This window comes from Hordeum vulgare, chromosome 5H (assembly GCF_904849725.1).
Source record: "Hordeum vulgare subsp. vulgare chromosome 5H, MorexV3_pseudomolecules_assembly, whole genome shotgun sequence".
NCBI lineage: Eukaryota > Viridiplantae > Streptophyta > Magnoliopsida > Poales > Poaceae > Hordeum > Hordeum vulgare.
This window is the reverse complement of record NC_058522.1, coordinates 548510715-548582803: the sequence shown is the minus strand read 5'-3', so window position 1 is coordinate 548582803 and position 72089 is coordinate 548510715. Positions and strand designations below refer to the sequence as shown.

The 72089-nt window shown below is 44.6% G+C and overlaps 3 protein-coding genes across 4 annotated transcripts; 2 read left to right on the top strand and 1 right to left on the bottom strand.

The window, feature by feature from the left end:
* The first annotated feature begins 27999 nt into the window (after positions 1-27999).
* Positions 28000-30101, top strand: LOC123398881 (endo-1,4-beta-xylanase 1-like). Its single transcript, XM_045093326.1, has 3 exons — positions 28000-28102; positions 28186-28707; positions 28799-30101. The coding sequence occupies exons 1-3, from the start codon at positions 28085-28087 to the stop codon at positions 29927-29929; spliced, it is 1671 nt and encodes a 556-aa protein (XP_044949261.1). The 5' UTR covers positions 28000-28084; the 3' UTR covers positions 29930-30101.
* A 14903-nt stretch (positions 30102-45004) lies between these two features.
* On the top strand, positions 45005-54498 carry LOC123398879 (mediator of RNA polymerase II transcription subunit 15a-like). 2 transcript variants are annotated; one of them, XM_045093325.1, is made up of 7 exons: positions 45005-45150; positions 45638-45749; positions 46952-47054; positions 48006-48935; positions 52836-52909; positions 53597-53900; positions 54040-54498. In XM_045093325.1, the coding sequence occupies exons 1-6, from the start codon at positions 45017-45019 to the stop codon at positions 53882-53884; spliced, it is 1641 nt and encodes a 546-aa protein (XP_044949260.1). In that variant the 5' UTR covers positions 45005-45016; the 3' UTR covers positions 53885-53900; positions 54040-54498. The 2 variants fall into 2 exon arrangements, with proteins under 2 accessions (XP_044949260.1, XP_044949259.1); XM_045093324.1 differs by having other exon boundaries at positions 53597-54498.
* Positions 54499-55834: 1336 nt separating this feature from the next.
* LOC123398878 (endo-1,4-beta-xylanase 1-like) lies at positions 55835-58012 on the bottom strand. Its single transcript, XM_045093323.1, has 3 exons — positions 57929-58012; positions 57295-57825; positions 55835-57190 (listed from the first exon to the last, which is right to left on the bottom strand). The coding sequence occupies exons 1-3, from the start codon at positions 57941-57943 to the stop codon at positions 56072-56074; spliced, it is 1665 nt and encodes a 554-aa protein (XP_044949258.1). The 5' UTR covers positions 57944-58012; the 3' UTR covers positions 55835-56071.
* Between the last annotated feature and the right edge of the window lie 14077 nt (positions 58013-72089).

Here is a 72089-nt window from a genome sequence, read left to right as displayed (position 1 = left end):
GCTAATAGAGACACTATCTGCCCTGTGGGAATTGTGAGAGACATAGAAGTCCTGTGTGGTAAGACGAAGTATCCTACTGATTTCCTCGTCCTTGCTACTACAGAAGATAGCTTTTGTCCCATCATATTTGGTAGACCTTTTCTCAACACTATCAATGCTCACATTGATTGCATTAAACAGACTGTCACTGTTAGTTTCGAGGGTGTGTCTCATGAATTTAACTTCTCCAAGTTTGGAAGACAACCCATGAAAAAGATTCGTCTGGTAGGGATGAAATCATTGCTCTTGCCTCTATTGCCGTACCTCCTATGGATCCTTTAGAGCAATATCTACTTGAGCATGAAAATGATATGCATATGGATGAAAGAGATGAGATAGATAAAATTGTTTTAGAACAATATTCTATTCTCAAGAATAATCTGCCTGTTGAACTGCTTGGGGATCCTCCCACACCAAAGGGTGATCCTGTGTTCGAGCTAAAACAATTACCACATACTCTTAAGTATGCCTATCTTGATGAGAAGGAGATATATCCGGTTATTATTAGTGCTCACCTCTCGAATCACGAAGAGAAGAAGTTATTAAAAAGTTTGAGGAAGCACCGTGCTGCTATTGGATATACTCTTGATGATCTTAAGGGTATTAGTCCCACTCTATGTCAACACAAGATTAAAACCGATCCTGATTCTAAGCCAGTTGCTGATCATCAACGGAGATTAAATCCGAGGATGAAAGAGGTCGTGAGAAAAGAAATATTAAAGCTTCTGGAAGCAAGAATCATTTATCCTGTTGCTCATAGTGATTGGGTAAGTCCAGTACATTGCGTACCTAAGAAGGGAGGTATCACCGTCGTTCCTAATGATAAGAATGAAGTAATCCCACAGAGGATTATTACTGGCTATAGGATGGTGATAGACTTCCGGAAACTGAACAAGGCAACCAGGAAAGACCATTATCCTTTGCAGTTTATCGACCAAATGCTAGAAAGGCTATCTAAACACACACACTTCTGCTTTCCAAACGGCTATTCAGGTTTCTCGCAAATACCTGTTGCACAATCTGATCAGGAGAAAACCACTTTCACCTGCCGCTTCGGTACCTTTGCTTATAGACGTATGCATTTTGGCTTATGCAATGCACGTGCCACCTTTCAAAGATGTATGATGGCAATATTCTCTGACTTTTGTGAAAAGATTGTTGAGGTTTTCATGGATGATTTCTCCGTTTATGGTTCTTCCTTTGACGATTGCCTCGGAAACCTTGATCGAGTCTTACAGAGATGCAAATATACCAACCTCGTCTTGAACTGGGAGAAGTGCCACTTCATGGTTAATGAAGGCATCATTTTAGGACACAAAATCTCTGAGAAAGGCATTGAAGTTGATAAGGCTAAGGTTGATGCAATTGATAAAATGCCTTGCCCCACAGATATCAGAGGTATACGAAGTTTCCTAGGTCATGCTGGTTTCTATAGAAGGTTCATTAAAGACTTCTCTAAGATTTCTAGGCCTCTTACCAACCTCTTGCAGAAGGATGTTCATTTTGTTTTCGATGATGATTGTGAGGAAGCTTTCGAAATACTTAAGAAGGCCTTGATAACCGCACCTATTGTTCAACCACCTGATTGGAACTTGCCCTTTGAAATCATGTGTGATGCTAGTGATTATGCTGTTGGTGCTGTTCTAGGACAAAGAGTTGACAAGAAGTTGAATGTCATTCACTACACTAGTAAAACTCTAGACAGTGCCCAAAGAAACCATGCCACTACGGAGAAGGAGTTTTTAGCAGTCGTGTTTGCATGTGAAAAGTTCAGATCTTATATAGTTGACTCCAAAGTCACTATTCACTCTGATCATGCTGCTATTAAGTACCTTATGGAGAAGAAGGACGCTGAGTCTAGGCTAATCAGATGGGTTCTCCCGCTACAGGAATTTGATTTGCACGTTGTTGACCGAAAGGGTGCTGATAACCGTGTAGCAGATAACTTGTCTAGGCTAGAGAATGTCCTTGGTGACCCACGACCTATTGATGACAGCTTTCCTGATGAGCAATTGAATGTCATCCGCACTTCACATAGTGCACCGTGGTATGCTGATTACGCAAACTATATCGTAGCCAAATACATACCACCCAGTTTCACCTACCAGCAAAAGAAGAAATTCTTCTTTGATTTGAGACACTACTTTTGGGATGATCCTCACCTTTATAATGAAGGAGTAGATGGTGTTATTAGATGTTGTGTGCCTGAAAATGATCAGGGACAGATCCTGCAGAAGTGTCATTCCGAAGCCTACGGAGGACACCATGCTGGAGATAGAACTGCTCATAAGGTATTGAAATCAAGTTTCTATTGGCCCACTCTCTTCAAGGATGCCCGTAAGTTTGTCTTGTCTTGTGACGAATGCAAAAGAATAGGGAACATCAGTAAGCGTCACGAAATGCCTATGAACTATTCACTTGTCATTAAACCATTTGATGTCTGGGGCTTTGATTATATGGGACCTTTCTCGAGTTCCAATGGGTATACTCACATCTTAGTTGCTGTGGATTGTTGGGGAACGTCGCATGGGAAACAAAAATTTTCCTACGCGCACGAAGACCTAACATGGTGATGTCCATCTGCGAGAGGGGATTTCCGATCTACGTACCCTTGTAGATCACACAGCAGAAGCGTTAAGAAACGGGGTTGATGTAGTGGCACGTCCTCACGTCCCTCGATCCGCCCCGCGAACCGTCCCACGAACCGTCCCACGATCCGCTCTGATCTAGTGCCGAACGGACGGCACCTCCGCGTTCAGCACACGTACAGCTCGACGATGATCTCGGCCTTCTTGATCCAGCAAGAGAGACGGAGAGGTAGATGAGCTCTCCGGCAGCGTGACGGCGCTCCGGAGGTTGGTGGTGATCTAATCTCAGCACGGCTCCGCCCGAGCTCCGCAGAAACGCGATCTAGAGGTAAAACCGTGGAGGTATGTGGTCGGGCTGCCGTGGCAAAAGTTGTCTCAAATCAGCCCTAAAACCCCACTATATATAGGAGGGAGGGAGGGGAGGAGGCAGCCTCAAAACCTAAAGGTTTGGCCGAAATTGGAGGTGGAGGAGTCCTACTCCAATCCTACTTGGAGTAGGATTCCACCTTCCCACTTGGAAACTCTTTCCACCTTGTGTTTTTTCCTTCTCAAACCTTATGGGCCTTAGTGGGAACTTATTCCAGCCCACTAGGGGCTGGTTTATCTCTTCCCATAGCCCATGAGACCCCTTGGGGCGTGACACCCCTCCTGATGGTCCCCGGCACCCCTCCCGGCACTCCCAGTACACTACCGATGAGCCCGAAACTTTTCCGGTAATGCACGAAAACCTTCCGGTAACCAAATAAGGTCATCCTATATATCAATCTTCGTTTCCGGACCATTCTGGAAACCCTCGTGACGTCCGTGATCTCATCCGGGACTCCGAACAACATTCAGTAACCAACCATATAACTCAAATACGCATAAAACAACGTCGAAGCTTAAGTGTGCAGACCCTGCGGGTTCGAGAACTATGTAGACATGACCCGAGAGACTCCTCGGTCAATATCCAATAGCGGGACCTGGATGCCCATATTGGATCCTACATATTCTACGAAGATCTTATCGTTTGAACCTCAGTACCAAGGATTCATATAATCCCATATGTCATTCCCTTTGTCCTTCGGTATGTTACTTGCCTGAGATTCGATTGTCAGTATCTGCATACCTATTTCAATCTCGTTTACCGGCAAGTCTCTTTACTCATTCCGTAATACAAGATCCCGCAACTTACACTAAGTCACATTGCTTGCAAGGCTTGTGTGTGATGTTGTATTACCGAGTGGGCCCCGAGATACCTCTCCGTCATACGGAGTGACAAATCCCAGTCTTGATCCATACTAACTCAACGAACACCTTCGGAGATACCTGTAGAGCATCTTTATAGTCACCCAGTTACGTTGCGACGTTTGATACACACAAAGCATTCTTCCGGTGTCAGTGAGTTATATGATCTCATGGTCATAGGAAAAAAATACTTGACACGCAGAAAACAGTAGCAACAAAATGACACGATCAACATGCTACGTCTATTAGTTTGGGTCTAGTCCATCACATGATTCTCCTAATGATGTGATCCCGTTATCAAGTGACAACACTTGCCTATGGTCAGGAAACCTTGACCATCTTTGATCAACGAGCTAGTCAACTAGAGGCTTACTAGGGACAGTGTTTTGTCTATGTATCCACACATGCACTGTGTTTCCAATCAATACAATTATAGCATGGATAATAAACGATTATCATGAACAAAGAAATATAATAATAACTAATTTATTATTGCCTCTAGGGCATATTTCCAACACTCTCCCACTTGCACTAGAGTCAATAATCTAGTTCACATCACCATGTGATTCCAATGAATCCAACACCCATATAGTTATGGGGTCTGATCACGTCTTGCTCGTCAGAGAGGTTTTAGTCAATGGTTCTGAAACTTTCAGATCCGTGTGTTCTTTACAAATCTTTATGTCATCTTATAGATGCTGCTACTATGTGCTATTCGGAAATACTCCAAATATCTACTCTACTATACGAATCCGTTTCACTACTCATAGTTATTCGGATTAGTGTCAAAGCTTGCATCGACGTAACCCTTTACGACGAACTTTTTAACCACCTCCATAATCGAGAAAAATTCCTTAGTCCATCAGTTACTAAGGATAAATTTTGACCGCTGCTAGTGATTCAATCATGGATCACTCTCTGTACCTCTCAACAGACTTTGAGTCAAGGCACACATCAGGTGCGGTACCCAGCATGGCATACATGAGATTCTACGGCCAAGGCATAGAAGACGACCTTTGTCTATTCTCTTTATTCCGCCGGGGTCGGGTGTTGAGTCTTACTCAAATTCACACCTTACAACGCAACCAAGAACTCCTTCTTTGCTGATCTATTTTGAACTCCTTCAAAAACTTGTCAAGGCATGCATCTTGTTAAAACTTCTATCAAGCGCTTTCGATCTATCTCCATAGATCTTTGATGCTCAACGTTCAAGTAGCGCAATGCAGGTATTCCTTTGAAAACTCCTTTCAAACAACCTTGTATGCTTTACAGAAATTCTACATTACTTCTGATCCACAATATGTCAACCGCATATACTTATCAGAAATTCTATAGTGCTCCCACTCACTTCTTTGGAAATACAAGTTTCTCATAAACCTTGTACAAACCCAAAATCTTTGATCATCTCATCAAAGTGTATATTCCAACTCTGAGATGCTTGCACCAGTCCATTGAAGGATCGCTGGAGCTTGCATACTTGTTAGTATCTTTAGGATCGACAAAACCTCCTGGTTGTATCACATACGATGTTTTCTCAAGGAAACCGTCGAGGAAACAATGTTTTGACATCCTATGTGCAACATTTCATAAATAATGCATCAACTACTAACATAATTCTAACAGACTTTTAGCATCGCTACGAGTGAGAAAGTCTCATCATAGTCAACTGTTTGATCTTGTCGGAAACATCTTTGCGACAAGTCGAGCTTTTCTTAATAGTGACTTATCACCATCATCGTCTGTCTTCCTTTTAAAGATCCATCTTTACTCAATAGTCCTATGACCATCAAGTAGTTCTTCCAAAGTCTACACTTTGTTTTCATACATGGATCCTCTCTCGGATTTCATGGCTTCCAGCCATTTGTCGGAATCCGCGCCCACCATTGCTTTCTCCATAACTCGTAGGTTCACTCTTGCTCAACAACATGACCTCCAAGACAGGGTTACCGTACCACTCTGCAGTAGTACGCGACCTTGTCAACCTATGAGGCTTGTAGTAACTTGATCCGATGCTCGATGATCACCATCATCAGCTTTCATTTCAATTGGTGTAGGCGCCACAGGAACAACTTCTTGCGCCCTGCTACACACTGGTTGAAGTGATGGTTCAATAACCTCATCAAGTTCTACCACCCTCCCACTCAATTCTTTCGAGAGAAACCTTTCCTCGAGAAAGGATCCGTTTCTAGAAACAAACACTTTTCTTTCGGAGCTGAGATAGGAGATGTACCCAACTGTTTTGGATATCCTATGAAGATGCATTTATCCGCTTTGGGTTCGAGCTTATCAGACTGAAACTTTTTCACATAAGTGTTGAAGCCCCGAACTTTCAAGAAACGAGAGTTTAGATTTCTCTAAACCTCAGTCTATACTGTGTCATCTCAACAGAAATACGCGGTGCCCTATTTAAAGTGAATGCGGTTGTCTCTAATGCCTAACCCATAAACGATAGTGGTAATTCAATAAGAGACATCATAGCATGCACCATACCAAATAGTGCGTGGCTATGACGTTCACACACATCATCACACTATGATGTTCCAGGTGGCATGAACTGCGAAACAATTTCCACATTGTCTTAACTGCATACCAAAACTCGTAACTCAGATATTCATTTCTATGATCATATCGTAGACAGTTTATCCTCTTGTTACAACGAACTTCACTCCTGAAACAGAATTGAACCTTTCAATATTTCAGACTTGTGATTCATTAAGTAAATACTCTTGTATCTGCTCAAATCGTCATTGAAGTAAGAACATAATGATATCCACTGCATGCCTCAACACCTATTGGACTGCATACATCAAAATGTATCACTTCCAACAAGTTACTATCTTGTTTCATCTCAATGAAAACAAGGCCTTGCTCATGTGGTATGATTTGCATGTCACTAGTGATTCAAAATCAAGTGAGTATAAAGATCCATCAGCATGGAGCCTCTTCATGCAATTTATACCAACATGACTCAAGCGACAGTGCCACAAGTAAGTGGTACTATCATCATTACCTCGTATCTTTTGGCACCAATATCATGAACATGTGTAACACTACGATCGAGATTCAATAAACCATTGAAGGCGACTATTCAAGCAAATAGAGTAACCATTATTCTCTTTAAATGAATAATCATATTGCAATAAACATGATCCAATCATGTTCATGCTTAACGCAAGCACCAAATAACAATTATTCAGGTTTAACACCAATCCCGATGGTAGAGGGAGTGTGCGACGTTTGATCATATCAACCTTGGAAAGACTTCCAACACGTATCGTCACCTTGCCTTTAGCTAGTCTCCGTTTATGTCGTAGCTTTCATTTCGTGTTACTAATCACTTAGCAACTGAACCGGTATCCAATACCCTCGTGCTACTAGGAGTACTAGTAAAGTACACATCAACATCATGTATATCAAATATACCTCCTTCGACTTTTGCCAGCCTTCTTATCTACCAAGTATCTAGAGTTGCTTCGCCTCAGTGACCGTTCCCCTCATAGCAGAAGCACTTAGTCCCGGGCTTGGGTTTAATCTGGGGTCTCTTCATTAGTGCAGCAACTGCTTTGCCGTTTCACGAAGTATCCCTTCTAGCCCTTGCCTTTCTCAAAACTTAGTGGTTTTACTAACCATCAACTATTGATGCTCCTTCTTGATTTCTACTTTCGCAGTGTCAAACATCGCGAATCGCTCAAGGATCATTGTATCTATCCTTGATATGTTATGGTTCATCACGAAGCTCTCACAGCTTGGTGGCAGTGACTTTGGAGAACCATCACTATCTTATCTGGAAGATCAACTCCCACTTGATTCAAGCGATTGTCGTACTCAGACAATCTGAGCACACGCTCAATGATTGAGCTTTTCTCCTCTACTTCGTGGACAAAGAATCTTGTCGGAGGTCTCATACCTCTTAACAAGGGCACAAGCATGAAATCACAATTTCATCTCTTTAGAACATCTCTTATGTTCCGTGACATTTGAAAACGTCTTCGGCGCCTTGCTTCTAAGCCATTAAGTATTTTGTACTGAACTATTGTGTAGTCATCAGAAACGTGTATGTCGGATGTTCACAACATCTACAGACGACGCTCGAGGTGCAGCACACCGAGTGGTGCATTAAGGACATAAGCCTTCTGCGCAGCAACGAGGACAATCCTCGGTTTTACAGACTCAGTCTGCAAAGTTTGCTACTATCAACTTTCAACTAAATTTTCTCTAGGAACATATAAAAACAGTAGAGCTATAGCGCAAGCTACATCGTAATTCGCAAAGACCATTAGACTATGTTCATGACAATTAGTTCAATTAATCATATTACTTAAGAACTCCCACTCAAAAAGTACATCTCTCTAGTCATTTGAGTGGTACATGATCCAAATCCACTATCTCAAGTCCGATCATCACGTGAGTCGAGAATAGTTTCAGTGGTAAGCATCTCTATGCTAATCATATCAACTATACGATTCATGCTCGACCTTTCGGTCTCATGTGTCCCGAGGCCATGTCTACACATGCTAGGCTCGTCAAGCTTAACCCGAGTGTTCCGCGGGTGCAACTGTTTTGCACCCGTTGTATGTGAACGTTCAGTCTATCACACCCGATCATCACGTGGTGTCTCGAAACGAAGAACTGTCGCAACGGTGCACAGTCGGGGAGAACACAATTTCGTCTTGAAATTTTAGTGAGAGATCACCTCATAATGCTATCGTCGTTCTAAGCAAGATAAGGTGCATAAAGGATTAACATCACATGCAATTCGTAAGTGACATGATATGGCCATCATCATGTGCTTCTTGATCTCCATCACCAAAGCACCGGCATGATCTTCTTGTCACCGGCGTCACACCATGATCTCCATCAACGTGTCGCCATCGGGGTTGTCGTGCTACTCATGCTATTACTACTAAAGCTACATCCTAGCAATATAGTAAACACATCTGCAAGCACAAACGTTAGTTTAAAGACAACCCTATGGCTCCTGTCGGTTGCCGTACCATCGACGTGCAAGTCGATATTAACTATTACAACATGATCATCTCATACATCCAATATATCACATCACATCGTTGGCCATATCACATCACAAGCATACCCTGCAAAAACAAGTTAGACGTCCTCTAATTGTTGTTGCATGTTTTATGTGGTGACCATGGGTATCTAGTAGGATCGCATCTTAGTTACGCAAACACCACAACGGATATATATGAATTGCTATTTAACCTCATCCAAGGACCTCCTCGGTCAAATCCGATTCAACTAAAGTTGGAGAAACCGACACTCACCGGTCATCTTTGAGCAACGGAGTTACTTGTAGCGATGAAACCAGTCTCTCGTAAGCGTACGAGTAATGTCGGTCCGAGCCGCTTCGATCCAACAATACCGCGGAATCAATAAAAGACTAAGGAGGGCAGCAAAACGCACATCACCGCCCACAAAAACTTTTGTGTTCTAATCGAGATTACATCTACGCATGAACCTAGCTCATGATGCCACTGTTGGGGAATGTCGCATGGGAAACAAAAATTTTCCTACGCGCACGAAGACCTATCATGGTGATGTCCATCTATGAGAGGGGATTTCCGATCTACGTACCCTTGTAGATCGCACAGCAGAAGCGTTAAGAAACGCGGTTGATGTAGTGGAACGTCCTCACGTCCCTCGATCCGCCCCGCGAACCGTCCCATGATCCGCTCTGATCTAGTGCCGAACGGACGACACCTCCGCGTTCAGCACACGAACAGCTCGACGATGATCTCGGCCTTCTTGATCCAGCAAGAGAGACTGAGAGGTAGATGAGTTCTCCGGTAGCGTGACAGCGCTCCGGAGGTTGGTGGTGATCTAATCTCAGCACGGCTCCGCCCGAGCTCCGCAGAAACGCGATCTAGAGGTAAAACCGTGGAGGTATGTGGTCGGGCTGCCGTGGCAAAAGTTGTCTCAAATCAGCCCTAAAACCCCACTATATATAGGAGGGAGGGAGGGGAGGAGGCAGCCTCAAAACCTAAAGGTTTGGCCGAAATTGGAGGTGGAGGAGGCCTACTCCAATCCTACTTGGAGTAGGATTCCACCTTCCCACTTGGAAACTCTTTCCACCTTGTGTTTTTTCCTTCTCAAACCTTATGGGCCTTAGTGGGAACTTATTCCAGCCCACTAGGGGCGGGTTTATCTCTTCCCATAGCCCATGAGACCCCTTGGGGCGTGACACCCCTCCTGATGGTCCCCGGCACCCCTCCCGGCACTCCCAGTACACTACCGATGAGCTCGAAACTTTTCCGGTAATGCACGAAAACCTTCCGGTAACCAAATGAGGTCATCCTATATATCAATCTTCGTTTCCGGACCATTCCGTAAACCCTCGTGACGTCCGTGATCTCATACAGGACTCCGAACAACATTCGGTAACCAACCATATAACTCAAATACGCATAAAACAACGTCGAAGCTTAAGTGTGCAGACCCTGCGGGTTCGAGAACTATGTAGACATGACCCGAGAGACTCCTCGGTCAATATCCAATAGCGGGACCTGGATGCCCATATTGGATCCTACATATTCTACGAAGATCTTATCGTTTGAACCTCAGTGCCAAGGATTCATATAATCCCGTATGTCATTCCCTTTGTCCTTCGGTATGTTACTTGCCTGAGATTCGATCGTCAGTATCCGCATACCTATTTCAATCTCGTTTACCGGCAAGTCTCTTTACTCGTTCCGTAATAAAATATCCCGCAACTTACACTAAGTCACATTGCTTGCAAGGCTTGTGTGTGATTTTTTATTACCGAGTGGGCCCCGAGATACCTCTCCGTCATACGGAGTGACAAATCCCAGTCTTGATCCATACTAACTCAACGAACACCTTCGGAGATACCTGTAGAGCATCTTTATAGTCACCCAGTTACGTTGCGACGTTTGATACACACAAAGCATTCCTTCGGTGTCAGTGAGTTATATGATCTCATGGTCATAGGAACAAATACTTGACACGCAGAAAACAGTAGCAACAAAATGACACGATCAACATGCTATGTCTATTAGTTTGGGTCTAGTCCATCACATGATTCTCCTAATGATGTGATCCCATTATCAAGTGACAACACTTGCCTATGGTCAGGAAACCTTGACCATCTTTGATCAACGAGCTAGTCAACTAGAGGCTTACTAGGGACAGTGTTTTGTCTATCTATCCACACATGCACTGTGTTCCCAACCAATACAATTATAGCATGGATAATAAACGATTATCATGAACAAAGAAATATAATAATAACTAATTTATTATTGCCTCTAGGGCATATTTCCAACGTGGATTACGTCACTAAGTGGGTAGAAGCTATCCCCACTAGAAATGCTGATCACCACACCTCTATTAGAATGCTTAAAGAAGTCATTTTCCCAAGATTTGGAGTCCCTAGATATTTGATGACTGATGGCGGTTCACACTTCATTCATGGTGTTTTCCACAAGATGCTCGCTAAGTATGCTGTCAACCATAGAGTTGCATCTCCTTATCATCCTCAGTCTAGTGGTCAAGTGGAGTTGAGTAATAGGGACATCAAATTGATCTTACAAAAGACCGTCAATAGATCTCGAAAGAATTGGTCTAGCAAACTTGACGATGCACTATGGGCTTATAGGACTGCTTATAAGAATCCCATGGGCATGTCGCCGTATAAAATGGTTTACAGTAAGGCCTGTCATTTACCTCTTGAGCTGGAACAAAGCTTATTGGGCAATCAAAGAGCTCAACTTCGATTTCAAACTTGCCGGCGAGAAGCGGTTGTTTGATATCAGCTCATTAGATGAATGGAGGGCCCAGGCATATGAGAATGCCAAGTTGTTCAAGGAAAAGGTTAAGAGATGGCACGATAAAAGAATACAAAAAACGAGAGTTCAATGTAGGTGATTATGTCCTGCTATACAATTCTCGTTTAAGATTCTTCGCAGGCAAGCTTCTCTCTAAATGGGAAGGTCCCTATGTTGTCGAGGAAGTATATCGTTCCGGTGCCATCAAAATCAATAACACGGAAGTTAATTTTCCTAGAGTGGTAAATGGGCAAAGAATCAAGCATTATATCTCTGGTACTCCCATAAATGTTGAGACAAATATCATAAATATCATAACTCCAGAGGAGTACATAAGGGATGTTTATCAGCCTGTTTCAGACCGTGAAAACGAAGAGTATGTGTTTCGGTAAGTAATTGGACTCTGAAACTTTTCCAATAGGAAATTTTCTCCGTTTTGGAATTTATGGAAAATTAGAAAAATAAAAAGTAGTCCGGAGAGTGCACGAGGCGGCCACAAGCTTGGTTGCCGCGACCTCCCCCCTGGCCGCGGCAACAGGGTTTGTGGGCACCTCGTGTGCCTCCCAGACTCCGTTTTCTTGCGGAGCACTCCTTCTGGTCCAGAAAAAATCATTATATATACGCCCGAGGGTTTTGATCTCTGTATCGCGCACTTTTCCTCTGTTTTCGTTTCGAGCCTGTTTTCTGCCGCAGATCTAGGTCAAGATGTCATTCAGAGGGGGAGAGCTATGTGGCTGATTACCTTGCTAACCCCAAGGTCTATGGGGACTTGGAACCATATGGTTGGACCACTGACGAGGAAGAGGACTATGATCCCAAAGGGAAGGAACAAACGAGTTCCGATGAAGCGGAAGCTCCTCCACCTCAACCAGGATGCACTCATGTGGAGTTCAAGAAGTCAAGCCTCCCTCACCAAAGGAAGAAGCCTAAAACCTTGGTTATCCCTTCTCATTTCTTGCAGGAGAGTAAGCAGGAACTTTGCCATAGAGTGTTGAAGCTTGAGGAGGAAAATGACGATCTAAGGGAGCAGAACTTTATGCTCAAGTGGAAATTAGATATGCTCAAGACCAACTCCACCACCATCACCACCAAAGGAAGACAACTAAGCATTGGTATGGGCAACTCCCTTGGCTTATGCCAAGCTTGGGGGAGTTGCCCTGGTATCGTATCACCTTTATATATTTTGCTTTTACCTTTGTTTTAGTTCTTTCCTTTTCAGTTTTTATTTCTTCTCTTAGTGGAATAAGTCTTTAGTGTTTAGTTTGAGTCTTTTGCCTTGTGTCTCCCCCGATGTATTCGAGCTTGCGAGCTATATAATAAAGAGTATCTCAGTCAAGGGCTTTGTTTTGTGCCGTGATCAAAAGTATGAAAAGAACGATAGCATGAAAGATCTTGAGATGATCTTATGGAAAGTGATAGCTTCACATATAACAAGTATGATGATTGAAACTTGTTGAGAGTAGACCAACATTCTGACAGCCCGATGCCGGAGTTCCAGAAGATTCCCCTTCTTTCCGTTTTCGTTGTGTGTCTATTTTTCTTTTGTCGCATCATCATCGCATTATGCGCATCATCAGCATTGCATCGGCATCTCCGTTGCCACCAGTTTTCAAAACTTGCATCCGTTAGTAGTTGCCGGTTCTCGACGTTGTCCGTTCTGAGTCCGACCGCACTCGCACGCGCCCGCGGCATCGTCGAAACCCTGTTTTAAAAGTGCGTTTAAAACTTTCTCTGGTCGAGGTGAAACTTGGCATGCGGTCGTGATTAGATTTAGCTAGGCCGCGTGTCGAATTTCGTCGCGATCGGAGTCCGTCTGGTACCCGAACGGACGACCGTAGTGGCACCATATTAGGTCTACCGTCGGACGTGTCGGTGTTTTAAAAATCGTTGCCGCGTCGCCCGTTTCCCCTCTCGTCTCTGGATATCTACACTACGCGGCCGCGTACCCGTTCCCACGTGCGGAATCGTTCGAATCCGACCCCGCGGTTGGAACCAGTCGAAATTTCGCTAAACCTAGCCCCCCATTTGTCTATATATAGTTCCTCGTGCATTTTAGACAGCCTCTCCCTAATCCCTCCTCGTTTTCCACGCCACCCCACCAAACCCTAGCCTCCCTGTCTCCCTCCTCCAGCCGTCGGCCCGCCCAGGCCCGAACCAAGCCCGTCGAAGCCAATCTGTGCCCGACCCCGAGTTCCCTGGCCGCACCTCCCATGGCAGCCTCGAGCTCGCCCCGGCTCTCCCCCGCGCCTTCCCTACCGGCGGCCGCTGTGCCCCTGCTGGCGCCGCCCTCCACCTGCGCTGCGCCGCGCCGCCTCGTCCTCTACTCCTGTCGCCGTGCGCTGCAGCAAGCCGCCGCCCTAGAACCTTGCCCGCCGCCACCGCTCGCTGTGCCTAGCCGCTGGTGTGACCACGTCGCCGGAAATGGAGTCGTCAGGGCCGGATCCGGCGACCCCTTCCTCGGATCTAGAGGTCTCGTGCCCCGACGGCTCGCTTGGGGACCTCCTGCCCGCCATGGCCGCCTCGTGCCTTTGCTCGTGCGGGAGGAAGGAGATGCCGACGCAACGCCTGGTGCCTCCTGGCCGCGTGGGCCTCGGCCCAGCTCGCCCCCCTTGGCCCGGCTTCCCCCCAAGGCCAGCTTCGGCCTCCCCAGGCCAGGGCGCCCCTCCAGCGGCCCATCTCCAGCAGAGCCTTTCGGCCCAGGTGAGAGCACCCCCCCGAGCCTCTCTATCCCGTGCCCCAGGCGCCTCCTAGTATTTTACGCACATGGATTTCGGCCCAGTAGATATTTAGGATTTAATCCGAATTTAATTCTTTTTCAGAGATAGACTAGATTTTCTAACCCCCGTAACTTTTAAACCGTAAGTCGGTTCGAGGCGTGTAGCATATGGTTTTCGTGTAGTTTCACGCGTAGAATACATTGACGTAACTTGCATAATTGTTTGACATCGTTTAGCGTGCCGGATGCCTAGAATAACGTGCTGTTTTAATAGGATACGTCCCGTATCTAATTTTCGCGCAAGTCCGGATTGCTGGAGTGCCTTAGGTAAAATGCCCATGTTTTAGGGACCATTCTTCTATGCATTTTAGAGCGGTTATTTTTATTTTTGCGTGTAGGGAATTGCCTCTAGATTATTTTCCCGTATATAGGTTATTTTCCCGCATTAATGTGTGGCTTTATTTTGTGTTGCAACCCCACGTATTTTATATGTTTCCGGAGTAGAAAAATCCCATGGATTTTTCTGTGTAATTAGTTTTAGCTTTTGAGGAAGTTAGTTCGCGAGATATTTTGCCATGTTGCCCTCTTGTTTATTTCGTAGGATTTATTCCGTGCCCCGTTTGCTTAAGTTGTCAACTAGGAATTGTTCTTGGGTGTTTAGACTAGCCTCTGGTATTTTTAGTTGCAATAAAAATGCATGTTTAGGTGTGATTTGCTCGCTCTCAAGTTGCTAGAAATAGTGCTGATTTGGATGAGTTTAAATATTTCTAAGTCTGGAATCTGTTATATTTTGTTGTTGTTTTGTTTTGCTTCTATCTTTAGATCTGTAGCTCTTCTGAGGTTGGTCCAATGGAGTTAGTTGTACCCCTTGTGTTTCTCTAGCTTGCTGTGAAGTTTCATGCCATTTGGAGTCCTGTAGCTATAGGTTTTGCTGCTGTCAATATTGCTTCAGATCGAAAACTGCACTTTCATGAGGTGTAATTTCACTAAGTTTGAAATAGTGTGTGGGAAGCCATTTTGTGACTTCTTTCCCTAGTGTTCCTTGCTGCCATGCTACTTGTTGTTAGTTGTTTGTAGTAGTGCGTCTTGCCCTCTTTCGTGCCCTGCCTTGCTTGAGTTTATCGGAGTTGTGTAGCTCGTAGTTGTGGGGCGTAGAATATGCTATGTGGCTGATTTTGGCAGATTGTAGTCATTTCTTGTTTTGCTCGTAGTTTTTGAATCGTTGCTTCGATTTGATCGTGTCCTACATGAAACTTGCTTAGAATCTCGTGTAGTTTCATTTTCTTCTGCTGGTTGCATGTTTGAAGTGCTCGTAGCCGCCGTTGCACACATTTTGCATTCATGCCATCATATCTTGCAGTGCTTGTATCTTTTGAACCGTAGCTCCGTTGGAGATGATCTCCATGTGTAGGTTGCTTGAAATGACGCGTAGAATCACGTGAACCTATTCGTTTTGCTGTTTAACAACCAATTAAATGCATTAGTTCAGATCTGGACAGAATTGTAAATTAACTTGTGAGGTCGTTACGGAGGTGCTATATGACATTTCCGACCTCATTTAAAATGTCTAGATAGGTAGTTTAATTTCCGCTTCACCTCTTGCATGTTTGACAACATTAATATTGTCGTGTAAATAACCGGGAGTGAACTAAATAATTAAACGTGGAGTTTCGTTAATATGCAACTCGCTGCATATTGAACTTCACTTAATGTGTAGTGTTTGATTGTGTGAATTGTCATGCCGTGACTTGCATGTCTCCAGCTTCTCATGCATCATTTGTGTTCTGCATCGTGTGGTGAATTCCGTGTGATAATTCGTGTTTCCGGTTTGCTTCGTCTCGATAGAGCTCCGCACGCTTGCCGGATTGTGAGGACCCGTTCGACTACGTCGGTTCGTCTGCTTCACGGAGGCATTCTTCTTCCAAGCGAGATCTCAGGCAAGATGATCATTTCCCCAGATACCATTACTATCATTTCCATGCTAGTTTTATCGCTTCTATCGATTATGTCTCGTTGCCTACCACCTGTTAAATATCAGCCTCTCAACAATGCCATGAAACCTTCAACCTGATCAACCTAGCAAACCACTGATTGGCTATGTTACTGCTTGCTTAACCCTGTTGTTAGCGTTGCTAGTTGCAGGTGCAGTTGCTTCCATGTGATAACATGGGTTCCTTGTTATATCATCATATTAAATGCTATTTAATTTAATGCACCTATATACTTGGTAAAAGGTGGAAGGCTCGGCCTTTCTAGCCTGGTGTTTTGTTCCACCTTTGCCCCCTTAGTTTTCGGCTACCGGTGTTATGTTCCATAATTGAGCGCTCCTAACACGATCGGGGTTGTTATGGGGACCCCCTTGATAATTCGTTTTAGATTAAAGCTGGTCTGGCAAGGCCCAACTTTGGTACTACATTTGCCTAATAACCTAATAATAATGCATAGGGACCCGCCGGCACCCACGGACTATTTTAATCAACCCCCGGGCCAGTGCTCCTCATGAGTGTTGGTCCCACCTGAGCGATGTCCGGCGCCCCTCTGGTCACCCGGAGGTTTAGCGATCCCGACGTCTAGCTCATCTGTCGTGTCCTGATAACGAGGTACGCGACTCCTATCGGGATCGTCGACACGTCGGGCGGCCTTGCTGGATTAGTTTTACCTTTGACGAAATATCTTGTGCATCGGGATTCCGGTGATGCTTTGGGTAATCTCAGAGTTGAGGTTTTCCACTAGGGAATCCGACGAGATCACGAGCTTCGTGATTGAGGATTTCTATGCGGCTTGTGGTAATTTGTGATGGACTAGTTGGAGCACCCCTGCAGGGTTAAACCTTTCGGAAAGCCGTGCCCGCGGTTATGTGGCAACGTGGAAGCTTTGTTTAACACTGGTTCTAGATAACTTAAAGTTAACTTAATTAAAACATGCCCACTGTGTGCGTAACCGTGACTGTCTCTTTCGTGAGTTCTTTCTCCGATCGAGTACACGGTGGGGTTATGCCTGACGTTGGTAGGTGTTCAGGATCGTTCATTTGATCATCAGTAGTCACGTCCGTTTTGCGTAGATCATCCCCCCTCTTATTTCTTGTACTCGTAAGTTAGCCACCAAATATATGCTTAGCCGCCGCTGCAACCTCACCACTTAACCATACCTTACCCATTAAGCTTTGCTAGTCTTGATACCTTTGGAAATGAGATTGCTGAGTCCCCTGTGGCTCACAGTTTACTACAACACCAGTTGCAGGTACAGGTAAAGGTAACTTGACGCGAGCGCGTTGATTGTACATTTGGTGTTGCTTCTTCTTCTTCTTCTTCTTCATCGATCTAGGATTGGGTTCCAGGCCGGCAACCTGGGATAGCAAGGATGGACGTCGTTCTTATTTTTCTCGTTTGTTTTCGTCCGTAGTGGGACCCTGCTCTTACTCTTGATGATTATGTAATGTACTGATGTGACTCTGATGTAGCTTGTGGCGAGTGTAAGCCAACTCTGTATATATATCTCTTCTTTTCAGTACATGTACTTGTAACGATATCCATTCTTGCGACACGACGAGATACGCTTCTATCCCTGACGAGGCCTTCGTGCCAAATTGAGGATAGGGTCGCACCTTGGGCGTGACAAACATAGACCTCAGTCATTGTTGCAATTAATAAGAAGTAATAAGGAAAGAGAGGTTCACATATAAATATATCATCTTAGACACTTTCTGTAATTGTGAGCACTCACCAAACTATTACATGCTTAGAAGTAGATTTTGGACAAGGAAGACAACATAATGAATTGTGTTTGCTTGGTTCCAAACAATGTTATATGATTAGAGATCCCTTAGCATGTGACGATTGCTTCCACCTCATATTAGCCAAAACTCCCGCACCAAGTAGAGATACTACTTGTGCATCCATAAACCTTCAACCCAGTTTTGCCATGAGTGTCCACCATACCTACCTATGGATTGAATAAGATCCCTCAAGTAAGTTGTCATCGATGCAAGCAATAAAAATTGCTCTCTAATATGTATGATCTATTAGTGTGTGGAAAATAAGCTTTGTACGAACCTGTGATGAGGAAGACATAAAAGCGACAGACTGCATAATAAAGTTCTTTATCACAGAAGGCAATATAAAGTGACGTTCCTCCGCACTAAGAGGACACGCATCCAAACCTCAAAAGCGTATGACAACCTCTGCTTCCCTCTACGAAGGGCCTATCTTATACCTTTACTTTTTTCCCTTGTAAGAGTCATGGTGATCTTCACCAATTCCTTATTTAGCCTTTTTCTTGGTGTACGTCATATGCTTGGGAAAAATCTATATTCATATATCAACTTGGAGATGAGTACTTATGCTTTATTATTGTTGACTTTACCCTTGAGGTAAATGGTTGGGAGGCAAAACTATAAGCCCCTATCTTTCTCCGTGTCCAACTAAAACTTTGATACCATGAGTACCGCGTGAGTAGTAACAATTATGGAAAACAAAAGAGATGATTGAGTATGTGGATTTGCTTTACAAGCTCTTATTTGACTCTTTCTGATGATATGATAAATTGCAATTGCTTCAATGACTATGGATTGTTGTTGGCTACTTCTCGGTAAGGTTTTTATTTCATACTTTACTTTGTGAAGGAATTGTTACTTTTCCATAAGAATCTCTATGATGTATTGTTGTTCTATGTGTGATCATGATGCCCTCATGTCCGTATTATGTTTTATCGACACCTTCATCACTAAACATGTGGACATGCTTATGGATCTTGGTTTTCGCCTGAGGACAAGCAAGGTCTAAGCTTGGGGAGTTGATACGTTCATTTTGCATCATGCTTTCATGTTGATATTTATCGCTTTATGGAATGCTATTATACTTTGTGGTACCATACTTATGCCTTTTCTCTCTTATTTTACAAGGTTTATTTGAAGAGGGAGAATACAGGCAGCTGGAATTCTAGACTGGAAAAGGAGCAAGTCTGAGTCCTTTATTCTGCGCAACTCGAAATGCCCTGAAAATCAACGTGGAATTTTTTGGGAATATACAAATAATACTCGGCGAAAGAAGTGTCACAGGGGAGCTGTCAGGGGCCCACAAGCCTGGTTGCCGCGGCCTACCCCCCTAGCCGCGGCAACAGGGCTTGTGGGCACCCTGGTGGCCCACTGGCCCCCCTCTTTTGCTATATGAAGGGTTTCGTTCGAGAAAAAATCAGTGTGGAGCTTTTTCGTGGATTCGCCGCCGCCACGAGGCGGAACTTGAGCAGAACCAATCTAGAGCTCCGGCACGACGATCCTGCCGGGGAAACTTCCCTCCCGGAGGGGGAAATCATCGCCTTCGTCATCACCAACACTCCTCTCGTCGGAGGGGAGTCATCTCCATCAACATCTTCATCAGCACCATCTCCTCTCCAAACCCTAGTTCATCTCTTGTAACCAATCTCCGTCTCACGACCCCGATTGGTATTTCTAAGGTTGCTAGTAGTGTTGATTACTCTTTGTAATTGATGCTAGCTGGATTACCTGGTGGAAGAGTTTATGTTCAGATCCTTGATGCTACTCATTACACCTCTGATCATGATTATGATTATGCTTTTTGAGTAGTTACTTTTGTTACTGAGGACATGGGATAAGTCATGATAATAATAGTCATGTGAATTTGGTATTCGTTCGGTATTTTGATATGTTGTGTGTTGTTTTTCCTCTAGTGGTGTTATGTGAACGTCGACTACATAACACTTCACCATATTTGGGCCTAGAGGAAGGCATTGGGGAGTAGTAAGTAGATGATGGGTTGCTAGAGTGACAGAAGCTTAAACCCCAGTCTATGTGTTGCTTCGTAAGTGGCTGATTTGGATCCACTAGTTTAATGCTATGGTTAGACGTTGTCTTAATTCTTCTTTCGTAGTTGCGGATGCTTGCGAGAGGGGTTAATCATAAGTGGGATGCTTGTCCAAGTAAGGGCAGTACCCAAGCGCCGGTCCACCCACATATCAAACTATCAAAGTAATGAACGCGAATTATATGAACATGATGAAACTAGCATAACAGAAATTCTCGTGTGTCCTCGGGAGCGTTTTTCCTCTTATAAGACTTTGCTCAGGCTTGTCCCTTGCTACAAAAGGGATTGGGCCACTTTGCTGCACCGTTGCTACTACTTGTCACTTGTTACTTTTCGCTTGCTACATTTCACCTTACTACACCATCACTTGTTACCGCTACTTTCAGTACTTGCAGTTATTACCTTGCTGAAAACCGTTTATCAGAGTCTTCTTCTCCTCGTTGGGTTCGACGCTCTTACTTATCGAAAGGATTACGATTGATCCCCTATACTTGTGGGTCATCAACCATGTTGATAGGTTTTGGCGAACTTAAAAAAAAAACGGATGAAAAAACCGTGCCTCACGTGATAGAAAAAAAACAGAAAACAAGTTTTTTTCTCTTTCCGAAAAGCACGAGTCATGCCTCTCACGAAGGCAAAGCCGTGCCTCTCGTGAAAGCAAAACCGTGCCTCTCGCAGGAAAAAGAGAGAGCAGAAAACACATTTTTTTCTTTCGGGAGAGGCACGTGCGTGCCTCTTGCGAAGGCAAAACCGTGTCTTTCGCGGAAGTAAAACCGTGCCTCGTGAAAAAATAACAAAAAACACATTTTTTTTCCCTTTAGGAGAGGCTCGCGAAGGCAAAACCGTGCCTTTCATGGAAGCAAAACCGTGTCACTCGCAAAAAAACCCAGAAAACGTGTTTTTCCTAAAAAAAACTGAAAATGCGATTTTTTTTGTTTCCGTCCAAGAGTTACGGAAGACCGATGAAAAAACGGAACACCACAAAAATCTAGAAAAAAAACCACTCTAAAAAAACACATGCGAAAAAATAAAAAAAGTACTTCCTCCGTCACAGTTTATAAGGCGTGCACGTATACCTAGGTCGTCAATTTAACTTATATAAAATATATTGTTTAACATAAAAATTATATCATTAGAAAATAGAATATCTAAAGTTTTTAGTGATATATTTTTTGTAATATATGCCTCTCATTAAGTTGGTCAAATTGACAACCTAGATATACATACATGCCTTATAAATTGTGATGGAGGAAGTACGAAAAAACATTTAGAACAAGACACGTGACGGCGACTGAAACGCATTAAATGACGACACACGGGAGTAATAACTCGGAGGCTCCTGAAGAATTGCTCGTTAACTAATTGCTTTCCAAAATCAACCCTCACCAAGCCAGCGGTGTAAAGCTAGAAAAACGGCGGGGGCAAGAAGAGGCCTAGATTCTTTTCACTCCGAAGCATTCATGACCGTTCATTCATGCATTCATTTTCTTTATGCATGTAGTGCAGGGATCAAGATATTGGTTTGGATATAAAGTATAGTCATGTTAAATCTCAGTCGACTATCGATGTTATATTCGTGAGATGTTATATTATGCTCCGTGCAAAATTTTATTTTCAACTTTTTTTGTTTTTTTTACATCTTATGTCACTTTACTAAACATAATTAAATCTCAACTAATTGAGACCTAACCATACGCTATAAAGTATTCAAGCATATCCTAGCCGCCGCCCACAAAAACTAGGGTTCCATCGCCTCCCACCAGTGCTGTCGCTGGTCGCCCCGTCGCTGGTGGCCTTACGACAATGGAGGCGGAGTGGATCTCGCTTGTCGGTGGAAGGGCTCCGTTTTTAGATCTTTCATATAGTTTTGTTAGGGTTTGTGTTCTGTTCAGGAAGGCGAGACGATGATGGCTCCCTGAAGATGAAATCAAGGTTTCCCCGCCTAGCCCCGTTCCGGTGATGCGTCTAGCATCGTCGGTAGGCGTCTGGAGGTGTGTCTTCGGTGGATCTGTTTTTGGTGGATTTGCTCGGATCCGTTCATCGTCCGTCTTTGTTCGTGAGTTTTCAGGTTGGATAACTCCGATCTGCACTCTTCATCCGCGGTGGTTGTTGTTGATGTGTTGGTCGTATGGCGCCTTAGCACGACGACTTCCCAATTGTCTACTACAACAATATTTGCCCGGCTCCAACGAAGAAGGGGCGATGACAGCGGCGCGTCTTCGGCTCCCTTCAGTGCTTGTAGTCGCCGATAGGTGGTCTTCGAATCTGAATGTAATTCTTATTATTTTTAGTTTTTATTGTACTACCATGGTTGAAGATGAATAAATCGGAAAAAAATTCGCAAAAAAAAAGTATTCAAGCATATCCAGACATTATAGTGCAGGTAAACATTGAAATTGCCAAATCTAAAATTAACAATATCTCTGCTATTAAAGAGGAGTATGTACGTCGTTCGTTTCGTCTTCCAGATTCCATCAATCACACAATTTCCTCACCATCGGTTTTTTCACAAACATTCACCCCTCTGATTTAGGAAAAAGATTATCTTCCACCGGCCGATCGTCCGCGGCCGTCCGTCAGCTTCGTGGCCGTTTGATTTGATCAGACAGTCGCGCCTCGTCATGCGTGTGTTAAAGCCGCTTTCGTTTCCTGCAACTGACCTGCTGTTTCAGAACGTGTATTCTTGATACTGGATAACAGTAGGAATGTTTCGGGGCTCGTCTGGCTGGGAGGATGAATAGCTGGATTTGTGTTTTTTCTTGTAACATCCTCCGTGTTGCAAAAAAAAATCTGCAACATTAGTTACGTTGCGGAACATTTTTCCATAACACCAATGTAAAGTTAAAAAAATCTGCAACATTAGTTTTGTTGCAGAAAAATTCTACAACAATATCTATGTTGCAAAAGTTCCGCAACACGGCCCATATCGCAAACATCCGAACGCAACATTATGCTTGTTGCAGAAGTTGTAACCTAATCAGTCGGTCATCCCGTATTAAATCTTTATGACAGAAAAAAAATATAGTCGTTTATAGTTCTGTCGGGACTGAAACAAAGAGGTTGTTTCCGTAACTGGTTTGTTGTTTCAAGAATTAATGTGTTGAGGAGACGACCAAGCCGCATGCCATGAATTAGATCGGATGGTTACGGACGACTGTGCGCGTGAACATCCGACGATTGTCGTAGTGGTGGATATTTATTAGGCATCTACCGGTGGATGCGTAGCACTTCCCCTGATTTAACTATGTTTTTTGTCCTTTTCTCCTCACATAAACAACCTTCAAGACCACCTCTGCCTCACCCTCATCCTGTTTATCCACATCTTTCCGCAGTCGCCACGATACTGGTCCCTCACCCTCGCCGGTGACTTAGGGAGTCAAATCCCGCATAACTTGGGTAGGGGTCCCGAGATAATAGCCTTGACAGGATGGTAACAAGGATTCATGTTCGGCTTCTCTCTAAGAGATAATACCCTTAATCTTGCTTGTGTTTATTTTATTGTATTGTGCATTCACATGTGTCTACCACGAGATTGTTGTGTAGGTTTCTCATTATCTATTGACTACTCCAGACTCGGCTTATATAACGTACTAGAGGCTGGAATAACATGAGTCCTAGTCGGCTACGTTGGTGAAAAGAAGTCTTTGTATTGTATGTCAAGTCTTGTAAAATTTGCCATGTATGTGGCATGGACTACCCGAAATGGCCATGGATTGAAACCAACAAAGGTGGTCCTCGGCCATCCCAAGTACCCCTGGTCTAGGTCATCAACAATAGCCCTTGAACCGGTCTTCAAATCGGGGACGCTCTTTGATTCTTCTAAACTGCTCCTTGCCTTTGGTCGTTAGTCTTGGAAGTTTGTTCAACAAATCTTTCTACTTTCGTCCATGTGGACCGTCTAAGTACGTCCAAGGAGTCCGAGGAGTAAATATGTTGGACATTCGAGGAGCCTTTTTAAGTTATTGACCTTTATCTAATAGTACCTTGTTATTAATTTTCACGCCACGCCTATGGGTTTGAAGTTTTGTCCCACGCAATGGTGCCTCTCATAGCCGGTCTCCAGCGTTGGACTGCATCTGAGGTAATGTAGACCACCTCGGCCTTCAAAAAGTTGAAGGATTTAGCCGAGCTTCAGGCCGGAAATGTCTCATGAGCAGCCAACCGCTCGCAGTTGGCCTCTATGTCGGACTACTTCAGAAGTAGATGACCGGCCTCCGTGCACCACCTCGGTCTTTGAGTTGTTGATGTAAATGGCCGGACTCCGTGGGAAAAAAAGTTTTCCACCAAGCCGATTTTTGAGTCATGATTTTTGCGGAATATTATTGATTGATGCAACTCATTCTCTGTCGAGATATATAGACACGGGCCCTTAAGATGAGTACCTGCCTAAAATTAGGGGAGCACCTTAAGTATAACATGAAATTGCTAACGGTTTTGCTAAAACTCATTCAGATGAGAAATCTTTTGGTCTCATTCACTTTCCACAGTAGGATACAGTCACGCTACGATTCATGTTTTGTCTTTTTTTTAGATGAGGTTTTCTTTTTCTTTTAGATTTGGCGGGAAGCTTCACAGCGATAAAGGTGTGTCCCATTGCTCAGCTCGTGGGCCCTTTTTTTTTGCCGCGCTTTTTTTTATCTCGTGATGGGTTTTTGTTCGCTGGGCTTGTGATGTTGGGTCCATTCTTTTTTCTCTCTGTCCTAGGCTACTTGGCTGCAAGCGAGATAATAAGGGAACAAGTGACATTTTTCTTTTCTGCACTTTGTTTTTCTTTGCTGCTTTATTTTCATTCATTATTCCTATTTAAATTTCTATCTAAGCTTCAATTTTCTAAAGAAAATCACTTTTTTGTTTTCATTTTTGGTTGGGAGAGAACATGTAAATGTATATTTACTAATTTACACTCACAAGACATTTGATTAATTTTCTAAATGTAATACTAGATGATAATTTTTTATATTTTTTTTGTGTTCCCGGATTTTTTTCTCTTATTTGGTTTTTTTATGCTTATCACTATTCATATTTTTGACTCACAAAGAAGATGACGGCCGGACCAGTTGCATGTCAAACACTAGACATGCAACTGCAAACAATGTAACTCGGTTGGAATTGCATTGGGTCAGGAAAGGGGTTGCCAGGTCAGTTGCATGTTCAACACTAGACATGCGACTGCAAAACATTATAACTCGACTGCAATTGCGGTGGGCGAAAAGAGACTGCAACTGAATGGGGAGGGAGCTGTGGGGACCCAGTTGCATGTCCAACACTAGACATGCAACTGCATGCACTGTAACCCGACTGCAACTGCATGTGCATAAAATGACTGCAACTAGGGGCGAGAGGGGGGTTGTCATGTTTGTTGCACGCCCATCACTAGACATGCAACTGCAAATGTCGTAACCCGATTGCAACTCGAGGTGCATAAAACGATTGCAACTCAAGTCACAAGGGGGTTGTCGGGCTAGTTGCATGCCCATCACTGGACATGCAACTACAAGTATTGTAATCCAACATGAACATAATGCATCGTATATCCTAGTTGACATCAATGGCGTAGCAAGGGGGTGGACAGGCACCATAGCCAATATATAGGATAGAAAAAAAATTATAATGCATAAAATTACAGGAAATTTTTATTGTTAAACTACCCTGACTCACCTAGCTAGCTACACCACTGGTTGACATGCGCAGAAGATTTGTGTGTAAGTATTGCCTTCTTTTTCTCAAATACTTCAGCTAGCCATGCAAATGTAGAAGAAAAAAACAAGACACAAAGGAGTATATAGTTACGTAGTAAAAACAAGCCCAGCCCAACCAACATAACACAAGAAAAGCAGCACAAGGGAGAAACAATAACATACCACAGGAAAAAAGTGAATGAGACCAAATTATATCTCATCTAGATGAGTTCTAGCCACTTTCAATTGCTAATCCTAGTAGAACCAGAGTCTTAGGTCTATTTCCAAAAAATCGTCTGAGGATCGAGTCCTTGCCCATGACATACTTTAGGAACAAAAATATGGTGTGTAATAACCCAAGTATCAGGTCGGGTGCATGTGACCGACCTGAGGATCACAGTCTCCTAGAAAATGGCGTCGCACCTTAAATTTTCTGCAATGAGAATCGTCCTGGATACCAATACCTTTCATATATTTAAATTCAGAGTGGGAAGATCTCCAGAACAATATCAGTCCTAGATACACTTGAACTATTTTGGATTTTAATGTTTTGATAATACTTGAAATCACTTTTTGTAAACATTAAATTGTATAAAAGTGAAAACTAACACATATCTCCATTGAGTCACCCAAATTCTCAAGATGTTGTGCATACGTTTTAGGCATATTTTAATTATGTAACACACACTAAATTTTAGACACATATTACAATTATTACATAAAAAGGAACGCTATTGTAATTGCGTAACTCAAGTTTAGAAAATACTTTTCCGTTTCAAAATATAAGACCTTTTAGAGATTTTAATATGAACTATATGCGAATGTATATAGACATATTTTAGCGTGTACATTCATTCATTTTGTTCCGTATGTAGTATATATTGAAATCTTTAAAAGGCCTGATATTTAGGAACGGAGGGAGTACTACACATGTAATTTAAGCAGATGATGTTTATTTCATATATATTTCGACTATTTCATAATTATTTTGCAATACAAAAATGATAAAATGGTGATTTATAAATAGTGAACAATGCATGCATTGTTTATCTTTCCAAAATCATTATTTCGTCATTTCCAAAATCAAAATTTGCACGTGCGTAATATACATCCATATAAACTTATTGATTTTTGTAAGAATATTTTGAAACTCAAAAAATACTATTTTGTCACTTCAAAATATAGTGCTCACTGGAGGTCTGGAGTTCTTCCTTCAAGGTGAGTTTTTGATTGGACACCCTCATATTTAGTGTCACACTTTGACTATGACAATTTACGGTGAGGATTCTCTTTCAAATACAAACTCAATATTTCTCAAAAAATATTTATGTAGCATATAAACTACAATTCATTTTTGTATAGATGATCAAGGCTTAACGCAAAACACGAGGGCTCCTAATGCACCCGGAAAAAGGAATTACACGGATTGTTATACCCTTCTCATTGTTATATGCCGTACGTAGGGTCATTTAAAATGTACAGTCTTCTTCATGCACGGTGTGTTGCTTGCTTGCCCCGCAACGAACGATTGCACGTACTCCTAAATCTGATGAATCTGATGAACATGTTTATGCGATTGCTTAACGTGATTAGACAGATCGAGCTACTCTAGTCCCTAGGAGGCAAGAGCAAGATTCGGGAACTATCGTGGTGTCCATCCATACTGGACGTGTGGAGCCGTTTTCTGTAACTTGAAGCCATGCATTGCAAGGGCACGCTCGAATTTAGCATGCAGGAATTAGTTACATCGTCGTCACCACAAGTGAGGGCGGCTGCAAGGTCATGCAGGAATTAGTTACATCGCCGTCGAGGAATTAAATGGTACGTGCGTGCTCTACTACCACGTCTCGTTTGGGAAATCGTAGCACTCGCCAGGAAGGTCTCAGCCTTTGTGTGTTGTGCAATCTTCACTGTTACTCAAGAGCAGCAAGCATGCGAGAGAGAGTTCGTTGCTTCCGGTTTGTGCCTCGTTCGTTATTGCTCTTCACCGTTACTCTTTCCATCCTGTGATAACGACTCGACTATATCCATCTCGAATTCCCGATCGACTCAACGTCGCCAGCCGCCGCCAAATTTCGCCCCTTTAAATACGGTGGCCACCGTGATCCATCATCCCTCACTACTCACACAGCAGAGATCATCAATCCGACGAACATCTTCGCAACCTCCAGGCCAGTCTGCTCTCACTAGCTAGTCACTCTCCCACTCGCGTAAGATGGCAAGCACAACTCAGGTATGTAACTTGCATGCAGCTAGCACACCATGAGTCCAGCTATAGCTCATTTGCATGGTGCACTTGTGTGCTGCTTGTTTCAGGACGTGAACATGGACGGCAACCTCGCCGGCTGCGTACCGTTCGGCACGGGCACGACGACGCTCTCCGTGCACATCGAGGAAGAGATGGCCATGCTTCCCGTCACTGTGGCCGTGGGTGGCAACAAGCCCAGCGGCCGGTACGTCCTCGTGGCTGGCCGCGCCGACGAGGAGGACGGCCTGCGCCTGCCGATCCCGGTAGACACCCTGAAGCCTCGTCTCACTTACCGCGTGGCCGGGTGGATCAGCCTGGGAGCAGCACGGGGCACCAGCCACCCCGTGCGCATCGACCTTGGCGTGGAAGACAATGGCAACGAGACCCTGGTGGAGTGCGGCGCGGTGTGCGCCAAGGAGGGCGGGTGGTCGGAGATCATGGGCGCCTTCCGGCTCAGGACGGAGCCGCGCAGCGCCGCGGTTTACGTCCACGGCGCCCCCGCCGGCGTCGACGTCAAGGTCATGGATCTCCGCGTCTACCCGGTGGACCACAAGGCGCGCTTCAGGCAGCTCAAGGACAAGACTGACAAGGTGAGAGAGCATGCATCCACGTAATAACCACCTGCATGCACACTCGCTTGATGTGGCACGTAACGTGATCATACGAGCTCCATTGATGCAGGCGCGCAAGAGGGACGTGATTCTCAAGCTGGGCACGCCGGCGGGAGCGGGAGCGGGCGCGGCGGCGTCCGTGCGCGTGGTGCAGTTGGACAACGCCTTCCCCTTCGGGACATGCATCAACACGTCCGTCATCCAGAAGCCGGCCTTCCTCGACTTCTTCACCAACCACTTGGACTGGGCCGTCTTCGAGAACGAGCTCAAGTGGTACCACACGGAGGTGCAGCAGGGCCAGCTCAACTACGCCGACGCCGACGCGCTGCTCGCGTTCTGCGACCGCCTGGGCAAGACCGTCCGCGGCCACTGCGTCTTCTGGTCCGTGGACGGCGACGTGCAGCAGTGGGTTAAGAACCTCAACAAGGACCAGCTCAGGTCCGCCATGCAGAGCCGCCTCGAGGGCCTCGTCTCCCGCTACGCCGGCAGGTTCAAGCACTACGACGTCAACAACGAGATGCTGCACGGCCGCTTCTTCCGGGACCGCCTCGGCGACGAGGACGTCCCGGCGTACATGTTCAAGGAGGTGGCGCGGCTGGACCCGGAGCCCGCGCTCTTCGTCAACGACTACAACGTGGAGTGCGGCAACGACCCCAACGCGACGCCGGAGAAGTACGCCGAGCAGGTCGCATGGCTGCAGAGCTGCGGCGCGGTAGTGCGCGGCATCGGGCTGCAGGGCCACGTGCAAAACCCGGTCGGGGAGGTCATCTGCGCCGCGCTCGACAGGCTCGCCAAGACGGGCGTGCCCATCTGGTTCACCGAGCTCGACGTGCCGGAGTACGACGTGGGCCTCCGCGCCAAGGACCTGGAGGTGGTGCTCCGGGAGGCGTACGCGCACCCGGCGGTGGAGGGCATCGTGTTCTGGGGCTTCATGCAGGGAACAATGTGGCGCCAGAACGCTTGGCTCGTCGACGCCGACGGCACCGTCAACGAGGCGGGGCAGATGTTCCTGAATCTGCAGAAGGAGTGGAAGACGGACGCGCGGGGGAACTTCGACGGCGACGGGAACTTCAAGTTCAGGGGCTTCTACGGCAGATACGTCGTGGAGGTTACGACGGCGAAGGGGAAGCAGATCCTCAAGACCTTCAGGGTGGAGAAAGGGGACAGCACACCTCTCGTCGTGGATTTGGCCGACGCCTGACGGTGAATCTATCTAAGAAACTATTTATTTATACCTATCTAATTACATGCAACACGTCAAGTGATAATTGGTTGTATAATTTTCACATTTCTAAGGTAACGGGTATTGTATTTTGTAAGAGAAGTCTAAGGTATTTGTACTCCTAAATCTGATGAACATGATTGAAGCAAAAGGCCTATTGGTGTTGCTAGCAAATAATTATGACTCAATATCGTGACATATGAACATCTTCTATTTTAACACTGTGGCTCATCATGTTGCCATTTATTTTTCTTTCCACCCTCGTTGATGATGGTGTGATGTTCACATGATCATAATGCATTCGACATGATAAATCCCAAGGCTATGAGCTTTTCACTGCACGCTACACTTTCCATTATATTGTGCAAGGAATTGTTTAAAACTTTTTAAAAAATCTCAACGACCACGAACTACTTCCAATGCCTAGACATATAAAGACTTTCAAAAAACTAATCAAATCCTAGACATAGTTCTTTTGAATCGGTGAACGGTTTTTCGAACCGACAAACATTGTTTTCAAATTTTGTATTTTTCAAAAAAAAATCATGAACAGTTTGAAATGCATGATCAGTTTTCGAATTCATGAATATTTTCTTACTCATCAACGTTTTTGAATTGATCAACTTTTTTCAAACAAATTCTGAATAAATTTTAAAAACATGTGTTTTTTAATTTATGTCAATATTTTCTAAAATTTCATGGCCATTTGTTTTCAGATTCCTTAATACATTTTGAATACACTATCATTTTTTCAAAAGCATGAACACGGTTTTGTTTCTTGACCATTTTTTCCAAATCACGAATATTTTTTATAATTGGTGAACAATATTGCAAAACTATCAACATTTTTTAATCCACAAAAATTATGATTTCCTTAAAATGTTTTGAATTCACATACACTTTATGATTTCTCGAACATCTTTTTGAAAACCCACAACTTTTGAAATTTTAAAATCGAATTTGTGGAAAGAAGGAAAAGAAAACAGAATGAGAAAAGAAAAGACAGAAAAATTAAATAGCGCAGTCGAGCCTTGCACATGGGCCGGTCCATTAACGCTTATGCGGGGATGATTTGCTGAAGGAAAGGAAGAGAAAAGAGATGGAGACTGGGATTCAATCCTTTGTCTCAAAGGTAATAACGCTAGACGCTAACCACTCCACTACTTGGGCGTTTGTGCTTTGCGTCAGTATTGTTTTTATAAAACAACGTAACACGACGCAACTTTGCAACAACGGACGACAGAAGCACTTTGTGCTTTAGTATTAGGGATAGATTTTATAGAATATATATACCCATGATGTTTATGGATTTTTTTTGTCTAAAATGACCACCTACTCAACCAAATTGCTAAAAAAACCACTTTTGGATAAAATTGATAGACAAGACCCCTGATCGTGGCGGCAGGTGCACCGGCCGAGATGTCGCACCTGCTGCCACGGACGGAGGCGGCAACCCTGTTCACATGACTGTTTATGCGAGGGACTGTTTACTAAAGATGAACAATATTTAAAAAAAATCAAAAAATAGCAGAGAAATTAAAAAAAAACTGAATTTTTTTGGCAAGAAAGATGATCGATTGTTCTAGCTGGGTTTGAAATTTCAATCTTTTATGTTTTTTCTTTTTATATTTTTTTTTCAAAAATACTGTTTATTTTGGGTGAACAATAATGTCGCTGCGTCGGAGTGAACAGTGCTGCCGTCTCTAGGCGTGGCGGCAGGTGCCACCTGTCAGCTGGCGCGCCTGTTTCCATGGCCGAGGAGGCCTTTTTTGTTAATTTCATCTAGATGGGGTCTTTTTTAGCAATTCGATTGTGCATGTGGTCTAAAAACTCGGTGTTTATGTGTTGACATTACTCTCACTAGTCTAAAAAATATTATTGAATGGACTTGGCAAAAAATGACGGTTACTCTATTATAAGAAACTGATTGAAAAAAGATCGAATTCCCACAAAGCATTATGAGGAAAACAAATATTCCTCGGAGAGTTAAGATATTTAAGTGGTTAGTTCTTAGAAATGATATCTTAACAAAAGAAAATTTAGTTAGAAGGGGATCACTTGGTAGGCTTGCCCCTTCTATGGTTTGGATGAATATCTATTGATGGAAAAATCTAATTGGCAGCGTGCGCACGGCTGCATTGCCATGCGGCGCGCACACCGACCTGTAAGAGTTTTGCATGCTACACACAACATCGATTTCTTTTGATGTTTGAAATTCAAAAAGTTTTATCTACAAAACTTTTAATTCAATCGATGATCCGTTTTCATCATTAGCTTTCTCGCGACGAGTTCTTCAAAACTAGATCCCATGTCGATATGTTTTATCAACTATTTTTTTCGTTCATACTTGCCACATTTTTTGACCCACTTGCCATTTATTAACCACTTACTTGCCTTTAAAAAATAACTTGATTGTCACTTTTTAATGTTGTTTCGTATAAAAGCCTTGTAACAGATTTCATTATACATGATATAAAAGCATGTCATTGGTTGTGTTTGTCAATTTAAAATATACCAACTTGTCATATTTACATACAACTTTGCCAAAAAAATATTCCGTGTGCTTGTTAGTTTAACTATGCTGAGTTGTCATATTTACAAACATGACCACAAAGTATTTTTTGTGGTCATCGGTTTTAAATATGTTGAGTTGTCATATTTTTGCGCGTAATGTAATCGCCTAAAAAAGTTGTTTGTGCTCGCTAGTTTGATTATGTTGAGATGTCATATTTATTCATAATTTCTAAAAATATGTTGATTAAGTTATTTTTTTATTAGACAAGTAAGTACTTACTAATATGACAAGCAAGTACAACAAATGTGGTAAGTACAAGAAAAAAAAGTTGTCGAAACATGTCGACATGGGATCTAGTTTTAAAGATTTCATCGAAACAAAGTCAACGGCGAAAACGGATCATCGGTCGAATTAACGGTCAAAACATAAGAGGGCTTAAAGTCACCTGGTGTGTTGGGTAGGGGTATTGCCCTTCATGGCATTACCACCCTAAGCTTGGTCCTTTTTTCTTCTCATGAATACCCTCCCCAGATTTAACAAAGGTTTCCATAAGCTCGGGAGGTTGCTTGGTCTTCTTCTTCTCGCTCTTCTTGGATTTGGGTGCAAACCCAACTCCTTCCTTTGCAACCACTTCCTTTTGACTGCTCAAAAGGTTATTAAGATTCTTTTCACCTTGGATGCATGTCACAAGGCCTTTCTCAAGATGCTCTTTTAATTTGGAGTTCTCCTCCACAAGATGAGTGTGCTCACAATAGGGGTTAGTAGCATGGACATTATCAACTAAAACAAAATGGAGAGCAAATGGCTATTTCCTTAGTGAGTTTTACTTGGAGTTGAGCATGGGATTCTTTTAAAGAGACATGAGCACCCTTCAAGGCCTTGTGAGCCTTGTCAAGTGTTGCAAGCTCTTTCTTGAGCCATACATTATCAAAACCAAGTGCACTCTTTTCGGATTGAAGCACACGGGTAAGAGCAAGAGCATGATCAAGATCTTTCTTTAACTTAGCAAGGTCATCATTATGTGACTGCTCAAGAGTCAAATGAAGTCCTTGCTCTTTTTCAAGAGCAATAGAAAGATCTGCAATCTCATCGGCATAGTCACTACTATGACCTTGTAATGTAGAGATAGTCTCTTCATGAGATTCAATATGGCTGCATACATCATTCGGAGGGGGTGATCCCCCTTTTCAAAAAAGTGTGTGTCCTCTATAATACCTTTGACAGGACCGTTTCGAAATCATGTGCCTCTCTTGATCATACCTGGTGATAGATCATATATGAAAGTGATTCAAACCCATGGAATGGAGGGGTGTGCTGATGAAAGGGTTATCAAAGAGAGTGTGAGTGGAGTCCAAGTCAAGTAGCTGAAGCAACTTAATCTTGTCATCGATGAAGAATGCCCTCCACTAATCGAAGACTGTCAGTGATCATAGCCTTGAGAAGTCGATGGTATTGTACACCTTCCAGCTGTCCTTGTCCCATCTTTTATGACAAGGTGAGGCCCTCTCATTTTAGTGCGTAGATCCTACTCGCCACCAAGTTCAAATAAAGGTTGTCCTCCATCTGCATAGAGATGATGCAATCTTTAACCAAAGTATTCACATTGTAAGAACCCGCCTTTTATGTTGTTAATGCTGGAATATATCGAGTGAACGAGCTTGGAGAACAACAACTTTGCACTCTCAATATATTTTCCCACACTTTTCTCGGAGTAGCCCTCCGCGATCCACCGCCTTACTAGTCGGGTTTGCCAAATGGAGGAATAAATAGTATAAAGCCACCATAATGCGGGCTAGGGTTGTGGAAAAATACCGCTTTTTCAAAATTTCCTAAATACTACTACAACTATGATCATTTTGTGCTATTTACTCATAGCTGGGGTGAAAAGGATCGAGATGGACCTAGAGGGGGGGGGGGTGAATAGGTACAGTTCCAAATTATAATAATTACTTAGCAATTTTAGACAAAAGTATGGAATATGAGTGTAGGCCTAATAATTGCTACGACAAGGAGTAAGCTATTTAGAGTAAAGTACAGCAAGCGGTAAACAATAAACAAATACAAGTACGTAATAAGGATTAACACAAGTAGAGAGTTAGGGTTAGGAATAACCGAAACTCCAAGAGAGACAAGGATGTATCCCGATGTTCACTTCCTTGGAGGGAAACTACGTCACCGTTAGAGGGGCGGATGTTACCACGAAGGCACACCAACGCCACAAAGGCTCACAACAACCTACACGGATGGAAACCCCAAATGAGGAGCGAACATGGTCAAACCTTACGGACGAACACGTGGACTTGGGAGAGAGGGGAACCAAACGCAAGGGGAACGGAGGAGATACCTGTAGACGGATCCCGCGGAGGAAGAAGAGGAAGAAGAGAAGGATCCGCGGAGGAGATCAGGCAGATCTCGGGAGTGGTGGCGCGGGCGAGCGCTCCTGGAGCTGGCGGCGACGGCTGCACGGAAAAAAGGGGGCGCGTGAGGGCTAGGGCAAAGCCCAGCCTCGCGCCCAGCTATTTATAGGCCCCGATGCGTCGGACGTCCGACAGGCGTCGGAGTCCGGAGTGGATTTTGCTGTCGGACGACCGACACTGGTCGGACGTCCGGAATGAGGTAAGCCGCCGGAAGTCCGAGACACGTCGGACGACTGAGAGAGAGGAGGAGGCAGAGGCTGATTCTGGAATTTTTGATGATGAGATGATGATTTTTCATGGTTTCTCACAAAGAGCACGAACATAGTTGCCTACAAGCATTACATATACTACTTGTGGACAGAAGTGGATTTATGCATACTTTGTAAGCTCAAAACACAAAATTATGACCCACTCCCCCTAAATGCATGCCCACATCAAGACTCAAACATAATGTGAGTGTGTGTATGTGTGCAAGGTTTCAAGTTATGTTATCAAGCTCCAAGATACCAAGTTCACGCCTAAGTTGACAGAACCTAGCTACACTAAGTGGCTTGGTGAAAATGTCGGCGAGCTGCATGTCGGTACCCACATGGGTAATATCAATGTCACCCTTTTGCACATGGTCTCTCAAGAAATGATACCTAATATCAATATGTTTTGTGCGAGGGTGATCAATGGGGTTCTCAGAGATCTTTATGGCACTTCCATTATCACAAAGAAGAGGAACGTGTCGATATGTGATACCATAATCCTTTAGGGTTTGCCTCATCCATAGCAGTTGGGTTGCACAGCTTGCGGCTGCAATATATTCGGCCTCGGCCGTGGAGAGAGAAACACAGTTCTGCTTTTTCGAGGACCAACTTACCAAGGAGCGTCCAAGAAACTGACATGCACCGGAAGTGGATTTCCGTCCCACTTTGTCACCGGCCCAATCCGCATCGGAGTACCCAATAAGATCAAACTTTGCATCCTTAGGGTACCATAAGCCTAACTTTGGGGTGTGAACAAGGTATCTAAGAATATGCTTAACCGTCGTATGATGGCTTTCCCTAGGGGAAGCTTGAAATCTAGCACATATGCCTACACTTAACATGATGTCCGGTCTAGATGCGCAAAGATAAAGTAGCGAACCAACCATGGAGCGGTAAGTAGATGGGTCAAAAGGAATACCGTTGGTGTCTTCATTTAGAACTACATCTGTGGCCATGGGTGTCTTCATTGGTTTAGCATTTGTCATATCAAATTTTTCAAGAATGTCCTTGAGGTACTTAGTTTGAGACAAGAAAATCCCTTCTTGAAATTGTTGTATTTGAAACCCAAGAAAGAACTTCAAGTCCGTGTTGAGTGACATCTCAAAGGTTTTGGTCATGGAGGCTGCAAACTTCTTGCACAAATGGATGTTAGGAGAACCAAAAATGATGTCATCTACATATATTTGGCATAAGATCAAGTCACCATTTTCCCTCTTAGTAAAAAGAGTGGGATCGATCACCCCCACCACAAAGCCATCATCGAGTAGGAACTTCTTAAGATGATCGTACCAAGCACGGGGTGCTTGTTTGAGGCCATACAGAGCCTTGTGAAGTTTGTATACATGGTCTTTGTGGTGAGGGTCAACAAACCCAGGTGGTTGTGATACATATACCTCTTCTTGTAGAGGACCGTTAAGAAAAGCACTTTTCACATCCATTTGATGCAAAGTAAAACCATTGAAAGCAGCATAGGCCAATAAAATGCGAATGGATTCAAGACGAGCAACAGGGGTGAAAGTTTCACCAAAGTCCAAACCTTCAACTTGGGAGTACCCGTGTGCTACTAACCTTGCCTTGTTGCGTAGGACAGTCCCATTCTCATCTTCCTTGTTCTTGAAAATCCATTTAGTTCCAATGACATTATGTTCCTCAGTTGGTCGTTCTACCAATGACCATACTTCGTTGCGTGTAAAACTGTTTAAATCCTCTTGCATAGCAAGGAGCCAGTCATTGTCACACAATGCATCCTGAACCCTGTGTGGCACGGTACTAGAGACAAACGAAAAGTGAGCACAAAAGTTTGTTAATTGTTTACGAGTCACTCTACCTTCCGACACGCCGGTGAGGATTTGATCAATATCAACACGACCGGCCACACGTGGCATGATGGAGGTCAGGGTTTCATGAGGTTCGACTTCGTTTCCATCATCAACGTCCTCAACATATGGATCATTTATGTGCGGAGGAAGATATTCCTCTTCGCGTTGCACCTGTTGAGGTTCATCATCAAACATACCCATACTTTGGTCTAGCTCTTGAAGATCAACTTGTTCTTGAGTGTGATCAGAGTGAGAGACATGTTCTCCCACTTGATCCTCAACAACTGGCATGATATGTGTGCTAGTATCTTGTGGAGGTACGGGCAGTGAACTGTCTTGAGGATGAGAAATACTCTCATCATCTTCATCATCATCATGGGGTCTTTGTTCCATGGGAAGAAGTGCACCTACACCCATGTTTAAAATATCTTGTGAGGAGTCTTCTTCACCTGCATCATTTAGATCAACTTGCTCCCCATGGGAGCGGTTAAATTCATCAAACGTCACGTCACAGGTTTCTATAACACATCCAGTGGATTTGTTGTAGACTTTGTAGGCGTGAGAGTTTGATCCATAGCCAACAAAAATCCCTTCAGTTGTTTTGGATTGAAATTTTCCTAACCGTTCCCGTTTGTTGAGGATGAAACACTTGCATCCAAACACACGAAAGTACTTAACATTGGGCTTGTTCCCAGTTAGGAGCTCATATGGAGTCTCCTCCAATATTGATCGAAGGAAGAGCCGGTTTGATGCATGACATGCTGTGTTGACGGCCTCAGCCCAAAAACTATGTGGTGACTTGTATTCGTCTAACATGGACCTTGCCATTTCCACAAGTGTCCGGTTCTTCCTCTCTGCCACACCATTTTGCTGAGGGGTGTAAGGTGCGGAGTACTGATGTTCAATTCCCTCTTCACTAAGAAATTCTTCTAGGGTGTAGTTCTTGAACTCAGAGCCATTGTCACTTCTTATTGCCTTGATGTCCTTGTCAAACTTCCGCTGAGCTTGTTTGGCAAAATCAATGAAGGTGATCTTCGTCTCGTCCTTGGACTTGAGAAAGAACATCCATGTATATCTTGAGTAATCATCAACAATGACTAGGCCATACTTTTTCCCTCCAAGACTTGCCCATGAAGGAGGCCCAAACAGATCCACATGAAGGAGCTCTAACGGCCTCGAAGTGGATACAATGTTCTTGGCTGGATGTTTTCATTGATGTTGTTTCCCAGCTATGCATGCACTGCACACACGATCTTTCTTAAAAGATACATTTGTTAGTCCAAGGATGTGATTGCCGTTTAAGAGATTTTGAAGATTTCTCATGCCGAAGTGGGCGAGCCGGCGATGCCACAACCATCCCATGTCGGCCTTGGCCATTACACAAGTTGTATGGAAGGTGCTCTCTTTCGAGAAATCAACCGTGTAAAGGTTACCATCCAACTCTCCAACAAAGGCCACTTCGAGAGTGTCTCTCTTAAAGACTTTCACATCTTTTAGTCCGAATAATGTGTCATAACCAACGGAAGCCAATTGGCGAACTGAAAATAAATGATATTGAAGAGATTGGACAAGCATGACATTTGCAATAGACATGTCATTAGTGATTGCCACCTTGCCCAACCCAATTGCCTGTCCTTTCGACCCTCCACCAAATACAATGCTCATGTATGGTCAAATGGCTTGCATGAAGTCATAGAGCAAGTTACTATCTCCGGTCATATGATTGGTGCATCCACTGTCGATCACCCATTTGGCTCCTCCGGAGAAAACAACATGTAATGAATTAAGACTTGGTTTGAGGTACCCATTTCGTCATGGGGACTTTCACATTAGTTACAAGAGTCTTAGGGACCCAAATAGCATAAAATCGGAATGCATTACGGGGACCAACGAATTTAGCATAAACCTCTCCTTCCTTTGATTTGCGTAGTACATAGGACGGAGGCATGAATTCAGTTGTCTTGTTGTGAGTAGGCGAACCCCTAGTGGCCGACCCACTCACAACCTTACCTTTCTCCTTGTGTCCCTCTCGTACAAATATTTCTTTAAGCGGAGTGGTACACTTGAGAGGAGATGCACTTTTCTTGGCGGTGCTTGGGTTGAACCCAAGCCCTTCCTTGGCAAGGCCTCCATTGTGTCGACTTAAGATATCATTGAGAGTCTTTTGTCCTTGTGCACATGTCATGAGACCTCTGTCTAGCTGTGCCTTTAGCGAACAGTTTTCCTCAAGGATAGATGTCAGTTCACTACTAGAGTTAGTAGTGCAGGTATCAACATTAATAATAGGTGAGGAGTAAGCCTTAGCTAAAGTGTCAAGATAAGAAATCTTGAGTGCCTCAAAGCTCTTTGTAAGAACAGTGAGTTTCTCTTCCTTGTCTTTGAGAGACAAGGATATACGCTCACAGTCCTTAGAAAGGGAAGCATGAGAGTTCACTAGTCGGTTTTTATCATTTAGTAACTATTTGCACACAGATTCAGCCTTTTTCAAGGAGGCAAGATCATTAGCATGTTTATCAAGGTTTTCACCTACTTTTGAGCATAATGCATCATTTTGTGCTTCCTCATACAGGACTTTCTGCTCAAGGATTTCATTTCTTTCCTTCTCCTCAGTGACGAGGGTTTTGAGTTCCTTGATGGTATTGGTGTGCTTACTCACCATTTCCATAAGTATGCGAAACATAGTGAGCTTCTTTCCTTTAAGAGAGCACATAATTTTTTTTATTTTAGCAAACATGGGATGATCTAAGTCATTATCCTCATAGTGATCTTCCCCATAAAGATACTCATCAGATGGGGTAGAAGCTAGACTGAAAGAGTTTAACCGTGGAGTTACCTTAACCTTATCATGGGAGCTTTGGTCTTCCTCATCTCCCATGGCAGTCTTTGCCATCAAACACTTGTGAGCGTTGCCCTTGTAGTCTTTCATATAGTTGTAGTGAACAACATCACCACTTTTGTTGACTAGCCTCAAGGTGTTTTGTGTATCCTGAGCTACTCCGGCAACCCCACCAACGTCTTCTGGATCTGATTCTTCTTGTGCAACCATTGCTCTTCCATCTGCCCTCTTGAGCTTGGAGTTCATAGGGTTTGGCAACTTCTTCTTTACAAAGGTCTTTGGAAACCTTGGTTTGTCTTCTCTCTTCTCATAAGGGCAGTCATTGGAGAAGTGGTTGGTTTCCTCACAGTTGTAGCATTTCCTTACCTTCTTCTTTGGGAATCTTTCCTTGAATTTTCCTGCACTGAACTTCTTTACAAAGAGAGCAATGTCCTCATAAGATGGGCTTTCATCAGAGTCAACATCATCACCATCTTCGCAGTCATCATCACCCTCTTCTTCTTCACTTTCTTCTTCGTCACATTCATGCTTGGCTTTCAAAGCAAGATTGATCTTTGATGTTGAAGTGCCATGCATGGCAAGGTGCTTTGTTGCATTTGCCTTTGACTCTTCAAATAATTGGAAAGTGGATATGATGTCATCTGGAGTCATTTCTTTGAAACCATGGTGCTGCCTCATGTCCCATACCATTTGATGGTGATACGGAGCAAGAGCATGAAGTAACTTGTCCACGAGAAATCTCTTGGTCAGATTGAAGCCATCTTGCGTCTTGTCACAATCACATGACTCAATGTCTGCGGCGAGAGTCATGAGCCGTTCTAGCAGTTGCTTGGGAGATTCACCCTTTTCCATACAAAAATCCTGTAATTGCCCCTTGGCAATTTCATATTGAGCAAGCCGAAGAGTGGAGGTACCGGTCTTGGTCCTTATAATGCTATCCCACAGTTCCTTGGCACTTGTGATGTGAATGTAAGGTCTCCGTTGCTTGTCATTCATTCCTTTTCTTATGCACATGATCGCAGTGTCATTGAGATGCTTGTCATAAGTTTCTCTGGGAGTGAGGCACCTTGGATCTACAGGATTGTACCCATGCTCGAGGATGTCCAACATCTCATCATTGGCGTACCTAAGATGATCCTGCATACCAACTCTCCACAAAGCAAAATCTGAATTGTCATCAAGCAAGGGAGGTTTTCCTCCAGGATTGTACTTAGGTTTCTCAATTTGAGATCTAGCATAAAGCCATGGGACACTGGTTTGGTTCCTTTCCGGAGGTTGTTGCCCAAATGAAGAACCGTGCACATGTGGCCCTGAGGCCCTCGGGGACGTGGCTGTCCCCGTGGTTAATGATGCTAGTCTTATTTGGACCAAGGCCTCAAGAGAACCATCATGCTCCTCTTTTTGCTTGGCAAGGGCCCGTTCCAGGTCCTCAGAGGTGAAAGACTTGACTTCCGTGGAAGTCCCGTCCCTCTCCACTGGAGCTACCGTAGCTGGAATCCCGTCCATCTCGCTCTAGGGCGGTTAAGCCACAAGAATAGAGCACGAGGCTCTGATACCAATTGAAAAGGATCGAGATGGACCTAGAGGGGGGGTGAATAGGTACAGTTCCAAATTTTAATAATTACTTAGCAATTTTAGGCAAAAGTGCGGAATATGAGTGTAGGCCTAATAATTGCTACGACAAGGAGTAAGCTATTTAGAGTGAAGTACGGCAAGCGGTAAACAATAATCAAATACAAGTACGTAATAAGGATCAACACAAGTAGAGAGTTAGGGTTAGGAATAACCGAAACTCCAAGAGAGACAAGGATGTATCCCGATGTTCACTTCCTTGGAGGGAAGCTACGTCACCGTTAGAGGGGCGGATGTTACCACAAAGGCACACCAACGCCACGAATGCTCACCCTATTCTCCCTTTGAGATAACTCCACGAAGGCGTTTCTCAACCACTAGTGGTAAGCCTTGAGGTGGCTTCCAAACCTTCACAAACTTTCCGGGGGAAATCACAATGGTTTGATTCCTCTCCGAAGACTCCTACCGCCTAGGAGTCTCCAACCTCCAAGAGTAACAAGATCACGGGGATTGCTCAAAACTTGCTCAAATCACAAATCACTTTGGTGGGAAGGAGGAGAAGGAGACGATCTATCTTTTGATTGGAACAACACTCAAAGGGACTCACAAATGCTCTTGGGATCTAAGATTTGGTGTAGACAAGAGTGAGTGAGAAGAAGGGTGTTCTTGGATGTGTTCTAGCTGTGTTGGACACCCTCTCACGAAGTGGGAGGGGGGGGTATATATAGTGGGGAGTATAAAACAGCCGTTGAGGACACTTTAAGTCACACAGGGCTCGAACGTCCGGCAGTTTACGGAAGTCCGGGCGTCCGCAAGGGGTCGGACGTCCGACAGGGGTCGGTCGTCTCAGAGCTGTAGATATGTCTGGAAACACTGTGAGTTGAACAGGGACCGGAGGTCCGGAGCAGGCCGGAAATCCGAGTTATTCGACTCAACTTCTTCTGGTGCAAGGTTCCGGATTTTCGAAGGGGGTCGGACGTCCGGCCCTCGGACGTCCGGAGAGAGTCGGAAATCCGAGTTATAGAGCTCACGTTCTTCTGGTGCAGGGCTCCGGATTTCCGAAGCTTGTCGGTCGACCGACCCTCGGATGTTCGGAGGGAGCCGGAAATCCGAGTTACAGGGCTCAAGTTCTTCTGGTGCAGAGCTCCGGATTTCCGAAGCGTGTCGGTCGTCCGACCCTTGACCGGCCCTCGGACGTCCGGAGGGAGCCGGAAGTCCGAGGCATTAGACCTGTTTTGAGATAGGAGCAGAGTAGAGAATATGTGGTATTGAGCAGAATAGTGAAGATGTGGTATGAGCAAGTTCATCGCAAAACCTGTGATCCCCTCTTAATAGTGCGGGATCCCTATACTCAAGAATAGTAAACTCAAAAGGATAGTCTACATCATATTTTCTCCATCCCGAGCCTTCTTGACATATAAATCCCGATCTTCTCAGACCACCTTTGGCACATAATTCTCAATCTACTAAAGTATTTGTCATCCTGAGATACACTCAACAAATAGGATTAGTTTCGTATGTATGTGTTGTCATTAACACCAAAAATCGATTAGGGGCATAGCATGCACTTTCATGGGGCAGGCAGAGCTCAAAGTTGTGCCTCCTCGAACAGACGATGGCCTGCATGGAGTGTCATAGTCATTGTGTGGGCATGCCATAGGAGCGCCACGAGAACCTCAAAGCTCCAAGAGCATGAAGGTGTACACAACGGAGCCACGCGGTAGGAAGGTGATGTGGCTTCGTGCCGCCTGCTGGATCATGCTCTACAGGTATGTCCCGTTACGGCTCCGGTGCCGTTTGTGTTGCTGCCACTCGGCACACGGTATATAGGAGGAGGTGATGCAGGCATGTTACAAATGCTCGATGAAATGACTATAAGATATGGGTCCTGCTATGCGTCGACCTATGGATCTTTTAAAAATATTTGCCGCCTAGCAAGCCGTAAGATCTGACAATTCTATCGTGCAACTCATGTCTTGTTGCAAAAATATTTGCAACAAAGATTATGTTGTGATTTTTTTTGCAACATGAGTCGTGTTACCGGATCTGTTTTTGCAACATTGATCGCGTTGCAGAACTTTTTTGCAATATCGATCGTGCTGTGGATTTTTTTCTACATGGACCGTGTTGTCGGATTTCTTTTTGCAACATGAATCGTGTTGTATATTTTTTTGTAACAATGATCATGTTGCGGAATTCTTTTTTACAACATGGGATTTGTTTTGCAACATAGGTTATGTTGCGGGATCTAGCCCTTGATCCGTTTGCATCAAGGAACTAGTTGTAGAACCTCTTTCTAAAACAATGAACCAGTTGCATAACGTGAACACTGACTATCTGACGAAGCTCATCCAATGGACACGAAGATGATGGACGTTCCCGTAAGATCGATCGGTTGAAGGGAATCGTATTCCATAAGATATAGGATGAGAAAGGAGAGGGGAGAGAGAAAGAAATATTTTTATTTTGAGAAATATCGCCACATGGGCCAAGACTAATTAAAAAACACGCTGAGTAAGCACTAAAACCGTGCCATCTAAATGGAGGGACACAATTAGTCTGTTTTGAAAAGGTGAAGGGTGCAACTTGTCTGATTTGAAAATCTTTTCTTGCAATTAGTTGAATGATGAAAGATATACGTACATTTATTTTCAAAATACGGAGCTATTGGAGATACTCTTAAACATCACGTGCAACTTCAAATAGACTTGATAAGATTGCAAATGGTGAGTTGCCACCGGTACAGTTTATAGCAAATGGCCGTACGTACAACTATGACTATTATATAGCGGATGTCATCTATCCAAAGTGGCAAACCTTCGTGAAGCCGTTGAAAAAGCCAGAAGGTAAGAAAAATCTTGATTTCCACAATGCTCAGGTGGCTGCTAGAAAAGATATGGAGAGAGCGTTTGGGATTTTACAAGCCCAATTTGCTATTGTGAGAGAACCGGCTAGATTTTGGGATCGAAAAATGCTTTGATACATCATGCACGCTTGTGTGATCATGCACAACATGATCATCGAGAATGAGCGTGTCCAAGATTTAGACTACTCACATTATGAGCTCTTGGGACATCCCGTGCGAGTGCGACGAAGGGCTGAAAGGGTAGCCCGTTTTGTTGCCTCCTATCATGCCATTCGGCGTCCCGCAACGCACAATGAACTTCAGAAGGATCTGATTGAAGAGTGGTGGGCATGGCATGGACAAGAAAGAGCATGATTTCTGCATTCGACATTGTATTGTTCATGAACTATTGGTTGTGTTCATTGCATTATTTGTTGTACTGAACGATAAACTATTTGTTTGAGTTGTAATGACTATTTATTATTGATTAATTTTGTTTGTTTGATCATTTTTGCTCCTATTTTTTGAAATGTATATGTGGTTTGTGCGTGTTGAGCGTGCTGTATTTTTGGGCGCTGCTGGAGCGGCACGCGCGCTGCATTATAGCGCGGCCGTTGAAGCCAGCGCTTATCCCCGCGCTAAACCAGCCGAAGCGCGCGACAAACATATTTTTTAAACACGGCGCGAAACGCGGCTGTTGGAGATGCTCTAAGAAAACTGACAGAGGCGGTCAAGTTAAATACGTATAAACCAGACTGTCGCCATCTATTCCATCTCCCACGAGACCTAACCAACCAGCACACGACCAAGATGAACTCCAACGACTGGCGGCCCACCCAAGGGTCCAACCCTAGGGCCGGCGTTGATCCGCCCCCCACCGGAGGACCAGGCGATTGGCGCGCCCAGCTCCTCCCCGACGAGCGCAGCAGGAACGTCGATTGGATGTATGCATCTATCTGTGTAGAGACTCACTCTAATTGATTTTGTTTGATTTGATTTCACCTTCGCTTTTTGGATTTCCCACATACAAAAAGTCAGAAGGGAATCCCGTCAGGTTTCACATCCATCCATCTGAATATCTGATATGCATATAGCTTTGATCTAGCCATATAGGAGTATAATCCATAGCGGCACCAACAGATTACTCCGCTTTGATCTAACAGTTTCTGCGCCTCTTTATAACTCCTTCCTAGTCAAAATCATCCCCCCTGCTTTCAATCCAGCTTCATTACTTCATTAATCTGAAAAAATTAGCACAACAAGAGGTGCACAGAATATCACAGCGATTGTTTGATCACTTAGGCTAAACTATTCTACTAGTTCCACTTTGCATCTCAGGTCAGATGCATCATGATTTATTGCTCACAGCAAGTGAAAAACAATGCATCCCCCCGACACCAAAGTTATTCACTGTTTGCATTATGCATGTAGACTCGAGACTCTGCAGAGGCATCTGCCGGTATCTCATCCAGATGGACTGAACGAACTTCAAAAAATCGCTGTCCGAATCGAACAGAGGATCTGTGATGCAGCAACCAACCAGGTAATTTAACCTATATATCTTCGGTGCAGGGCACACATTAGTGGTTATGGGGTTTTCTTTTAGTCCAACAGGGTTTATACATGGGCTAATAATAGAGCACCAGTTGTTGTATAAGATTTTTCAAATCAAGTTTTAGTACCTTGAGCAGTTTCCCCCTTTTATTTTGTGAAACCTTGGGTGACTTTTTTGCTCCTTAGATGCCAAAGTTTTCCTCACCTATTCTTGGGAATGTATACTGATTTTTCTCATCCTTGGGAACAAACGCAGTTTTTCCGTCCTGCCGGGACTTGAACTAGGGCCATATGTGTGCCAATCGTCCACACTCGAAACTATTTTCAGCACATCCTGGTTATTTTAGCATTTTTAACGCTTACTCTCCCTCCCTCCGGGTTTACTCCCCCCGCCCCCTCCGGTATTTTGGGCCAATGATTGACCATCTATAAGACTAGAAATATATAAAATATATTGTTGAGTTTTGCACTTGAAAGAGGTTTTCTATGATATATTTTGATGTCACATAGTTTATATTTAGTTAGTAAAATCTATAGGTCAAACTTTGACTTAAAATAAGAGGGGGCCTAATAAACCCGAACAGAGGGACTGGTATACATACAAAATCTAAGTTAATAAGCTCAGTGCATGTACCATGAGTGTCTCAAAGTTAGTTACTCTTCCAATTCTTGTTTCTATGTCATGTGGCTATGCATCCGAATTTGTTATAGATGAAATGGAACTATCTTATATTAAACGGTAATACTACCCAACTCCACGGAATGGATGCAATCATTTATCTTGGACCAAAAATGAAATAATAACTTACTCCCTCCTTCCATCTGTCTGAACAGGCTTTATCTTGATTGCACCTACTGCAGTATGGTAAAAAAGTTTCAAATATATTTATTTGGGGCAACCCTAGGAGCAGGCTACAACACTTCTTCATACTGCTTAACTCAGTTATGGTGAATATTTGTTTATTTGATAAAGTTGGGGCACGCCGGCGCTATTGTGATTTAGATTTCTGTTCATATGGTTTATTTGAAGTACTGTGTTTTGCTGCTTAGATGCCATATTTTCAATTCAAATGTTAAAAGCTGAAACACCTTCTCAACCGTGATAAACTGCTAATCAGACAAGAATTGTTGGTTGCAAGCCAATATTAGTAATTTGGTATAGAATTTTACATCATTTTTTTTGTATTACAGTCTGATTATTGTTGGGACATTTCACTGAAAATTCTCTCTATGATGATGCCAACACAACAAGCTCTTGGAAACACTAAAGTGATTCCAAATCAATATAACCTCGGTAAGGTACCATATGCAGTAAAATGAGTGTTCCACACTTTATCATCTTTGCTTTGATGCCAATAATTTTTTTATTGCATCAACTGTAGAGATTATGTGCTTTATTGCATTAATCACCCCCAACAAATTGTGTAAGAATTTTTCATCTAGCTTGTATCATGTGTACGTAGTTATCAAACCCCAGAGCAATGAGGTGGGTGCCTCCGTTCAACCTGTTGGTTTAATAAAATACTATTGCATGGTTTTCTCTTTTGGTATTGTAGAAACAGTGCTCGTAGGAAGGTGACACATGAACAACCCAGTTAGTTATTGAACTGGGGTACGTAGTTCTCTTTCTACTTTAAAGACAATCCGTTTCTTGGCACTTACAGAATATTTTATTGAACCCTGGTACATTGCCAAATTGGGTTGTTTGGCCCTAAATATTACTCCTTCAGTCCCAAAATAACCGTCTTAACTTTGTACTAACTTTAATACAAAGTTGTACTAAGCTTAAGACATTTATTTTAAGACAGAGGGAGTACTTAGTTTTATGTCGGAGTTAATGCTGCAATGCTGCCACCATTAAGTTACAGTAACAATGGACCATCTTCAACTCTTTGCAGAATTATGTTTGTTCTCTCCTTGCTACTACGCAAATGTGATTTGCTTCTCAACTTGTGCCAAAGAAACTAACGGTTAAATGTTAAATCAGTATGTCAACACTAAAACTGTATTTCCGTTGACTCTCATCTTAATGAAAAGATATGCAAATACTTGTTTGCATGCTCTCTAAAACAAATTAGGTTTCCCTCCCTTTAATTACTTTTTGTACATTTATTTTTCTCATTGAAAATGCAGAAGATCTTAATTTTATCTCTTTCAGCACTTTGTGTGGCTGTTACAGTTCCACGGGAAGTATTTGTTCACAAGATGCTTACTTAACACACATATGGTACCTTTTCTGAAACAGCTCCTGCTCTCTCTACACAAGGCAGTAATCAAGCACATACATCAGCAATTCCCTTGATGTCTCGGCAACAGGCCTGGCAACCAAATACTTCTACATTTGTACAAGCTTCTTCACTCACTAGTATCGGACAGAACTTGGCAGGTGTCAACCAAATATCAACCGCGCATAATATGTCTGTCATGCCGCATAGGACAATAAATAATGGCTTGGCGCAAGGCACTTCACAGGATATTTATCCTGCACAAAGGCAAATGGCTGGAAGGCAGCAACAACAAGAGTCTCAGCAATTCACTTATCACCAGCATCAACAGCCTTTTCCGCAGAGTCAGCAGCCCAATATTTATTTACAACAGCACAAACAACAGTTGATGGGACAGAAACCAAATTTACAACAAAATCAGGTAATTGGTCAATGGGATTATGCTGCGGAGATGCATCAACAACAAAGGCTACCAGTTCAGTCATATAATTTTGTGAATGTGCAGCAAACAAAACAGATGTTGAACCACCAGTATATGCCTTTGCATCAGTCACAACAACGGGGCTCTCAGGCAAATATGTCGAGTCTACAGCAGCATCAACAAAATCAAAAACACCAACAACTTCTTGGAACTGCGCCTAATGTTTTAAACATGCAGTGGATGCATATGCCACAAATAAAAGCTCAGCAACCACAGGAACAACAGCATGCTCAGCAGCAACCAATGGGTCTGATGCAACCTCAGTCTCAACACAACCATCTTCAACAGTCGCCACAGCATCTTATGTCTCAGTGTGTGGCTCAGCCTAACCAACTACAAGAGCACTTAGGGATGCAACCACAATCCTCCGTGCAGCAAAAGTTTCAAACTTCAGGAGGCATGCTCTTGCAACAAAATAACATGCATCAGATTCAGGCACAGATGGGCCTTCAAGAAATTTCCTCTAGTAGTGAGTTTTCTAATATACTTTCTTTGTAGGATCCGTCTTATGCTCTTTGTTCTCGTCTTGTTTTTCTCCATGTTCTTATATCTATCTTCCTGTTGTGTCCTTACATTCCTTGTGCAATTTAAACCAGCTTATCGATCTGGCGTCTCATTATTTCGGTCTTACTTAGGGGGAAACGTGTCCATCAGGACCCCCACACCCTTACAGTTACGTTGGACCATAGTACAACTTGAATTCTTGGATCCCAACTCTTCTTGAACACTTGGGGCACTAGATCCCGGTGCATTGTATCTTCGTTGTATCATATGCAGTTAATATGTGTTTTGATATAACTCTTCCATGGCTAATATCATAATGTTATAAGTAATGGATCTGCCATTTTATATATTCTATGGGATAAAAGTAATAATTATCTTGGGTTATCTTATAGCTCTCTTTTCCTCACTATCTAGTCTTTTTTTCGAGAAAACGCAAAGAGCCTTGCGTTTCTTTGTATTGAAAAGAAGGGGAGTTACAACCTCCTAAGAGGCGATTACAGCAAGGTTATAAGGGGTTTAGTGGACATCCCAGGATGGGGGCAAGACTACCCTAAGCCCTTTGTCCCTGGCTCTAGCCCAACACCTCATCTCATCTTTGATCCTATCCGAGAGCTCGGCGAGCGACGGAGTAATATGATCGAATACACACGCATTCCTATGTTTTCGGATCATCCAGGGCACCAGTAGCGTGGCGAACCGTAGCGCCTTGCGGAGTGATGTGGTGTGGCATCCCTCGCCCTCATCCACCAGTCCTGGATGGAGGCATCATGCTCCGGCGTAGGGGCCGGTAGGCGCAGCCAGGAAAGGGCTTCGTGCCAGGCCTGCCGCGCGAAGGGGCAGGTGAGTAGCAGGTGTCGGATGGTCTCCGGCTCTTTGCCGCATAGCAGGCAGCGAGTGTGATGGGGGAGGCCTCGGCGAGCGAGTCTGTCCGCGGTCCAGCATCGGTCCAGGTTTGCAAGCCAGTGAAAGAACTTGACCTTCGGCGGGGCCCATCCCTTCCAGATGAGCTGCCAAGAATGGCATGTCAAAGATCCGTGGAAGGTTGCCCGATAGCAGGACCTCGCCGAGTAGACACCGTTGGCCGTCCATTTCCAGACGAGCTTGTTCGGCTCAGCGGACAGAATAGTGTGCGCCACAAGCTGCCATGTCGTGAGGTATTGGCCGATCTCTTGCAGCCCCACTATGCCGCGAATGTCTCGTGCCCAGGCATTGCCGGCGATGCCTTCCGCCACCGTCCGCGCTCTTCTCCTGTTCTTGGGAATGCAAAGGTAAAGCAGGGGTGCTAGCTCGCGAATAGACTGCCCGTGCAGCCATCGGTCTTCCCAGAACAGCGTCGTGTGACCATCGCCTACCACCATGAAGGTGGAGGCGTAGAAAAGGCCGAGCTCCTTGTGGGAGAACTGCAGGTCAAGGCCTTGCCAAGCTCGGTCGGCGTCCGTCCTCGATAGCCAGAGCCACCGCAGTTTGAGCGCGAGCCCCGTGCGCTCTAGATCTCGGATGCCCAGCCCGCCATATGCGAGCGGCCGGCTGACCGCGCGCCAGTTCACGTGGCAGTGTCCTGCGAGCGCAGCCGCGCGACCAGCCCAGAGGAAGCCACGCTGGATCTTCTCTAGTTTCTTCAGAGTCTTCTTCGGGGGTGCTAAGGCAAGCATCTGGTGGGTTGGAATCGCGCTGAGGACCGACTTAACCAGTGCCAGCCGCCCGGCCTTGTTCATGAGCCATGCTTTCCATGTCGGGAGGCAGCCAGCCACAGCGCCGACCAGCGGCTGCATCTGCGCCGCAGAGGGTCGACGGGTGGTGAGCGGGATGCCCAGGTAGGTGATGGGCAGGTCCGTCGGCTGGTAGCCCAGCGCATCCAGCAAGGCGGCGCTATCCTCGTCGCCATGTAGGGTCGTGGCCGAGCTCTTGCCGTAGTTGACCTGCAGGCCCGATGCGGTCTCGAAGATGCCCAGAATGCTCTTTACAGCGAGCACATCATCCATCTCAGCATGGCAAAACAACATCACGTCGTCGGCATATAGAGAAATGGCCGGGACGTTGCGGCGGGGGTGCAGGCATCGAAGGATGCCGGTCTGGAGCGCCCGGTGCATGAGGCGGGCAAGCACGTCGACTGCCAGGACAAATAACTGTGGCGATGTGGAGTCCCCTTGGCGCAGCCCGCGGCTGTGCCAGATCGGGGGGCCAGGCACTCCATTGAGTATGACTCGTGTGCTGGCCGTAGATAAGAGAATGGCCAGCCATTCCCTGAACCTGTCCCCGAACCCATATTGGCGTAGAACCTCGAAGAGGAACGGCCAGGATATGGAGTCGAAAGCTCGCGTGAGGTCGAGCTTGAGCATAATGCACGGCGCGCCCAGGTGATGGAGCATCCGGAGCGACTGCCCGACGAGCATGAAGTTGTCGTGGAGCGAGCGTCCGGCGATGAAGGTATTCTGGTTGCGGCTGACCAGGCTATCCAGCTTAGGGACGATGCGCAACGACAGAACCTTCGCTAATATCTTGGCCACAATGTGAATCAGGCAAATCGGCCGGTAGTCGCCCAGCTTGTGGGCATCCGTGCGCTTCGACAGCAGGGTGAGCAGGGCTTGGTTGAGCTTACCAAACCCTCTCCCACGCAGCATGTATAGCTGCTCAAAGACATCCAGGATGTCTTGCCTGATTATGCCCCAGCAGGCACGTAGGAATTCGGCGGTGAACCCGTCTGGCCCTGGTGCCTTGTGCGCCGGCATGCGTCGCACCGCAACCCAGATCTCCTCAGGTGTGAATGGCGCCTCCAGGCTGCCAAGGTCACCGGGCGCGATGAGCTGCTCGAGGTCAAGCGTGTGCGCCCGGTCCACGGTACTGCCCAGCAGCACGTCGAAGTGCGCGAATGCCGCGTGGGCCATCTCCTCGTGATCGCAGAGCACATGCCCATCGACTAAGAGGCTGTGCACGCGATTCTTCTGACGCCGGAACGTGCACTGTCTGTGGAAGAAGCTCGTATTTGCATCGCCCTCTGCGAGGAAGGAGATGCGGGCGCGCTGCCACGCGATGGTGTGCTCAAGGGAGGCCAACCCAAGGTAGGCCATTCTTCCGACGGAGTGAGCGGGCGGCTCTCCATCGCGTGGTCGAAGCGGGCGATCAGCTCGTGAGCAATGGCCAGCTTGTCCCGGACATTGCCCGTGGACCTGGCACTCCAGCTCGATCTAGTCTTCCCCGACGGTATTTGGATTTCTGCGTAGGTGTCATATTTTAGATACAACAGACATCATTGCAGTGGGTTTGCCCTAAGTACGACTCAAACAATTTATGTTACATGAACTAGTTTTTTTTTTTAGATTCACTATTGCAATTATATGCTTTTTGCCTGAAATTATAAAGTTAGTCCTAAAGCTTCAAAACTGCATTTCACTCTTATTTTCCCTGAACTATAGAGTGGATATAAGGACAGGTTGAAGATGGAATTATATATATTCCGATGTTTAGTGATCACCATGTTGACTAAACTGACCCTACTCGTCTTCTCTGACTTTTGTTCACCACATTGGGCTTTCTAATTTGTTGGAAATTTTCTGGAATGATGCTACTACACCCTCCGTCCTAAATTATTTGATGCATATTTGTCTAGATATGGATGTATCTACACAGCTTGTATTTACATCCATATCTAGACAAATACGCATCAGCTAATTCGGGACAGAAGGAGTATATATGAGATAATCATGATGACTAGGCTGACAATATCGATCTTATGTGATTGTTTGATTTGATCCACAAGTTTGCTAGTTCCCCCTGCATTTCATCATACAATGTATTGGTAGCTTGTTAGTTTTTTGGCTTTTTCATTGCATCCTGATACTCTTTGACAACCTTGCTTTGTATGCAGCATCTGCGGACTCTACTGCTCAAACAGGCCGTGAAGGTGCAGATGATTATTGGCAAGAGGAGATATATCAAATGGTAAGACATGATACTGATGTCATCCTTTTTGGCCCTCCCATCCTAAAGTTGATTTTAGTACTTCCTAAAATTCATATACAGTGCCCCCTAGAACAACAAGGTTGAGATTGCCCTGATCTAGGTTGTTAGAAGAAACAAGATTTCCCTTTTACTTTTGCACTTCATGTTGCCTATCTCTTTTTCTTTTTGGTCTGTGTTCCAACAAATTTCTTTTCTTTAATTGAAACGGTAATTTCAAACAACAAGTGTGTAGAACTGTAGATACACTACATTCTGGCAGTCTTCTTACAAGATATTTATATATGTACATGGAAATCTGTATGAATGCGGATTATGGAGCAAACAACCATACAGAGTACCTAGATGTAGTAAAGCCTCAAGGAAGTTGGGCAATCTTTATTAAAGATATTTTATTTAATCGATCTCATAGTTTCTAAAAGCTACTTGAAATATCTCACCAATGCCATATCTCGCCAATGCCATATTTGCTGACTTAATGACAAACCATGATCTGTTAGCTGTTCTGTTGTTCGTCTCTACTCCCTCCGTCCCAAAATAACTGTCTTAAGCTTAATACAATTTTGTATTAGAGCTAGTACAAAGTCAAGACAGTTATTTTGGGACGGAGGGAGTATATAGCTAGCTTCTGCGCCAAATTTATGTGTATGTGTTCTTTCTTCTCGACAGGTTAAGGTCCTTAAGGACCAATACTTTGCAGAAATCGGTGAATTGTACAATAAGATATCTTTGAAGATACAGTATGTTGACAATATTATACCATCCCAAATGCCATCTGAGAAGTACGATAGGATCAAGAGCTTTAAAATAATATTGAACCGTATATTGCAAATGCTGCAAATTAGCAAGAGTGCTATCCAACCCTCCATGAGGGACAGAGTTCCCCAATACGAGAAACAGATTATCGCCATCTTGAATTCACAAAGGAAGACACTGCATCCACAAATACAGCGTTAGTTTGAGCCACCTGCAGGTCAAGCTCCTAATTCTAGCATTTCGCAGCAGCAACAGCCTTCCAAAAAATTGTTGCAGCAACATGGCAGCCAACATGCTATGTTTGTAATTGTTGGCTACCTTACATTTCCATTGGCATTTGGTTCATGTTTGCGCAGATAAATAAATCATGCATCCACTCTTGGAGGAGACCCAGTAAACAAGGAGCTCAGACACAGAGCTCCATGTATGCAATGATGATGCTGATTTCTTCTTGTTGGAAGGAATGTGCGAGAGTCCAATTGTGGCGTTGAGGTTGCTTGTTTCTGCTGGCTACCCTAAATGCTCCCGGCGGGATATCATTGTGTCTTGGTTCTTTAGGTGTACAAATTGAAAAAACTGTGCTGCAATTAATGATCCGGCATCAGGAACTCGGATGACGTCTCTAGCAAAGCAGGGTCCTTTTTCGTAAAAAAAAAAACTTTTTCGTAAGCAAAGCAGGGTCAAAGCATGGCATATTGTTGTGTGGTCTTGCTGAGTCCATGTAAGTGTGAGAAATTGCAAGGACATGGGACGCAAAGTCACAAGACTGGTTTGAGGAAGTTTCAGTTGGAACTCAATAATTGTTGCTGGGAAAAGTTGTGTACGTACGTGCTTGATCAGTTTCTTATATTTTTGTGCTTGCGTAGCTGAATGTGCAGTTGCGATCCCCTGGTGCTTATAATACCTTCATTTAACAATGGTTGATATACATCAAGTGCTTCTATAAATACAACACACTTACTTTCTCCGTCATAGTTTAGAAGACATCGTTAAATTGACGTGTAATTTCATAATAGACATGGTTTAAGGCGCATTGCATTTACTCCTACCAGCTAATTAGTACTTTGTTGTAATACTTCTTAGTATGAATGCTATTTTTCAACTCATCTCACAGCCAACAATAACCACCTAGATGGTTCCAGACAATTTCCATGCACGCCTTCTAAACCGTGACAGAGGAAGTACCATTTTTCAGGACCCCAATATTAGGGTACATGTAGTTCATACCCTGAAAAAAAGCATAGGCAAAGTTCAAGTCTTATCTGACATCGAGTACTACATAATTGCACCTAACAGGGGTTAAATTGCACACACTAAATTTTGTCCAAATATACTCATGCGGATCTAGTTTCGAAGAACACGTCTCGCGGGTTTCAACGGTGAGAGCTGACCTTAATTGACTCAAAAGTTATGATTTAAAAAAATATGAAAACCCGAATAAAATGTGTTCACATCTGTTCACATGAGTGAAAATTGCACATCCACAAGTAGGAAAAAAGTTGCACACTGTCATGTAGTTGCATATTGACTCCTACGACAGTTGCATCAAACGGGGATTAAGTTATACAAAAATACAATATGTGCAAACACACCCATGCGAGATCTTATTTCGAAGAGCACGTCGCAAAAATTTCAAGAGTGAAAATGAATCTTAATTCCTCCTTGTGGTTTAAAAGTTATGACTTTAAAAAGAAATTGAAATCCATATCAAACTTGTAAACATATGTTTTGCACATATTTTCTGTTTATATGTTACTTTTTCTCTCTAACATGAATTATGATTTTCCTTATACTATGATTAAGGAGACAGATGATTTTCTTTTATGGATTAGAGACCAAAAATTTCCTATTTGGGCTGGCCGCTCCGGAGGGTTACAGAGCAGCCGACTGCTCCTTAGACGCGTCCTAATATTATTACGTTACTCAATTGACAAATATTTTACTCCCCCTGTCCCAAAATACTTGTTGTTGTAGAGAACTATATTAGTTTTCTCCAACAAAAAGTATTGTGGTATAGAGGGAGTATATATTTTTCTGAACTGTCAGGATTTCCATATTCATTTAAAAAAATTGCTCAGTTAATTAGAAAAAACCGGACGAAAACCAGATTACGAAGTTATATATGAAAACCGGACAAAACCATCATAACAATTGAAAACCAGATTACAAAGTTATATATGAAAACCGGACGAAACCATCATAATATAACAACTGAGCGACCCACACAGATTTAGCATTACAACACCTTAATTTCTCTCACAAAATACAATACCTTTACCTTAGAAATGTGAAAATTATACAACCTTATTCCTTGACGTGTCGTCCCTTCAATCACCATGGATGTAATTAGATTGGTAAGAAGTACTCCTACCTTAGATAGATTCACCGTCAGACATCCGCCAAATCCACCAGGAGAGGAGTGTTATCCCCTTTCTCCACGGTGAAGGTCTTGAGCATCTCCTTCCCCGTCGCCGTCGTCGTAACCTCCACGACGTATCTGCCATGGAAGCCCCTGAACTTGAAGTTCCCATCGTTGTCGACGTTCCCGCGCGCGTCCGTCTTCCACTCCTTGTGGAGATTCATGAGCATCTGGCCTGCCTCGTTCACGGTGCCGTCGGCGTCGACAAGCCAGGCGTCCTTGCGCCACATTTTGCCCTGCATGATGCCCCAGAACACGATGCCCTCCACCGCCGGGTGCGCGTACGCCTCCCGGAGCACCACCTCCAGGTCCTGGGCGCGGAGGCCAACGTCGGCCTCGCACACGTCCAGCTCGGTGAACCAGACGGGCACGCCCGTGGCGGCGAGCCTGTCTAGGGCGCCGCAGATGACCTCCCCGACGGGGTTGCTGATGTGGCCCTGCAGCCCGATGCCGCGCACCACCGCGCCGCAGCTCTGCAGCCATGCGACCTGGTCGGCGTACTTCTCCGGCGTCGCGTTGGGGTCGTTGCCGCACTCCACGTTGTAGTCGTTGACGAAGAGCGCGGCCTCCGGGTCCAGCCGCGCCACCTCCTTGAACATGTACGCCGGGACGTCCTCGTCGCCGAGGCGGTCCCGGAAGAAGCGGCCGTGCAGCATCTCGTTGTTGACGTCGTAGTGCGGGAATCTGCCGGCGTAGCGGGACACCAGGCCCTGGATGCGGCTTTGGACGGCGGACCTGAGCTGGTCGCGGTCGAGGTTCTTGACCCACTTCTGCACAACGCCGTCCGTGGACCAGAAGACGCAGTGGCCGCGGGCGCGCTTGCCCAGGCGGTCGCAGAAGTCGAGGAGCGCGTCGGCGTCGGCGTAGTTGAGCTGCCCTTGCTGCGCCTCCGTGTGGTACCACTTGAGCTCGTTCTCGAAGACGGCCCAGTCGAAGTGGTTGGTGAAGAAGTCGACGAAGGCTGGGTTCTGGATGACCGTCGTGTTGATGCATGTCCCGAAAGGGAAACTGTTGTCCAACTGCACGACGCGCACGCGCGCCGCTCCCGTCGCCGCGCCCAGCTTGAGAACCACGTCCCTCTTGCGCGCCTGCATTCATCAAGTATGCATTACGTGCCGCATCAAGTGTGCATGCAGCCATGCAGCCATGCAGGTGGCAGATGAAGACATGGTTACGTGGATTGCATGCTCACCTTGTCAGTCTTGTCCTTGAGTTGCGTGAAGCGCGCCTTGCGGTCCGCGTGGAAGACACGAAGATCCATGACCTTGACGTCGACGCCGGCGGGGGCGCCCTGGACGTAAACCGCGGTGCTGCGCGGCTCCGTGCTGAGTCGGAAGGCGCCCATGATCTCTGTCCACCCGTCTGACCCAGCGCACACCGCGCCGCACTCCACCAGGCTCTCGTCGCCATTGCCGTCGTCGTCCGACACACCGAGGTTGACGCGCACCGTGGCCCCCCGCGCTGCGCGTGCGCCGAGGCTGATCCACCCGGCCACGCGGTACGTGACCCGAGGCTTGAGGGCGGCCGTGGTGATCGCTTGGCACAGGCCGTCCTTCTCGTCGGCGCGGCCCGACACGAGGATGTACCGGCCGCTGGGCTTGTTGCCACCTACGGCCACAGTGATGGGGAGCATGGCCGTCTCCTCCTCATTGTGAACGGACAGCGTCGTCGTGCTCGAGCCGAACGGTGCGCAGCCGGCGAGGCCGCCGTCCATGTGCACGTCCTGAAACAAGCAGCATACAAGTTCGCCATGCAAATGAGCTATAGCTGGACCCATGACTTACACTGTACTCGATCAACCGTAAGCTGCACTTGTACGTAGATACCTGGGCGTTTGCCATCTTACGGGAGTGGGAGTGAGCAGAGCGACACAAGCACAGCTAGCTCTCTCTCTCTGTGTTGTGGTGTGCACTGCAGTGTGGTTTGGGTGAGGTGACGGGTCGCAGAGGCTGGTGTATTTGAAGGAAGATTTGGCGGCGGCCGTCAATGTCAGTCGAGATAGATATTGTTTACTAGTCGTTACTCTCTATATATATCACAATACAAGGAGTAACCGTGAAGGCTAATAACGAACGAGGCACAAAACGGAAGCAACGTACTCTGTCTGCAAGCCGCTCTTGATTGGCAGAGTATTCACTTGCATGTTGCTGGGCTTGTCCTCGACGGCCAAAAGAAAGGCGTGCATGTCAGCCAACTTGCAGCCGCCTCACTTTGCATGTTGGTGGTGAGATAATGTAACCATTCCGTTTAATTAAGCGTAGAGCGTTGCAATGCATGGCTTGAAGATACAAAAAGGGGCCAAAAGTGTTGTGATTACCCCCGGCCGGGCCACTCACAGTCACAGACCCAGTATATATCCAGTGGTCACTTATCTATCATGACACCCTAAAAAAAACGTAACTATCATGAATGCTTTGGAGTCAAAAGAGCCGAGGCCTCATTCTTGCACGCAGCTTGCCTCAGCCGTTTTTTCTAGCTTTACGCTGTTGGCTTGCGGCTTCGTTCCGTTTCGTCCGCGCGCGTGAAACAAACCCACCATGCACGCTTGTAATTGGACGACGGCTGCAAGTTGTACTTGTAGAGAGAGAGATAGATACCACGGAAGAGGCAGGTTCTTTTTCCCCCTTATTACAGTGTAGTTGGTGAGGGGTAATTAGAGTCGGGAAATGAGGATTAAAGAGGTACGTGACTTCAAGTCTATTGTTAGGTTAGGGGATTAGAAATTTATAAAGGAATACATGTGAGACTCCAACTCTCATCGTTTTATTAACAGGAGAAGAGGCGAGAGTTGGAAGGGAATTGTTTTAGTGACTCCGTCAGCGCCGTCCTCTCCCTCCCCCCCAACCCCCTTGCCGCCGCCGGCAGGGACGGACCCACGTTCATGGGAGTGGGGGCCTAGGACCCCACTCAAAATCTGGAACTCCGGTTATATTTCTTTGAAATTTCAGAATTTTTTGTCAAAACTATGTAAATTCGTATAAAGTGTGCCCCTACTCCTATTGCTTGCCCCCACTTAAATTAGTTTCTAGGTCCGCCCCTGGCCGCCGGAGGATGCGGCCAGGCTAACCCCGCGCCGCGGACGGCGGGGGCGGGGCGCTTGATGCGCTGCGGCTTCATTCCCTCAGTGGTGGGAGGCTCTCGCCCTCTGGCTGGCGGCCCAGCCGCGGCGAATCCCGGGTGCGGCGGTGCTGGATCTTGTGGGCGGCGGCGTGGCGGTCCTCCTAGACCTGCTCCTGGGAGGCGGCATGACCCCTTCTGCAACGCAGCCGGCGGCGGCTTACATCGGCGGGATCTCGCGATGGGGAGGGTCTCGCCCCCTTGTGGTTCGCAGCTTCCTACGGGTGGCGGCCGCGGTGGCGCAGCCGGTAGTGTGCGGGGCTGCGGTCCGGCGGCTCCTGCTCGGCGTGTGTACCGGTTCTTTTATGAAGAAGGATATTGATCACAAGTGGAATTTATTGGAGAGAATCAAACGCAACTCTGAAGATTGGGAGCTGGAGGAAGGTAAGGAGTCAGGTATGAATTTCCAGTTTGACTGCGTTAAATCTTTTGTTGAGACAAACACTTCTAGAGATTTTAGCGCTAAGTATGGACTTGACTCTGAGATAGTAGCTTCTCTATGTGAATCTTTTGCTGCTCATGTTGATCTTCCCAAAGAAAAGTGGTTTAAATATCATCCTCCTGTAGAAAGCAACATAGCCAAAACCAATCTAGTTGAGGAGAAAGTCATTGCTTTTAGTGATCCTGTTGTTCCTTGTGCTTACACTGAGAAACCACCATACCCTGCTATGATAAAGGATTATTCTAAAGCTCCAACTGTGATACGTAGGGGTTACATTAGACCACTTGCAGCCCCTGAGGAGATTAGAGTTGAACCTAGTGTTGCTATTATCAAAGATCTCTTAGCCGAAGACATATATGGGCATGTTATCAAATTCTGTGAGGACTCCGCTAGAATTGCTAAACCTCACGCGAAAGACAAACACAGACCTGTAGTTGTCCTGCCCGTTGTTTCTGTCAAGATAGGAGATCATTGTTACCATGGTTTCCTCGTCCTTGGTACCTGTAGTTGTCCTGCCCGTTGTTTCTGTGTGGTAAGATGAAATATCCTACTGATTTCCTCGTCGTTGGTACTACACAAGATAGCTTTTGTCCCATCATATTCGGTAGACCCTTTCTCAACACTGTCAATGCTCACATTGATTGCATTAGGCAGACCGCCACTGTTAGTTTCGAGGGTGTGTCTCATGAATTTAACCTCTCCAAGTTTGGAAGACAACCCCATGAAAGAGAGTCGTCTGGTAGGGATGAAATCATTGCTCTTGCCTCTATTGTCGTACCTCCTACGGATCCTTTAGAGCAATATCTTCTTGAGCATGAAAATGATATGCATATGGAGGAGAGAGATGAGATAGATAAAATTGTCTTAGAACAATACCCTATTCTCAAGAATAATCTGCCTGTTGAAATGCTTGGGGATCCTCCCCCACCAAAGGGTGATCCTGTGTTCGAGCTTAAACAGTTGCCTCATACTCTTAAGTATGCCTATCTTGATGACAAGGAGATATATCATGTCATTATTAGTGCTCTCCTCTCGAATCACGAAGATAAGAAGTTGTTAAAAACTCTGAGGAAGCACCGCGCTGCTATTGGATATACTCTTGATGATCTTAAGGGTATTAGTCCTACTCTATGTCAGCACAAGATTAAACCGATCCTGACTTTAAACCAGTTGCTGATCATAAAAGGAGATTAAACCCTAAGATGAAAGAGGTCGTTAGAAAAGAAATATTAAAGCTTGTGGAGGCAGGAATCATTTATCCTGTTGCTCATAGTGATTGGGTAAGTCCAGTACATTGCGTACCTAAGAAGGGAGGTATCACCGTCGTTCCTAATGATAAAGATGAACTAATCCCACAAAGGATTATTACCGGCTATAGGATGGTGATAGACTTCCGGAAACTGAACAAGGCAACCAGGAAAGATCATTATCATTTGCCGTTCATCGACCAAATGCTAGAAAGGCTATCAAAGCACACACACTTCTGCTTTCTAGACGGTTATTCAGGTTTCTCGCAGATACCTGTTGCACAATCTGATCAAGAGAAAACCACTTTCACCTGCCCTTTCGGTACCTTTTCCTATAGACGTATGCCTTTTGGCTTATGTAATGCACCAGCCACCTTCCAAAGATGTATGATGGCTATATTCTCTGACTTTTGTGAAAAGATCGTCGAGGTTTTCATGGATCACTTCTCCGTTTACGGGTCTTCCTTTGATGATTGCCTCAGCAACCTTGATCGAGTCTTACAGAGATGCGAAGAAACTAACCTCGTTTTGAATTGGGAGAAGTGCCACTTTATGGTTAATGAAGGTATCGTCTTAGGACACAAAATTTCTGAAAGAGGCATTGAAGTTGATAAGGCTAAGGTTGATGCAATTGAGAAAATGCCTTGCCCCACAGATATCAGAGGTATACGAAGTTTCCTAGGTCATGCTAGTTTCTATAGAAGGTTCATTAAAGACTTCTCTAAGATTTCTAGGCCTCTTACCAACCTCTTGCAGAAGGATGTTCCTTTTGTTTTTGATGAGGATTGTGAGGAAGCCTTCGAAATACTTAAGAAGGCTTTGATAACCTGACCTATTTTTCAACCACCTGACTAGAACTTGCCCTTTGAAATCATGTGCGACGCTAGTGATTATGCTGTTGGTGCTGTTCTAGGACAAAGAGTTGACAAGAAGTTGAATGTCATTCACTACGCTAGTAAAAACTCTAGACAATGCCCAAAGAAACTATGCCACTACGGAGAAGGAATTTTTAGCAGTCGTGTTTGCATGTGAAAAATTCAGATCTTATATAGTTGACTCCAAAGTCACTATTCACTCTGATCATGCTGCTATTAAGTACCTTATGGAGAAGAAGGACGCTAAGCCTAGGCTGATCAGATGGGTTCTCGTGCTACAGGAATTTGATTTGCACGTCGTTGACCGAAAGGGTGCTGATAACCCTGTAGCAGATAACTTGTCTAGGCTAGAGAATGTCCTTGATGACCCACTACCTATTGATGACATCTTTCCTGATGAGCAATTAAATGTCATCGCACTTCACATAGTGCACCGTGGTATGCCGATTATGCATACTATATCGTAGCCAAATACATACCACCCAGTTTCACCTATGAGCAAAAGAAGAAATTCTTCTTTGATTTGAGACACTACTTTTGGGATGATCCTCTCCTTTATAAGGAAGGAGTAGATAGTGTTATTAGACGTTGTGTGCTTGAACATGAACAAGGACAGATCCTGCAGAAGTGTCACTCCGAAGCCTACGGAGGACACCATGCTGGAGATAGAACTGCCCACAAGGTATTGCAATCCGGTTTCTATTGGCCCACTCTCTTCAAGGATGCCCGTAAGTTTGTCTTGTCTTGTGACGAATGCCAAAGAATAGGGAACATCAGTAAGCGTCAGGAAATGCCTATGAACCATTCACTTGTCATTGAACCATTTGATGTCTGGGGCTTTGATTATATGGGACCATTCCCGAGTTCCAATGGGTACACTCACATCTTAGTTGCTGTGGATTACGTTACTAAGTGGGTAGAAGCTATCCCCACTAAAAATGCTGATCACCACACCTTTATTAAGATGCTTAAAGAAGTCATATTCCCAAGATTTGGAGTCCCTAGATACTTGATGCCTGATGGCGCTTCACACTTCATTCATGGTGTTTTCCACAAGATGCTAGCTAAGTATGATGTCAACCATAGAGTTGCATCTCCTTATCATCCTCAGTCTAGTGGTCAAGTGGAGTTGAGTAATAGGGAGATCAAGTTGATCCTACAAAAGACCGTCAATAGATCTCGAAAGAACTGGTCTAGCAAACTTTACGATGCACTATGGGCTTATAGGACTGCTTATAAGAATCCCATGGGCATGTCACCGTATAAAATGGTTTACGGTAAGGCCTGTCATTTAGCTCTTGAGCTGGAACACAAAGCTTATTGGGCAATCAAAGAGCTCAACTTTGATTTCAAACTTGTCGGTGAGAAGCGGTTGTTTGATATCAGCTCGTTAGATGAATGGAGAGCCCAGGCATATGAGAATGCCAGGTTGTTCAAGGAAAAGGTTAAGAGATGGCACGACAAACGAATACAGAAGCGAGAGTTCAATGTAGGTGATTATGTCCTGCTATACAATTCTCGTTTGAGATTCTTTGCACGCAAGCTTCTCTCTAAATGGGAAGGTCCCTATGTTATCGAGGAAGTATATCGTTCCGGTGCCATCAAAATCAATAACACGGAATGAAATTTTCCTAGAGTGGTAAATGGGCAAATAATCAAGCGTTACATCTCTGGTACTCCCATAAATGTTGAGACCAATATCATCAATGTCATAACTCCAGAGGAGTACATAAGGGATGTTTATCAGCCTGTTTCAGACCCTGAAAATGAAGATGTATCTGTTTCGGTAAGAAATTGGACTCCGATGCTTTTCCACTAGGAAATTTCTTCCGTTTTGGAATTTTTGGAAAATTAGAAAAATAAAAAGCAGTCCGGAGAGCGAACGAGGCGGCCACAAGCCCTGCCACCGCCCCCTACCCCTCTGGTGGCGGAGGGCAAGCTTTTGGGCACCTCGTGTGCCTCCCGGATTCCTTTTTCTTGCGGACGACTCCTTCTGGCCTAGAAAAAATTAATATATAGTCGCCCGAAGGTTTTGATCTCCGTATCGCGCAGTTTTCCTCTGTTTTCGTTTCGAGCTTGTTTCTGCCGCAGATCTAGGTCAAGATGTCTTCCCAGGATTCAGAGGGGGAGAGCTATGTGGCTGACTACCTTGCTAATCCCAAGGTCTATGGGGACTTGGAACCATATGGCTGGCCCACTGATGAGAAGAGGACTATGAGCCCAAAGGGAAGGAGCAAACGAGTTCCGATGAAGAGGAGGCTCCTCTACCTCAACCCGCAAACACCCATGTGGAGTTCAAGAAGTCAAGCCTCCCTGACCATAGGAAGAAGCCTAAGCCCTTGTTTATCCCTTCTCGTTTCTTGCAGGAGAGTAAGCAGGAACTTTGCCATAGAGTGTTGAAACTTGAGGAAGAAAATGACGATCTAAGGGAGCAGAACTTTTTGCTCAAGTGGAAATTAGACAAGCTCAAGACTGCTTCCACAACTCCACCACCATCACCACCGAAGGAAGGCAACTAAGCATTGGTATGGGCAATCCCCTTGGCTTCTGCCAAGCTTGGGGGAGTTGCCATGGTATCGTATCACCTTTATATCTTTTGTTTTTACCTTTGTCTTAGTTCTTTCCTTTTCAGTTTTTATTTCTTCTTTTAGAGGAATAAGTCTTTAGTTTTTAGTTTGAGTCTTTTGCTTTTGTCTCTCCCCCGATGTATTCGAGCCTACGAGCTATATAATAAAGAGTGTATTAGTTAAGGGCTTTGCTTTGTGCCATGATCAAAAAGTATGAAAAGAATGATAGCATGAAAGATCATGAGACGATCTTATGGAAAGTGATAACTTCACTTATGACACGTATGATGATTGAAACTTGTTGAGAATAAATCAACACGGACCTCAGTCATTGTTGCAATTAATAAGAAGTAATAAGGAAAGAGAGGTTCACATATAAATATATCATCTTAGACACTTTTTGCAATTGTGAGCACTCACCAAACTATTACATGCCTAGGAGTAGATGTTGGACAAGGAAGACAACATAATGAATTGTGTTTGCTTGGTTCCAAATAATGTTATATGATTAGAGATCCCTTAGCATGTGACGATTGCTTCCACCTCATATTAGCCAAAACTCCCGCACCAAGTAGAGATACTACTTGTGCATCCATAAACCTCCAACCAGTTTTGCCATGAGAGTCCACCATACCTACCTATGGATGGAATAAGATCCTTCAAGTAAGTTGTCATCGGTGCAAAGCAATAAAAATTTCTCTCTAATATGTATGATCTATTAGTGTGTGGAAAATAAACTTTGTACGAACCTGTGATGAGGAAGACATAAAAGCGACATACTGCATAATAAAGTTCTTTATCACAGGAGGCAATATAAAGTGATGTTCCTCCGCACTAAGAGGACACACATTCAAACCTCAAAAGCGCATGACAACCTCTGCTTCCCTCTGCGAAGGGCCTATCTTGTACCTTTACTTTTTACCCTTGTAAGAGTCATGGTGATCTTCACCAATTCCCCTTTTGCCTTTGTCTTGGCTACCGTCACATGTTTGGGAAAGATCTATATTCATATATCAACTTGGAGTTGAGTACTTATGCTTTATTGTTGTTGACTTTACCCTTGAGGTAAATGGTTGGGAGGCAAAACTATAAGCCCCTATCTTCCTCTGTGTCCAGCTGAAACTTTGACACCATGAGTACCACGTGAGTTGTAACAATTGTGGAAAACAAAAGAGATGATTGAGTATGTGGGTTTGCCTTACAAGCTCTTATTTGACTCTTTCTGATGTTGTGATAAATTGCAATTGCTTCAATGACCATGGTTTAGTGTTGGTTACTTCTCGGTAAGGTTTTTGCTTCATGCTTTGCTTTGTGAAGGAATTGTTACTTTCCCATAAGAATATTTATGATGTATTGTTGTTCTATGTGTGATGATGATGCCCTCATGTCCGTATTATGTTTTATAGACACCTTCGTCCCTCAACATGTGGACATGTTTATGGAACTTGGTTTTCGCTTGAGGACAAGCGAGGTCTAAGCTTGGGGGAGTTGATACGTCCATTTTGCATCATGCTTTCATGTTGATATTTATTGCTTTTTGGGCTGTTATATTACTTGTGGTACAATATTTATGCCTTTTCTCTCTTATTTTGCAAGGTTTATCTGAAAAGGGAGAATTCAGGCAGCTGGAATTCTGGACTGGAAAAGGAGCAAATCCTAGTCCACTATTCTGCACATCTCCAAATACCGTGAAAAGTTACGTGGATTTTTTTGGGATTATATAAAAAATACTAGGCGAAAGAACTACCGGAGGGGGGCTGCCAGGGCGCTACAAGCCCTGACACTGCCACCCCCTGGTGGCGGAGTGGGGGCTTGTGGGCTCCCTGACGGCCCACTAGCCCCCCTCTTTCTCTATATGAAGGGTCCTGGTCCAGAAAAAATAAGAAGGGAGCTTTTTTGTGGTTTCGCCGTCGCCACGAGGCGGAACTTGATCAGATCCAATCTAGAGCTCCGGTAGGACGATCCTGCCGGGGAAACTTCCCTCCCGGAGGGGGAAATTGTCGCCATCGTCATCACCAACACTCCTCTCGTCGGAGGGGAGGCATCTTCATCAACATCTTCATCAGCACCATCTCCTCTCCAATCTCTAGTTCATCTCTTGTAACCAATCTTCGTCTCGCAACGCCGATTGGTACTTGTAAGGTTGCTAGTAGTGTTGATTACTCTTTGTAGTTGATGCTAGTTGGATTACTTGGTGGAAGAGTTTATGTTCAGATCCTTGATGCTATTCATTACACCTCTGATCATGATTATGATTATGTTTTGTGAGTAGTTACTTTTGTTCCTGAGGACATGGGATAAGTCATGTTAATAATAGTCATGTGAATTTGATATTCGTTCGGTATTTTGATTTGTTGTATGTTGTCTTTTCCTCTAGTGATGTTATGTGAACGTCGACTACATAACACTTCACCATAGGTGGGCCTAGAGGAAGGCATTGGGAAGTAGTAAGTAGATGATGGGTTGCTGGAGTGACAGAAGCTTAAACCCCAGTCTATGTGTTGCTTCGTGAGGGGCTGATTTGGATCCACTAGTTTAATGCTGTGGTTAGACTTTGTCTTAGTTCTTCTTTTGTAGTTGCGGATGCTTGCGAGAGAGGTTAATCATAAGTGGGATGTTTGTCCAAGTAAGGGCAGTACCCAAGCGTCGGTCCACCCACATATCAAACAATCAAAGTAACGAACACGAATCATATGAACATGATGAAACTAGCATGACAGAAATTCCCGTGTGTCCTCGGGAGCGTTTTTCCTCCTGTAAGACTTTGTTCAGGCTTGTACCTTGCTACAAAAGGGATTGGGCCACTTGCTGCACCGTTGCTACTACTTGTTACTTGTTACTTTTTGCTCGCTACGTTTCACCTGCTACACAATCACTTGTTACCGCTACTTTCAGTGCTTGCAGTTATTACCTTGCTGAAATCCGTTTATCAGAGCCTTCTGCTCCTCGTTGGGTTTGACACTCTTACTTATTGAAAGGACTACGATTGATCCCCTATACTTGTGGGTCATCAGTTTGCAGGTGTTCGTCTGGCAATGCGGATGTTTGCGCTGCTTCTTGTTTGTGGCAATGATGGCGGTTTCGAGCGGAGTCAGGTTTGTTGATGGTTCTTGGTAGCCAGTTTCTTTTGGCGTGTTCGAGGATTCGTCGTGCCTTGCTTTGTCTTCCTGAAGTCGGAGGTGCTGAGGAGGGGCCCTTGCAGTGACGATGACAAAAGACGGGTAGTTGGCTCTGGCGCAGGCTCGGCGCAAGCCCAACGCTTTTCCCCTACAATGCTCGTCGACAGAATCGGAGTTGCCTCATGGTCGATGTGTGTGGCTTACTGTTTGGCATCATCCGACGCAAGCCTCGACGCTTGTTTGTGGTGAGGGTTTCTTCGGTGGTGATCGATGGTGAAGTTGGAGTCGACCTCGCGGAGGTGTGATGATGATGATGTCGGGTTGCAACCTCGACGACGCTTTTTCTCTTCGACGACGTGTGTGCGTTCTTGTGTGGGTTGCCAAGTCGTCCTACCTTGTTATTGCGGGCCTATTTTGAAGGTTTTAGCCCGGTTTTTCGTTAGTTAACCTGGCTATTCTTTTCGATCTTTTTTAATGAATCAGGATCCTAAGGGACCGCGTTCAAAATAATATATCTTAAACCTTCATCATAACTTACATTCATTTCTTTTATCTAGTCCCCCGTCAATTTCTATATACCAAACAAGGAAATATAGATTATTCTTAAATTCTCACACATAATTTATATCATGCGCCAAACAGGGGATTGGGAATAGAATGACTCATCCCATGTCTAATCTCAATATAACTCCCTACACTAAATTTCCATTCCCCTTTCCAAATATTGTCAACTGCGGTGTATAGTGGCGTAGCCAGGATTTTATGCCAGGGTGATCCGGTTGACATTAAAAAAATTACACCACAAATTTAACAAACCAACATGTGCAAATGGAGGATCAACCCTATTCTTTGTTGCGTGTTTCATAAAAAGAGATGCAATGTCTCCGGTCCTCTTCATTCTGTAATACAATAAAAATAAGATCGATCTGTTAGGTTTGATTGGATACATAATAATCATTGATCATATGCAATCAAGGCTGTTCCAATATGCAGTCAGGACTAAAGTTGTTTAAATTGTGAAATCAAATTATACATTGAATAGAAAGAGGATGCATATCATACTTTAAAATCGGAGGAGATGAGAAAAAAGATGCAGATCATACTGGGAATAGAAAAAGGATGCAGATCAATGAGCTCCTGCGGTCCTACACTCCTACTCCATGATGCACTGATGCAGATCGAACTACTTCACCGTGTACATGATGCAGATCAAACTCCTGCACTCCTGCAGATCAATCCGTGTGTACGTGTTGGCAGCCGGCTGTGCGTCATCGACGGCGCCTCGGCATGTCGGCAGTCGCTAGGGTTTGCTCGCCGAGTCGATCGCTAGCGACTTCATGTCGGTTCGAGTCGTTATTTTTTCAGAGTTTGGGAGCGTATTGCCTACAAAATACGAAGCAAACAAAATGCTATCGATTGCAGTCCTTGTATGTTGGGTTTGGGTCTTGACTGATGCAGACTTGTTATTTTTTTCTCTCGCTAATTTACATATATAGTGAGGTAATGGGCCAAATTACATGGACCACCCTGTCCATCATGTGGCTACGCCATTGGCGCTGTAAGGGTTTGAGCCCTCCACCATACCCCAAGACCGAGGAAAAGGAAGTGGGAGACACCTTTGATGGCCAGCTGCTTTCTCATCTGGTTGTCGCGCTAACGAAACCGAGGTCGGATGATGTGGGATCAGGGTCCACTCTATGCGACCTAACATTGTCTTCCCACAAGTTCAAGTCTCATTCCTCATTAAAAAACGCCTAAGGAGGCGAAACTTTCTCCATCCTAAGCTTCTTATGAGATATGTTATGGATAGGAGAGTTTCGGCATGAGAGAAGTGTTTTGGATGGGACTTGGCTAAGCATAAAAACATCGCTGATTGTGTGAGTGAACAAAGATGTTATTGGTGCTTTCACTGCTAACATTGCATGTCATAAGTATGAAGCTATATATACTCCTGAATAAAAAACTTTACTTTAGAGTAATCGGTACTTAAGAATAGAAAATAGCAGGACTTCTCCACATTTTGTTAACCACACTAGTTTCGTACATATAGTTGTCACGGGTCCTCTCGTTGCAAAAATTGTAGGACTTCAGTTATCGGGCCGAATTAAGCACTCTTCTTCGACCTATCCAGGAGTTTAAGTGCATAATTTTGATGGGTTGATGCTTTCTTACCGGGTTGGCGTGGTAACGAAAGTGGAATTGGACGATGCTGGATCTGGGTCCATTCTATCCAACCTAACAATTTCTTTCCACAAGTCTAAGCCTCATTCCTCAAAAAGAAGCAAAAACCGCCCAAGATGTTGAAACTTTCTACATCTATCCTAAGTTTCCCCATTCATGACATGTTTTCAAATAGGAGAGGTGCCACTGCCTTGGGTAAGCATAAACACATTGCCCAATTTGTGGGTGAACATGGGTTGGATTTTTTTGCAATCACCGAAGGGGGTAGACATGATTTTCGTGTGCATGTCATCGACCACATTTTAGGGCAGTTTGACTTTACCTGCCATTGTCAACAGCCATGAGGAAGATCTATATATCTTGCTTGGAGTTCTGACTTCAAAGATGAATCTTTTAGTCCTTTAGCTTGGAGAGTTTCATATATAATTACATCTTTGAAACATAGCTGACAAAGTTATGTGGAGTCAAATGGCAGTATGGAGCTTCGTAAGACGAGTATAAACCCGCTTTTCTTCATGAACTAGTTAATCTTGCGAAGGATAACCCATACCCCATGGCCATTGTTGCTGATTTTAACTTCCTACAATACCGACAAGAGAAGAAAAAACAATCAGGTGGACATACTTTGTTCAATGTTGTTATTGATAGTTTGGACATGTGAGCGGCTAAGTTTCCTTGTCATCAGTTTACTTGGGCCATTAATCGCCTAATGCCAACATATGAGGAACTTGAATGCCTTCTCATGGACACCGAGTGGGAAGAAAAATTCATTATGGTAACCATGCACACCGTTGAGTGTACTAAGATATCTTCGTACAACACCTCAATAATTCTTGACTCAAATTCTGCAAATGATGTCCCTGCATCCCGCCCATTCAAGTTTGAATTAGGAAGGTACAACGTGATGGCTTTGCGGAACTTGTCAAGAACGTCTGAGAAAGGCGTGTTGCGGGTGAAACTCCCATCCAAAGATGCAACTCTAAGATTCTCTCTACGCTACAATTCCTAACAGGATTGGCGAAATACACCAACATGATGCCCTATCACTACATTTTTTAAATACCACCTCTCTACTATGACTAGTGACCTGAAAAACATACCTGAAGCGTGTATTGTTTTCGCTAATGAGACTGAGCTTAAGAGCCAATCCAAAGAGTAGTTAGTGTGTCTCATATGAGATGAAGAAGTTAAATGGTACCAACGATCCAAGGCTCCGTTCATTCTTGAAGGGGGCACTAGTCTAGAAATCCTTATAGGTGTAGGTAATAGTGATGCATGGGTAAAAATAAATGCCATTAGTATTTCAGGAAAATATCAATGTCATGTGGATCACTAGTGGAGATATGGCTAGACACAACTTATGTTGGTGGCTTATAAATTTAAAGCGACACCAACATTATTTTTTTTCAAATAGCGCTCGCGTTGGACAAATTGGTACGCTAGCTTTATACAGGTAGTGCTGGCATGGACGTAAATTGGAATGCCGCTAACATGTGAGCCCTACTCTGCTGATCAGTCGGAAGATATTGATGGAGTCGGATATCCTGACACGTCACAGCTATAGGATGTAATGCTGACATTCAATGTTCATGATCGCTAGCACTAAGTTTTGCATATATATAGAAGAAGTGTTGGTAGCCCCCCTTTGTTCCTCAAATACATTCACTCCCAATTCTCCACAAAATTCTTCTCCCAGCGTCAGTGATCTGGACGGCGATGTTAACACACGCAAGAGCACCTTTGGCACCCTGTTCCTGGTTGGAGGTGGGGCGGTAACTTGGCAGTCGCAGAAGCAGAAGATCATGGCGCTCTCCAGCTACGAATCAGAGTACGTCGCAGCAACAACAACGGACTGTCAGGAGATCTGGATTTCGCGTCTGCTCATAGAGTTCATAGAAGCTGAAGCAGGGGCAGTAAGGCTCAAGGTCGACAACAAATCCGCGATCTCCTTGGCAAATAATCTCGTGATGCATGACAGGTCAAAGCACGTCGAGCTCAGGTACCACTTCATCAGAGATTCAAGTATGTGGCGACAGAATTTCAGCTTGCTGACATGCTCACCAAGCCGCTCGGTCGTGTTCGCCTGTAGTAGCTACGCACAAGCATTGGCATGATCGAGGTGAAGCCCTGAACGATCAGTTTAGGGGACGATTGTTAGCTTAAACTTTAGTTCACGTTTACCTTCTAGGTGTCGAAAAGTTCAGTTTCGACAGTTTCCTCAGTCTTAGGGGTTCAGTTTCATCAGAATAAACCCGAGCCGCATCTCGATTCAGTTGGCGTTTTCTACGGCGCCTTGACCCAATCATAGGATGGCACGAGTGCACGGTCAAGGCGCCATGAAGGGCGACGCGCGGGGGGCATTGGGATGGCGACATCCACTACTCGATCGTGGCATGTTTTTTCGTTGCATTCAATTACAAAGTTCGAATAAGAAAGCAA

What these genes read in the sequence shown, in the direction of transcription:
- LOC123398881 (XM_045093326.1), top strand. An exon ending in TCAAGGACAAGACTGACAAG is followed by an intron (nt 28,708 to 28,798) that starts GTGAGAGAGCAT and finishes CCATTGATGCAG; the next exon opens with GCGCGCAAGAGGGACGTGAT.
- LOC123398879 (XM_045093325.1), top strand. Translation starts at nt 45,017, where the DNA reads ATGAACTCCAACGACTGGCGGCCCACCCAAGGGTCCAACCCTAGGGCC. An exon ending in TCAAGAAATTTCCTCTAGTA is followed by an intron (nt 48,936 to 52,835) that starts GTGAGTTTTCTA and finishes CTTTGTATGCAG; the next exon opens with CATCTGCGGACTCTACTGCT. An exon ending in AAGAGGAGATATATCAAATG is followed by an intron (nt 52,910 to 53,596) that starts GTAAGACATGAT and finishes TCTTCTCGACAG; the next exon opens with GTTAAGGTCCTTAAGGACCA.
- LOC123398878 (XM_045093323.1), bottom strand. An exon ending in TCAAGGACAAGACTGACAAG is followed by an intron (nt 57,191 to 57,294) that starts GTGAGCATGCAA and finishes TGATGAATGCAG; the next exon opens with GCGCGCAAGAGGGACGTGGT.